Source organism: Silene latifolia, chromosome 9, assembly GCF_048544455.1.
Source record: "Silene latifolia isolate original U9 population chromosome 9, ASM4854445v1, whole genome shotgun sequence".
NCBI lineage: Eukaryota > Viridiplantae > Streptophyta > Magnoliopsida > Caryophyllales > Caryophyllaceae > Silene > Silene latifolia.
The window spans coordinates 32979874-33051962 of record NC_133534.1 but is presented as its reverse complement, the minus strand read 5'-3'; the positions used below and the strand labels follow the sequence as shown (position 1 = coordinate 33051962).

Here is a 72089-nt window from a genome sequence, read left to right as displayed (position 1 = left end):
AATTTATGCTTAGGTACACAGACTCTATTCCAGACCATGGCCACCCAGTCCTTCTTTTGATGATAACCAAGTAGCCACGGATATGCCGCCTGAATAGAATATTTATCAGCCCAAGTACCATTCAAAAAACCTGGTTTAAGAGTGTCTTTGACCTTGCAAATTTGTCTCCAAGTCCAGCTGGAATTCTGAGTAGGTTGATAAATCCACTAGTCACATTGCTTTATATAAATATGATGTACCCATTGGACCCAAAGACTATCTTTCTTCTTATGAATCCAACAGGCATATTTTCCTAGCAAAGCAACATTCCATAAATGACAGTTAATAAGACCCAAGCCCCCATGTTTCTTAGGTAAACAACAAGTCTCCCAAGCTACAGGGGGAGCATGCTTGAACTCAGCATGGCCAGCCCAAAGGTAGTTCCTGAAAATGCTCTCCACCTTATGAATAACTCCCTTTGGCAGCAAGAAGATTCTAGCCCAGTAAGCATGCAACTGAGTCAGTACCACCTTAACCAATACTAGCCTTCCTGCATAGCTTAGGTGCTTAGACCCCAGCCTCGAATCCTGGCCACTATTTTGTCCACCACTCTATTACAATCTGTAATACCCAACCTTTTGGACGATATTGGAACACCCAAGTACCTGAATGGGAACTGCCCCAATTTGAACCCAGCAACCCTGACAATCTGGGAAGCTAAATTGGCATCAACTCCATTCAGGTAGACATCTGACTTAGCCTTATTCATACACATACCTGATGCTTCAGAGAAAGTCAGGAATGCTCTCAATAAAATTGTTATAGAGTCCACATCAGCCCTGCAGAATAACAGCAAGTCATCTGCAAAAGCAAGGTGACTAAGCTTCAAGCTTCTGCAAAGAGAATGATACTCTTGGATGAGCTTTATTAGAAAGTATTGAACTCATCCATTTACACATTAAAAACATGAGCTTTGAATTAGCTCAGAAAAAATACATATAATCTCGGATTCTTATACCTTGGATGTACAATGCTTATGGTACAATTGGATGTATAATCCTATTTGTGATTAATTTGATTTCTCTTGGCTTTAACTGCGTGATAAAAGGATGGTACGATGGTATTCCTACACAATAGATCTCATGGTTTCAAAAAAAAATTATTTAAGACGGATAGTTTTACATATTCTTGTTTAATACGGGTGTATCCATCTTAAATTTAAGACTGATTAAATAGTTAAGAATAAAACAAAAGTAGCTAGGTGTCTTAACCCGTTTTAAGGAAGACTAAATATTCCCATATTTTCTAAAAACTACAAAAATTCGGTAACAAATATAATCTTTTTCCTATAATCTTTCTATCAAAATGATTTCCGGTGTATCAGAGTAGGGCAAGATTTATGGAGCTAAATTCGACATTTTTTTTGTGATTATACGGAATCATATATTATCCTTCAGTTAGTTTTATACTTTCTAACTAATTAGGATTACAATCCATAATTACATATTTTCTAAAAGATTCCGTAAGTAGGGCCGTGATTCATGTAACTAAAAACACCGAATCATTCATTTACTAATTTAAATGATCTGCGGCATATTTAAATATCTCTTAAGACTTTTTTGCACATTTTTTATTGTCAAATATTATGCAGCCATTTAAATACATTGAATACACATGGCAATAAAGTGGGGTGTGACACATGGCGATGAAAGGGGTGGGCGGTTATTACTTTAATATAATATATGATATGATGATATGATAATAATAATAATTACTTTATAAAAAAAAAGTTAACAAATTAAAGTAATTTAAGTAAAATCTATTATTTTATTCGAGTTTAAAGTGTTGAACATTATATTGTATTTCTCCTAATACAAAATATTAATATGAACTTTCAACAAATTCAAAACAAGTTGAAGCTAATAATTTAAATGCAAATATCTCTAACACATACATCTAAAAAGAACGTGCGGTAGCACATGATCTATACTAGTAACCTAGTAATTAATCAAGTTTTCATATCTAAGAGACTAAGAGAGTCTCGTTAAAGAAGGGGCAAAGGTTAAAAAAGGGGCAAAGTTTTCATATGACCGATCAGCTCTTGTAGGGACAAATCTTTTTTCTTGTGTTTCAGATGGTTTCTATACTTATTCCAGGAGGGTGGATATTTCTCTAGCAAGACATTAGCCAAAAAGACCTCATCTAATTTTATACCCTCATTAACAACATCATCACACAAGTTCTCATAAACATGAACTTGTTCCAGAATAGGTTTGTCATCTACCATTTGAAACCCAAGCCACTGCCCGACAACATACTTCTTTTTACCCGCATCATCAGCCCCATATTTTTTCTCTAAGGTCTCCCAGATGGTCTTAGCAGATTTATGGACCATAAATAAGTCAAAAAGAGTATTAAACATGTGATTAAGGAGATGATACTTAGCAGTTTTGTTGTCCTTATCATGTTTCTTAATAGACTCCTCATTTGACTTAACAGTAGCAGACGGGGGTGGAGTAGTCTCGGCACTAGCAGCGACAACGGGAGAAGGAGGATCAGAAAACAGAACATAGTCGATTTCTAGTTGTTCAAAAAACATAAGTAGTTTCTGGGACCACCTCTTATAATTCTGACCATCTAAAGGTTCCAGTTTCGACAAATCAGCAATGGTTTTACTCGAAATTACAGCCATTGTTACGACAAAAATATAGTTTTCAAATTGTTGGAAAAAATAGAGAAGCAACAATGGACAGAATAGAGAAAACTTATCCAAGTAGGAGAATAAAGCACTGCCGTGGTATGGATGTCACTGACTTGAAAACTATATCGGCACGACCAAGGTGGAAATCGTCAACTCGTCGTTAATTCCCCAAGGTTAACACTGCAGCTTTCGTACCCGACCACTCAAGTAAGAAAACTTTGGAACAGACAGAAACTAAACCCAGGAATATTTAGAGGAGATCATATTTGAGAGATAAAGAAGAGAGTGTAAAATTGTTGTATGCTTTCTAAAATGGGAGCTGCTCTATTTATAATAAAATAGAGCAGTAGATGAGCCAAAAATCGCTCCATTAAACGTGGTCAAAGACGTGAATAATGGAGATAATTATGCTCCTTAATTGCAGCCCACCAACAGTCACATTTGATTGGCTGTTACTGATCGGCTAAATCGCACACCTATCAAAGATAAACCAACTGACCTAAACTAATGCAGTAGAGGAAGTCGGGATCGTATCCACAGGGAGACAATTTGTTATATTTGCTAAATCTAATCTGTCTATGTAACAAGTCTGGGGGCTTGATTTTGTTTGATTACTAAACTAAAGTAGCGAAAAGTAAAGAAGTAAAGTGCGGAAAGCGAGTCTAAAAATATAAGGGAAGATAGCTAGGATTGTCGGTTCACCATGGTCTAATAACGGTTAAAGGTAGGGTCAAAGACTTAGTCAAATTACGGTCTGAAGGGCAGTGATAAGGTCATCTTGGTCCACTAATCACCCTAGAAACTTTCTAATATGCTCTCGCTCTATTTAAAGTATTCTATTGTTCGTAGCAGATCTCACTCTTTCCAATCTCTCAATCTAGTTCGGAGTTTACCAGATTAAAATAACTAGTCGCACGCATTCAACTAATTAAATAGGAATTAAATGCTACGATTAACAATTCAGACAAATAATTATTCCAGATCTAATATCTATAAATATAATTAAAAGTCTCCCCTAAAATGAGTAATAAACTCCACATAGACAAAGCCACGCAGGCATGCAAAAAACCACGTACGACATTCTATGTAAACGTCAGCCTCTAACTATTGACACGCAGACATGTTTTCCACTCACATCGTCCTCTATCATCTGTAAATATTATTAAAAGGGTAACCACTAAAGGCCACGTAGACCTGGACTAAATGCCACCTTGGATTACGAAAATCACACGTCACCACCTTAAAGCCACGTAGACATGGACTAAATGTCACCTTGCATTACAAAAATCCCACGTCACCATTTTCACATACCGTGGACCTAGCTATCGTTGCCTACCCACAATCGACATATACCATGTTTGCCCGTCATTTCTTAACACCCCCTTTCTTACCTTCTTAATCCCCTCTAATCTAGCTTATTTTAGCCAACCCACATGAATTTACTACCTACACAACCTCCAAAATATCATCTTCTCCCAATTTGACCTTCACACAGTTGCCGAAGATGGCCAGTTCAGAGAGTCCCCTCGACGCAGCTGTTGGTTTAGGATTCTATTCAGCCACAATGTGACATGAAAATAATTTATTGTGACACAACATTAATTTAATTCACTCATCTATACATACAATAATATATAAAAAAAAAAAAAAAAAAAAAAAAAGGGTATGTAGAGCATCTAAGTAAAGGACATGTGACATCATCTCATATGCTAGCACTAAACTCTTTTTACTTATGTCTACATAAACTTCCATCTTCCATCTTTACCTATTGATTAATTATTTATTTACATTAGTAGAAGTTCAAGAGAATGGAAAACTAATTAAGAACTCATTAATCACATAGTTAAAGAATCTTTATATTAATTTGACAAATTTTAATCTCATAAATTCATATAGTTAATTTACTCATTTTTATGTTTTAATATTGGGGAAGGGGAAGAGGCGTATCAAAATCTTTAATGTCTTAAAAAATGTATAAATATACAAGTTTTCTCCCTCTTTCAATATCATATTCTCTTTGCCGATATTTTCGTTTATTAGTTTTTTTTTAATTAATATGTTTATATTTCCATATGCTAATTTAGGTTGACGAAGTTATATTTATCATTTAAAATGTTTTAATATTCAATATAGTATTATTTTACAGTTCAATATATAATTTTTTTGTATTAATTAGGTTTTTTTAATTGGTGTATTGTCGATATGAGATTTTAAGTTACTAATAAAAGTGTTTGGATTTGCAGGTTTACTTGCGTCAAGAGTTTCGACACTTGCAACTAAGCATTTGATCCATTTGGCCCTCATTTAGGTTAATATTTTTGGTTTGATTAATTTGATTGCCACTAACAAATGCTAAATTTTGTGAGTTTCGTTTAAGCAGAAACATGTGTATACATTCATGTTGAGGTTCTACTTAAAATTCCATTGTAACAATGCGAAAGTGTAACAATTCTCAAACTATGATAACAAATGACTACATCAACTAAGGGTATCATATCATATATCATATCATATCATATATTATATTAAAGCAACAACCGCAAGCCCCATTATTCGCCACGTGTCACAGCCCCTCCATATGCCACGTGTCACTCTCAATTTTATAAAAAAAAAATTAAATATTGCAATCACGTAAACAATGCTAAAAAAATGTAACTTGCTGATTTTGAACTTTATTCTTGCGCAAATTAAGGAGTTATTTTCGGTGGAAAATTTCAGCAAACAGCTTAAAAATGTTTAGGATATAATTTCTGAAGTCATTTTTTAACATATTTTCGGAAAAAGATTTCGTATAATCACACAAATAATGCCGAATTTAACTCCAACGATCTCGCCCTACCCTGATACACAGGAAATCGTTTTTATAGAAACATTATAGGAAAAAGATTTTATTTGTTCCCTTAAATTAGTTATAAAGATTATAGGATTGTAACCTTAATTAGTTAGAAAGATTATAGAATTGTAACCTTAATTAGTTAGAAATATTATTCGAAAAATATAACAAATCTTGCCAATTTCAGTTTGTCATTAGTCTTCGCCAAAAATATTCTACAACATAATGTTACTGAATTTTAATAAACCTAAAATTATATAACTTATATAAATATATAAGTGAAAGTTGCTGACTTTGAGCTTTATTCTTGCGCAATTTAAGGAGTTATTTTCGGTAGAAAATTTCAACAAATCAACTTTTAAAAATTCAGTAGAAGTTACCCAAAAGTATCAAAAAATTCGAAATCTTAATAGGAAAAAGATTATAGGAGAAAGATTCTATATAATCATACAAAAAATGCCGAATTTTACTCCAAAAATCTCGCCCTACTTTGATACAGAGGAAATCATATTTATAGAAAGATTTTTGGAAAAAGATTTTATTTAGTTAGAAAGATTATATGATTGTAACCTTAATTAGTTAGAAATATTATCCGAAAAATATCACAAATCTTGCAAATTTCAATTTGCCAAAAATCTCGGCCAAATCAATTCGATTTTACAAAATTATTCTTTCTTAGCATAACAGTTAAACTGATTTTACAAAAAAAATTATGCAAAATAATTAGTTATAGAATTTTAATAAACCTAAAATTGTATAACTTATTCATCTTTTTTGTGTGCTCTAATCTACTCTTCACAATACTTCTTTTAACTTACAGTTACTCTAATTAAGGTTGGTTTAAAAATATATATCTACCATATAATTTTACACAAGTGACAATACAACACTAACCAATGACGTAGAAATTCACAACGGTTATGGTTGTATTTACCACCATTTTGATACTTTACATTATAAACGCATAGTTGATATTTCTTAAGATGGGGTTAAATAACACCGTACTTGGATGGATCGAACAAGCTTATTATTAATCCCTAGATATTATGCTTTTGTCCTATGTATTTTATTTGATCTGTTTTAAGTTTAAGACGAGATATTAGAATTTAGAACCTAAACATTGATACGTCAACGGGGTAGGAAAATAACATGTATCGCATTGCAATAGTTCCAGTTTGTGCAATAACAATTCGGTAAATAAAGTATGAAGTTTCATACTCCCTTGAGTCCTTTCGTCCCGATCATTCATTCGTTTGCCTTTGGTTTGGACACAAATGGCAAGAAAAGAGGAGGAGGTCAATTATTAAATAACAAGTTAATCAAATTGAGTGTGGAGTATCAAATTGCTTATCAAAGGCATTCCTAAAATATAAAGGCACACAATTGATTGAGACAACCCAAAATGGAATAAGCAAACAAATGAGTGGGACAAAGGGAGTTTCATATAAGGAGTTACTTATCCATTGTTTTACACAATTCGGGTTTAGATCAAGCTTTGTGTAACACCCCCATACTCCAAGTGCCTTACCAGGACCACTCAGGTATAAGGATGCTACCATCTCGGTTACCCGAGGCATGATAATCATAAGACAATGAAGAAACATACTTTATTAAATAAGTTTAAGTGATTACAATACAAAACCAACTGTAAGCAAAATACAACTGTTCTCAAACTATAAACCGACTGAAAGGAACTATTCTAATAAACACAGCGGAAGACTAAAGACTCTGATATGTGATGACTCCATCCCCAAGCTATATCCCACGAGTATCCAAGATATACCTGCCAAGCAACTGCTCACCACCCCCGAATGGATCACCACAGTTTTTAAAACATTTAAACGGGGTCAGTACTAATCACACAATTCAATATATATTAACAATAAGACAAACAGACAGCTTAACTGTCACACACACGCAATCACGCCAAATCCAACCATCTCAATCTCTGATTGTCCACTGGACCAGCCCTGCCAGTGGGGGACCGCAGCCGTACCCACCAAATCCCCGCTCCACATAACAGTGAGCGATAACCCTGTCCATTAATGTGCACATCCCCTTCCGTGGCGGGTTCACGAAGGGCAAAACTAGGGCGTGAAGCCACTCCCGCAAGTGACTCCACTCAGCCGAGAACGCATCTCGAGAACCATAGGCAACCAATCACAATCACAATATCAACAACCGTCTGAATCTATCAACAGCAGTACAATCACAATCACAAATTGTCACAATATAATTACTATATCAAACAATCAATCTCAACACATCAACAATCATCCCATTATGGGACTAATACCGAGTAGAAATCCTACCCGAAAGTAACACAATCATCGACGATCTAGCAAATTGTCTCAAAACCTCTCCTTTACAAACCCTTCTCCTATACACATAATCACATAATCACTACCAACACAACAAATCATAAAAATCCCCAATCCCAAAATTAGGGTTTAAACAAAGTCAACCAAACGCTATAAAATTGGTATGTAGGACTTACCCTTGACGCAAGGAACACTATGATGCAAAGAACAATGAAATCCGACACCTCTAGCTCCGGGATTTGCTAACGATGCGATGACAGACAAACTACGTAACTCCTTTTCTCCTCACTTAGGTTTTAGAACATATAAAAGAAACTAAGAAAAGTGACGGGCAACCTTTTATACTTATCTCGCATCATTTAACAAAACCCGACAAAACATCCTCAGAAACCGCTACTCGATCGAGTACCCAAGGATACTCGATCGAGTACCCCCTACTCGATCGAGTACCCCACTACTCGATCGAGTACCCAACAGTCGAAACTTTTCTAAACGCAACATACCCTTACTCGACAGAGTAAGGCCTACTCGATAGAGTACCCCAAGACTTATAAATACGGAGTATTACAGTCTTCCCTCCTTAAAAAGAACTTCGTCCCCGAAGTTCAACCCATACATAAAAACAACCATACTGACTCGACCAAGACACAACAACTTAGCTAAGGACTCAAGAACTCGACCGAACATAGAACATGAACTCTTAACCCCCACTCTACCAACTATGTTTACTTCCACAACATGACTCACTATATCGTATCTACCACATATATATCTCTCACGACACCAACTCCATACATAATCAATTACCATCCTCTAATGCTGCTAGCTCCATAATATCATCAACTATCAAATCTAAAATCAAGACACTTATAGACATCAAACGGAATGTTACATTCTACCACCCTTAAAAGGAACTTCGTCCTCGAAGTTTACTCACACTCGTAACCTCGTCATCCGATCACAACACTAGCGAAATATTCTCACACTCCTAAACATCACGCTACTACAAGCACGGTCATGACCTTTAATAAAATCACCCACAACACGAATCGATCTTTATTCTACATTAAGACTCAACTTCCGAATGTATTACCATATGTACAACCATCAAAATCTGTTTTATCGCATCCTACTCCTCTTAAGATAAATGTTACGTCCTCGTAACCTACTAATACTATATCCTTAGTTATATCTTCTCATTATTCTCATCATCATCACATGTCATAGATAACCACCTATACTCTAAACACTCGCCATGCATGTATCCAAGGCTCTCTTACTTAAACAACTCTCATACTTCAATTCACTCGACACCCCACCTAACCTATACCTCAAAATCTTTATCTTAACCCAAAACTTCAACTTTTCCACATTACCGCAACATGACATACCTCTCTATATAAACTATATGAAACTCCCATCATCAAAAGCATAACTCACGATCCACACTTGTTACGTGCACTCATTCCAGATCCTCAAGTTCTTTCCTTCATTACCGCAAAACTCATACATAACTTAATATGACACTAATTCCCCCAACACCCTACACTCACTATCCCAACAAAAGATTATGAACTACCTGCCGCTTTCAGATCATTACAACGCGTGTTCCACGAATCATTTTCCATTACCATGTCTACTAAAGCCTTATCTAGAACAAGATCAAAATTACTGTAACAACCTCTCACAACCGTGTCCCATCAATAGAACATCACTATACCATGACAACAACGAAAACATATTCAACTCTATTTCATATCATACTCTACCTCATTCTTAACTTAACCTGGTAAAGAAAACATCAATAAGCAAGACAACTGTCTATCTGCACAAACTGAAACTCGCAGGGGGCAACATCAAACAAAGCAACAATCTATGTATAACGGGTATGTACTTTCGAAACTCGAATCATAATCATCCCACCTACTCCACCACAACCGGTGACGGCATCACAACACCGCCACCAACAGCCACGCCGTAGTGCGAAAATACCCGTATCACAGCACTAAATATCGTGCCCGGATCACCACCCGAGGCACCACAACCACATCGATAGTCATCACAACTGCATACAACTCCCATAAACACTTACTCGGAAATAACCTTTCGGACAAGAAAACTTACTCAAATCCACTTTACCCATTCACAAAGCAACATATTATATGAATAAACAGATAACCTCATGAATATCATTTCCACCATTTCACGGAATACATATGTATTATAAATACACATACAATTATAACTAACCATGCCATATCAATCAAATTATCACTTTTGATCATCATTCCATCAGATTGTCGTACCCTACATATATCACAAACATTCATATGACATCTTTATAACTATCACACCATACTGCTTCTCGTGAGGTCAGAACCTCACACAAACATTTATACACATCATAGACCCATAATCACATCCAACTAGTCAATCCTGATCACGTAAGTTACCACTCGATAAAGGTTACCTGTCGCCCGAGCTTAACTCATATGCCCTTCATAAGATATTTTCCCATTCGCATAACCATCACCTCATGCCATACCATTAATATTCAACCACTAGCGCTCGCCTCATATAACCACATCTTATACTCTTTCATAACCATACTTATCAATCTGGTCTCTACAAAATCAGCCTCTTTAGAATTACCATCTCTCTAACATACCGTCACCCTTATCCACTAGTCATAAACCATAACACTACCACTGTCCGGACATCAAACCTCTTCACTCATCTCTAAACATCACGATTTATTTCCTATCTTTGGTTAACATCCCAAACAACGAACATCGAATCCATGAACAAAATTACCTCAACATTCTTTCCAATACTATCTCATATCATGCAGGTATTCTACCAACTTCTTGCTTTCCTTAATTCCTCAAAACTCAAAACTAATCATGTTGTTCTGGAACTTCTATATAACTGTAAACTCAAATCCTCATGATAGTATCATACATCTCGACGATTCCTTACTTTTATATCACATAACCTCGGTGGACATTTCCTTAGTTTTACTCCCCTCATTCTTTTCTTTTGCCCTTGACAAAATCCCTTATTAACTCAACTCTTCATTATTTCTATCTAACTCTCTAGTGCTCCGGTTACCTTCTCATTGTTCAAGAACTCACATCTCATTATTTTATATCGATATCATCTCCCTCTTCCTTACCATAGATATCCTCTTATTATGCTATCACTCACCCTTGCCACTAATTTATCCATAAAATCAACGTTCACTGTTCAAACAATTGCATCTCCTTTGTACCTCTCTAGAAATCCAAATTTATTTCATACCATTAATTGCCCAAGGAAGTCACACATTAGTTTCACCTCTTGATAACACAAATTCCCAAACTCACTCACTATCTGCAAATCCACGTCGCGCCATATCTCCATTAAGTTCACTATATACCACTCTTCTCGATTCCTCTAAAACGACCTTTCATTACATATATTCTTACTCAACACTATTTCTAACCATCTCCCTCTATAATTCATTATACATCTCAGGTTGCTATTATCCACATCCTGTCTTTCAATCTTTTCATTCTCACGTTCCTTAAACTTACATCATGCCTTGCCCACATTCACTTACATTTTCATTACTCAACATACAATCATGTCACTCATCTCGTCTCACACAACATGCTATATGCCTCAATTAAGTCTTACCAAATCACAACACATATAAATCATGTCCTCCCCACCGAACTCATACTCATCATAGGTGCCACTCTTTATACCACAAGATTGGGTAACTTACGAGTCAAGACCAACATACATGTAAAACAATGCATAAAGAAGAAAAATAACGCATTTGAATTAAACATAATATACAACGAAGTCAAAAGATAAGCATATGACCCAAAACAGGGGTCACTAGATCGAGTACAGGCCACTCGATCGAGTAAGTGACTTACTCGGTCGAGTAGGTGAAGATCAGAAGCACGTAAACAAATTACCAGGGCTACTCGATCGAGTACCCAAGGCTACTCGATCGAGTACCCCCCTACTCGATCGAGTATCCTAGTTACTCGATCGAGTACCCCAATTCTCAAGACTGTCCTTTGTCCAGTTTTTCGTAAAACAGTCATAACTCACTCATTACTTGGTCATTTTGGGCGTGTGACCTATCGTTAGAATCGTAAAAGGACAAGCTATCACCTCCAATTGGAATCACATCAAAATCATTTATGCATCTCAAGTTATAGCAGTTTAAAGACAACCTCTTTATCATCGAAAAACACAACTATTGATTTTTACTTCCCAAACGACTTAAACAACAACAAGGTAGACAAAACGACCCAGTACTCATAAAACCAATATTGCTAATCTCATGTTACCATCTTCAAAAATCAAGCAACATCATCCATCATGCACATATATTATTCAACTTACCAATCACATATTACCCACATGTTATCTCACATCTCCCAACATACTAAGCAACATTATAAACGCAACATGTGATATAGCTAAGCATGAAATTTTATCAAGCTTTTCATATAATCAACGAAACAGTGACGTCATATTATCAAATGCCACATAGTAATCATCTAACATGCTTTTCTATTCCAATAACAATTCTATATATCTCATCAATCTTTCAATTCAGATCCCCCATCCTCCACATACATGCATCCATCAATTCATACAACATACTACTACATAGATACACACAGCACACAATCAGCACATAATGATCCCGACACATATCCCATGGTGACCGGTTCAAAATTGTAGGGCGAGTTCGCGACTTTAGGACGTCTCCCAAGTCTTTGCATTAGCTCCTACAACCTTTACCCCGGGTTCATTTTAATTTGACTCCTATATTCATTAGGTTCATTGGTTACAGGTTTCAGGATCGTCTCTCTGATACCATTTGTAACACCCCCATACTCCAAGTGCCTTACCAGGACCACTCAGGTATAAGGATGCTACCATCTCGGTTACCCGAGGCATGATAATCATAAGACAATGAAGAAACATACTTTATTAAATAAGTTTAAGTGATTACAATACAAAACCAACTGTAAGCAAAATACAACTGTTCTCAAACTATAAACCGACTGAAAGGAACTATTCTAATAAACACAAATGGAAGACTAAAGACTCTGATATGTGATGACTCCATCCCCAAGCTATATCCCACGAGTATCCAAGATATACCGCTAAGCAAATCGCTCACCACCCCGAATGGATCACCACAATTTTTAAAACATTTAAACGGGGTCGATTAATCACACAATTCAATATATATTAACAATAAGACAAACAGACAGACTTAATCACACACACACACGCAATCACGCCAAATCCAACCATCTCAATCTCTCGATTGTCCACCGGACCCCACCCCGCCAGTGGGGGGGACCCGCACCGTACCCACCAAATCCCCGCTCCACATAACAAAGAGCGATAACCCCGTCCATTAATGTGCACATCCCCTTCCGTGGCGGGTTCCACGAAGGGCGAAACTAGGGCGTGAAGCCACTCCCGCAAGTGACTCCACTCACCCGAGAACGCATCTCGAGAACCATAGGCAACCAATCACAATCACAATATCAACAACCGTCTCAATCTATCAACGATGTACAATCACAATCACAAATTTGTCACAATATAATTACTATATCAAACAATCAATCTCAACACATCAACAATCATCCCATTATGGGACTAATACGAGTAGAAATCCTACCGGAAAGCAACACAATCATCGACGATCTAGCAAATTGTCTCAAAACCTCTCCTTTACAAACCCTTCTCCTATACACATAATCACATAATCACTACCAACACAACAAATCATAAAAACCCCCAATCCCAAAATTAGGGTTTAAACAAAGTCAACCAAACGCTATAAAATTGGTATGTAGGACTTACCCTTGACGCAAGGAACACTATGATGCAAAGAACAATGAAATCCGACACCTCTAGCTCCGGGATTTGCTAACGATGCGATGACAGACAAACTACGTAACTCCTTTTCTCCTCACTTAGGTTTTAGAACATATAAAAGAAACTAAGAAAAGTGACGGGCAACCTTTTATACTTATCTCGCATCATTTAACAAAACCCGACAAAACATCCTCAGAAATCCTATACTCGATCGAGTACCCAAGGATACTCGATCGAGTACCCCCCTACTCGATCGAGTACCCCAGCTACTCGATCGAGTACCCAACAGGTCAGAAACTTTTCTAAAACGCAACATACCCTTACTCGACAGAGTAAGGCCTACTCGATAGAGTACCCCAAGACTTATAAATACGGAGTATTACACTTTGGTTCTGAATTCGGGTGTCAGGTAGGGTTATTCAGATTCGCTCAATTTGGACAAGTCTAAGTTATCTCAGCTGCCTACTTCGACTATTTCCCAATAACTTATCAAAAGTCGAGAAAAAAATCATAGTATTTCGAATAAAAAAATTCATAGTATCAAAAGTGTATGAGTAGTAGACAATGTGAAATTTTCAATAATTTAATAATTTACTAAATCCAAAAAATATGTAAGTTGTTACATTTAATAAATCTTTCCGTTTCCACCCGTGCAGTGCACGGGTTCAAAAACTAGTTTTCTTATTATATATGTGAGTAATTAATTTAGGTGATGGTTTATGCTCTTGTAACTTTCATTCCCTTATTCATGACTTCCAATCTAACACATTTGGTTTATTATAGCTTTATGGTTTCCTATTCTTTTCACTTGGTTTTTAATTTTCTAATACATTTCATGTAAAATATTCAATTTTATAAACAATGTCTTGTCATTTAAGTCAAAGTATTTGTATTTTTAATGAAGTTTTGAAACATAAATTGGTGATTAGATTTTCATCAAGGTGAAATTTGTTGTAAACTTGACTTTGTGATATTAATTGATATTTATATGTTTATCATTCATAGATATATATATATATATAAAAAGTGACTCTTACTCTACAAATATGGTGGATATTAGTGCTTATTGTTGTTTGTTTCTATTAGCTTTTCATATTCTATCAATGGACAAATATTTGTAATGCATATGAGCACTAAATTAGGCCAATTCCGTACCTTATGAATTTTGGAAATTTTAACCCTCCCACAATTAATTTTTCTCTATTATCCCAACTTAAATTTTCAAATCACAATTGTTGTAAATCATCGATATTAAGATTGTTGGTTGTAAATAGAAAAAATAAGAGAAAATAATTTTCATGAACATACAAAAAAAAAGAATTAGTTTTGTTGCCAAGTTAGATGAGTTACAAATGCGTATTTTACTACATTTCTCTTTGTTTATTACAATTTAAACTTTGGAGAAAATTAAATAACACTATTAAACCAATTTTATAATATAGAAGTCTCACGAATTATTGGTAGTTATAAATTGGTATTCATAAATTTTGACATAATTGCATACAAAATTATTAATGTATTCACCTTTTAATTAATTATTCATGCATCTCAACAAATACCATGATCTAAACTGAGAATGGCGGGGAAGAGCATAAAACGGTTGACCAAAGGATCCGAATGATGACAATTTAACCTTGGCGAGATCTACAGCTCAGGCAAAAAACGGGACTAGCAATAGAGAGAGCAAAAATGAAGAACGACTGTTGTTTTGTGTTGGTTTCCCCGACAGAGATACAACCAAAATTTAAAATGAAAGCGGAAATTCAAAACCGGGTTAGTTCTCATAAGTCATAACCAACCAAAAAGCAGAAAAGGAGAAAATAACGACAAAAAAATAAAACAAATTGGGCCTCCAAAATGGACAAAAACGGGAAAAATGAAAAATCAAAACAAAGGCTTTACGGAAGAAAACCCAACAAAGAAACTTAAAACAAAAAAACTCATGATTCTCACGGGTCCCAAAACTAGTAATACTATTAAAAGGCTAGATTGAGCACCAAATCTAACCACGTGTCAACAAGGAGAGTCACGAATAGTATGTAAACTTATTTCATTTGCTGAAGGCTAAGATTGAACGTCATTTTTTCTGCAATTAAGAAGTTCTTCAAAGCACATTAATATTCATAATAATTTATTAATGTGACTCTTCAATACTCCTTTGAGATTCCAATTTGTAACGGTCATTTGACATCGTGCATTAACATGCAAGTTATAAAAAGCTTATATTAATTTCCTTAATATATTTTTGTATCCCAATTCTTTTCCTGTTTTCATCTTCTTATATCACCTCCAAATTCGTAGTTATCTATCATTCGTCATTCCTCAATCTATACTTTTTTAAAAGCTGAAGCATTCACGTGCATTTCAAAAAATTTGCTAGATTTTTACTGAAATTTATTGTCTTGGTTCTTTCAGGTATTTCAAGATTATAAAACATGTTAGTTCGTTGCGCGGTTGCGGAATATTTCGATTAAGAACTACTCATTAGTTGATTGAAAGAAACGTTTGGAACTCATGTACTTGAATCAAAGGTGTGGGATTATACTTTTATTTTCTTTTCATCATTGATTATAAAGTAGGGAAGTTAATAGTTCTAAATTTAAACGTTTCACTGATAAAAAAAATGAAGTTAACCACTTTATTTCGTTCATTATGCATTGTCTGTTTGGTTTGTTTTTAATGTTTCCTATTTCCTTTCTTTTTAAATTCTTACTTGGCTGATCTTCTACTTTTTTTTCCAGAATTTAATAACTATTCTTTGGTGTAGAAAGAAGGGATGAGGTATATGTTGTCATTTTATTTTGCTTTACCCGACATATATTACTTCTACTTTTAAGTGACTAAAGTTACAAAAATTTACCAACAATGGATTTTGATTGTCAAAATCTCCAATAATGGAGGGTTTTAAATAGATGTTCCACGATGAGGGTAAAGATGTTACATCTATGCTTATGTAGTTAGATAGTTGACTTCTTAGTTTCGATAGTTGATAAATAAAGATAGCAATAAAGAAGGTAAATAATTATTTGTCAATAGGGACTTGTAAGTTTGTTCCGAAACTTGAGTTGCGTAGGTTTCATGCAAATGACTTTAGAGTTTAGAATTAAGGGTAGTATATAACTAGATCTAAGACCGTAAACATACTTAGACGGACGAAAATGTCAAGCAAATTTTCAAGGAGAAATGTATTCAATAAAAAATTAAAAACAAAAAATCCAATGAAAGGTTATGTAAGTTAACTTTTATCAATTAGTTTTTGTAAAACGGTTTTATAATAGAGTAAAACGACAAAAAAGAGGTTATAAAAATTAAAAATTGATTACCAAGCCAACAATTTACATAATTCTTGTCCGCTTTACAAATAATTTGTGAATTCTTAGTGCATTAATGTTTCTAAACTCACATTAATACTAATCAAAACTCTTACCCAAAAAAAGTTAAATTGAGAAAACTGTTTAGATGAAGATGTGCGGCTTAGTTTCAACGGGAAATTATATATTTGCTCCTTTCAAAGCTATTTTTTTTTTGGTAAAAGGGAAGTATATATTGATGATATCAACAAACAATTACATCAAGAGTCCAAAATTTCCAAAAAACTATACATGAAACAAAAAACAAGGCTTTCTTAGAATCTAGCTATGCAGCTAATCCAATCAGCCTCTCTGGCTGTGAGAACAGAACTGTTTCAACCTCAGAACCTTTCCTTTCAAAGCGGGCAAGAATTGTGTAAATTGTGATGAAATAAAGTGGTTAACTTCAAAAAAAAAACAAGGCTTTCCTTTCAAAGCTTTTATTTATCAGAAATTATGAAGTTCTTGGAACTATTTTATTTTATTTTGGTTGCAATGGAAACATATGTTTAACAACATACATTATCGCAAAGCTTCGAATGTTACATAAATCGGAAAACAAAAAAAAAGTTCGTGAATTTCACTCTTCTTTTATAGTTATTCCATTCTTAATGCAAGTTCGTTTCATCTTTCTTCGTTTAAGGCTAAAAATTGAGGTCATGTGCTCATTATGTTGCTCTATTTACAAAAAGAAAAAATAAACCAAAACACCCTCATGAGTCATGACGACCATCTATTCTTAGCAAAATGCATTATCGTCAAAAGTACAACAACTCATAAAGCGGTATATTGGGTGCAGGGCAGGATGGGCTGCCGATTAATGGCCTGGGCATGGCATTGAAAAGGGGTCCCGTTCTGCTGGGGTCCATATTGTCTGGTCCATGCCCGGCCCATATAGGACTTATTTATATTATTTATTTTGATTTTTAGCGGGCCAGGAAAAGCTGGGCCGGAAATCTTGGGCCTTGGCCTGCCCGGGTAGGGGGACCCGGAGACGCTGGCGCGAGCAAGGTTGGCTGGATAATTTGGGCCCAAAAGTGTGTGGGACGGATCGGGTTGAACTAACCGCACTGTTGTCCAACTTTAACTACACAGTACACATGAATGCCCCGTGAGTTTCACGGGCACAAGAACTAGTTCTAATTTAATACCGTCATACAACCATGGATCCCCTAAATCCTAGCATAAAGAAATTAACTACTCATGATCGAACTGATGAAATTAACAATAATAAAGAAAACTAAATTAAACATGATAATAAGATGTAAAAAATAATCAAGCATACAATAAAAGCAAGACAAAGAAGAGTAAAACGAATAAGAGGAAATAATAATTGAAGAACGAAAGGTTAATTAAATTATCGAATGAAAAAGGAATGATTACAAATTTTCCGATCCGAATCCCAAAGCAAAAGCAACGTATGGAGTGTTTAACCGTAAAATCAAGATACCCTAACAATGTTCTCAGTTTTTCATTATATAGCAGTAGCTGAGATTTATTAACTAAACAACTAATGGGCCGATTTAACGATTAAGTAAACACGGCCTGATAAGTAAAAATGGTCGATCGACCATACAAACCAGTCGATCGACCACATCTTCGGGCAAAACCAATCGATCGACTACTAACATCAGTCGATCGACTTTTTCAGTCATATGCAGCCAGTCGATCGACTAAAAGCACTGTCGATCGACTTTTTCAGTCAGCAGCCACGTACTTCCTTGCAGCCTCACGCATTGCAAGACGATTGTTTCCGAGCTCTTGCTTCACTAGTATCCAAAATGCAGCTCCGGGGACGGGTTTCGGCTCATTCTTCACCTCTTGGGTCAACAACCTACATGAAACATAAAACGACCCAAAGTAACCGAAAACAAGGGGAAATAGTAGCTTACGCTACTCAAAATGGCATAGAAATGAGTGCAAAATGGCAAGATAAATGTATAAATGAAGCACGCATCAGTTACAACAGCAGATTCAGTGAATGTGGACAACAACATTAACACAGGCCCAAAAAGATAAAAGTGGGTCAAGGCCCGCACCGCAGGTGCTCTACCTAAACCCAAATCCGAGCCCGAGCTCAAGCCGGGCCAGGCCGGCTCGCGCGCGTTTGTGTTTGGACCCAAACCCACAGGCCCAACACTTACAACAAAACCCCTTGGTCCACCCTATTGAACACTAGAGGAACAAAGATAAATATAAACGCAACGAAACTATAAAAGAGCCCCTACCCACCGATGTGGGATAGAGAAAGAACCAAAAAGTGGGCTTTGCATTTCTTATGGCATCACTGCCAACATGTAACACATACATTTAAAAAGAACGTGCAGTAGCACATGATCTATACTAGTAACCTAGTAATTAATCAAGTTTTCATATATAAGAGACTAAGAAAGTCTCATTAAAGAAGGGGCAAAGGTTAAAGAAGGGGTAGTTTAGTCTTTTCAAGTCAAAAACTGGGGTTCAGTATTAATTGGTACTGACTTTTAACCGAACCAATGAATATGGTAGCAATTTTTAAACTTTTTTTTTTTACCTTGGTAGTAGTTCTCAAAAAATGGTTTACTTGTGGTAGCAGTTATCAAAAAACCCTAAAAATAATCCTAAAAATAATAATCATTTATCTCTTAAAGTTTAAGAAGTTTATGAGTCATAAATAATAAAGAATTTTATCATAAAAATAATAGTCATTTCACTTGAGAAAAATGTAAAAATATAGATAGAGATATAGATTGTTGTTTAATTTTCTTAACAAATACTCCGTAAAAAACAAATGTTTAATATTTATTATTGTGCCTTAAATTGTGTTTAATACTACAATTTTTCCAACTTTTTTTTTAAATAATCTAACAATTTAGTATTTACACTTAACATTTAGTATTTTACATTTGTGCTTTAATTTGTGTTTAATGCTACAATTGTTCAAACTTTTTTTTTTAAAATATCAGTGATGATGTGGCATGCTTTTAAGATATTAAGAAGGTGAATTGTGAAAGGTAATGGTTAGTCTAGCCTTTTTATATTATATATATATATAGATATAGATATAGATTGATATAGATAATTGGGAGAAGTAACTGGAATAGGGAAAAATGTTTGGTGTGCTATTACCTTATTTTGCATTAAAGGACCTAAATCTATACAATACTATTAAAAGCCTAATCTAAAATGCCTCATAAAGTCCACATAGACAAATCCATGTAGGATTAAGAAAAGCCACGTCTGAATACGGAATGCCACGTCTGTCTAAATATTGCCAGCTGCATCAATAGACATCAATCCCATTAACCCCTCCCCAATTAACAATCCCCGCTTCCGTTTACCTGAAGAAAACAAAAGGACACCATTAACACAACATTAATATCACCTCCTTCCTGTCATTACTCCAACCTCTTTCAACTTCCTCACAATCCTTTCCCCTTCAGCAAGCAAAACCGTTGATTACCGACTATCAGAATACCTGCTCAAATGGAAGCTCATGTATATAACCACAACCACCAAAAATTACCGAAACCCAAGCTGTGCCAACCCACCGCAATTTCCCAGCGGCCAATCCACCGCCCAAGCTGTGCCAATCCATCGCAATTTCCCAGCCACCAATCCCCCGCCCTTCAAGATCTGTCCACAACATACAACGCCAGTACTGGGCATGTCTCTATTCCGACGCATCCCTCGCTTTTAATTTAAATCAACAGCTCTATTCTCAATTGCTTAAATTACATATCTTTGCAATTAATCGAATTGTGTATATGTGGATTAGACTGCTGATGAAATTATTTACTGATTTCGGAACGCTTTTAAGATCAAAGTTATCTAGCATAGGGTATATGTGGATTTGACTGACCAACGAAAATCAAATTGGCCAAGTTCTGAACTTTTTCGGTTTTTGCTTGGAGGTGGTAAAAGAAGTATAGTAGTAGCAGCAATAAATCGCCATTCTCCCCACTCAGTTACAGCATTGAAGACGTCCGACCAAAAGTATAAATCAAGAAATTCAGACCAGCTGCTTACTCCAACGTATGCTTCTTTCTTATGGTTCCCTCTTCCTCCCAATATGAATTATTTACGATTGTTGTGTGTTTTGGATTTGTTACCTGTAGGAGTAGATTGGAATTTTTGTGGTTAATGTGATTTGACATAAAATGTGATAGATATTCAATATGATCATACTTCCCAAAATTCTGATATTTCCGTGTTTTAAGATGGCACAATTTTGCATTTAAGACGGTCACAATCCGTCTCAAGCCTAAGTCGGGGACATAAAATGTGTCATGAACATTGTATACATGGGTTAGCAGTAACCAAATTCATCATACCTCTGAAAGTTTTGACATTTTTGGCTTCTTAGATGGCACAAATTCTCATTTAAGACGGTCATATGGATATTGTATATATGGTCTAGCATGAACCAAATTGATCAAACCACCCAAAGCTTTCATATTTTTAGCTTTTAAAATGGCGCAAATTCTCGTGTAAGAAGGTCACAATCCGCCTCAAACTTAAGTCGAGCCACATAGCTTCCGCTTCCCTAATAAAGAGACACTTATTGTTTGTATGGTGGGTCATTTGCTTGAATTTTGATCATTACATACATTCATCGTCTGTACAATTAACCGAATGGTGTATATGTGGGCTAGATTGAGGACAAAATTACTTACTGGCTAAGGATCACTTTTAAGCTGATAGTTTATCTAGCATAAGGTATATGTGCATTTGATTGAACCAAACGAATATCACATTGGCAAAGCTTTGACCTTTTTTTTGTTTTTGCTATTGTATAGATTTGTCAGTTTATTGCATTCCCAAATTTCATCTCGGTAGGCTTCCCTTCTTTTAGCTATTGCTCTACTTTTATGATTAAATTCTCTACTTATCTAATGTATTTGTAGGAGAATTCTAGACGTAATACATGTTTTCCTTTTGTTTCATTCTCACCCCGCTTTCAACGTCTCAATTTTTCCCTGCCTTGAATGCAGTTGCTGTAGGTTGCCAAACGGTATTACGCTGAATCTAGCTACGTTATTCCCTTGGAGGTATTCACTTCGTAAAATTCCGTAGAACCGTCTGTTGAACTGTTTTGGTTATTACTAATTTAACTATGGCGTTATTTTATCGTTCCCGTGATTTTTTTCCTAAAGGTGGTACTACGCTGAAATATTGGTAACCCGAGGAACAAGATTATACTGATTGATAGTCTCTAAGCCCTGTTGTTATTTTTAGCAACAGTACAAATGGTAATTGTTACATACTTGACTAATTCGACTTGAAAGAAACGTAAACTTAAGCTAAATGGCCCCCGGGAAAATTAGAACGATAGAATATTTATCATACGATCCCCTTGATGATGGTAAATCATGATTGTTAACTTTCAACGTAGAAACCGTTTATCAACTTGATTTCTAATAAAATTGGATGTTTTGGGATGAGAGAGAGGATAATCCTACTTTCGCTTTTTAACCTGCATATTGAGTATTTATTTTACTTTCCTTTGGTATGTCCTATTTCTGTTAGTTTAGATGATGTTGACCTATCAAATGATTGTCTAGAATGATAATCTATGTTTGTTGTGCCGAAATCAAATTTTAATGGTAAAATGAAAGTTGGTGTACAGTTTCAAGTTCTTGTAACAATGGCCTCAATTTTCTTGTGTGGTTTTTCTTTTCTCCTTCTATGTTTGCGAGGAAACAAACTTTGTTAGCATTGGTTTTACAGTGAAAAATTGTTTTGACTTATGAAACACTTGAGTCGTATTTGATTCTCAAGGATAATATCTTGATCATGTTATTTACCTATGAAAAAAATGAATGACTTGCATTGTTAGGAGGTACGAGTTTACCTTTAAAATTCCTTCACATCTATACATGTCTACTGTGTAGAAGTGGTTGATTGCCATGTAATGTAACAACAACAACAACAACAACTGAAATGGATGACCGCCGGAAGTAATGGTACGGAACATAAAACATAAACGGGAAGGAATGACAACACTCTTGATCTGTTCGTGTGACGGAATACGAACATTTTCGGATGGCAAATTCAAGATCGGATTGGGAGTTGAAGGAGGAATTGGGGATCTAAAATGAGATGTGGTTATGTTGTGGGTGTACCGTGTAACAAAACAAAATAAATTGAATAGTTCAAATAATTTATTTTCAATAACATTTCAAATAAAATAATAAACTGATACCGGCATGAAATCGTAGACACTATTCCAATATTACCCGAACAAGATATGGTGCAGCTTCTAAAAAACCGTATCATATATACATTAAACCATTTCCAATAAACGGAAAACAATTGACAACCAACCGTGTCTCCTATCGTACCCATACAAAAACACAATATCAAAGTTTTTTGCTCAACCATAGCAAAATCAAACTAAAATTGCCCGTCCAAATTAGACCAACACTATCGGCTTCTCATTTACTCAATTGACTACTCCAATTTCTTTGGCTCGGGCAAAGGGAAAATAAAATCGATGGGAACATCTACTGTTGTGTGAAATGGTATTATGTGATGCAGAACCGAAAACTACAAATATATTGAACTATATTGGAATAGAGAAATAACAAAACAACCTATACGAGAAAGTTAAATAGCACTCCACTAACGACTCAATACAAGACAAACAGAAGACGAACCCAAACACGAAACTAAAAACAAAGAAACCCGTGATTTCCACGGGTCCCAAAACTAGTCTAGAATTCCATATATGCACGGGCGAAAAAAATAGGGAATATTTTTTCTTCACGTAAATTGGGAGAAACGACTACGCTCGTGCTCATATAACCTTAGCCTTTCAGCACTTTGGGCTGCGGTTAAACTATATAAATCGTAGATTATGTCTACTTTTGGCTACGGTTCCTACAAACAATCACGGCCTTAAATGTTTTAGGCTAAGGTTCTGAAACTGTAGTCGTAAGCTCCCACTTACGGCTACCCCTGAATTTACATAGTTATACAACCATAACCATTTTTTAAACCAACACCAAATCTGCTTTTTCTACTAGAGAATGATAATGATTTAGAATCTATTGTCATTCATGTTTTAGTTAATGAGTTTATACCGATGATAAAGATGATCAAATGTTTTAAATGCTCATGGAAGAACAAAGACAAATAAAAAAAACTCAAAAGGCAATCTATCATTCGTGAAGTTTCGTGAATTTCACGAGTAACAAAACTAGTTTATTCACAAAAGGGTAAAGCCTTTAATGAATGAGTATTTGATGTTATTTGTCCTCAACAAATCAAACTTTTTGTCTAAAATGAATAAGTAATTATTGGTGGGTGATATAGAACTAAATGTCCGAAAGTGACAATTGACCCCCTTGACCCCTTAACTTTGATCAATTATATTTTTTTTTTGGTACATAAGAATCCCGAGAAATTTGATCAATTTTTACATATATAGTAGTTCGAAAGAATTCTCATTTACCCTAAGAACCATAAAATAAAAGGGTACAAAGGACGAGACTTTCCTCAGAAAGTATGTCATTTTAAACTCCTAAACTCCTAAAAGATTAAAAAATAAATTCATAATAATGATAATACATAAACTTAGAAAAGATATAACAAAATTGTACACAAATAACACACAAGGGGAAAAATAAAACCCCAAAAAATTGAGATTAGTTTAGAAATCCAAAAGGATTAAAAAATTCCAATACACATATATATTTCTAATATGAAGAAATCAACAATGACTTGGTCTATTTCTAAAGATAACTCTTGAACTATTGATCTTAAACTCTCTATTTAAACCTTTTCTAATTCAGCTAGCAACCAGAGTTCTTGCATTATGACTGTAATAAACTCTCCTAGGCTAAAATGGAGAGCAAATTAAAGTCGGGCCTTTTACGAAGGATAAAATAAAGAAAGATGCTACTAGTCTTTGGTGCAAATGGAACTTTGCATACAATTTCCCTCACTGTTCTCTTTGGGATACTACAAGTAAGGATCATTTTGTTGACAGTTTCAGAAGTATATCTCAGTGAAGGAGGATATCCTTAGCTTGTAGTTGTTGGGTTTCTTCATAATGCAAGAACTCTGGTTGCTAGCTGAATGAAGGGTGATAAATATGATGTGCAGTCTGCCCATAACTGGTTCAAGACTAAATATCCTGTGCTGGACTGCATCAAAGCAATGAATGGTAAAGCAGTAATACTGAGACATGGCATTATTGCAGCTTTGGCAATCCAGAAGAAATTGGCTATTGTGGACTCCCTCGTCTTAAAAGGCTTGGTTATAGTCAATAGATGCATTCTCTGTAAGCATGCAGCTGAATCACACTCCCGCCTATTCTTCAAGTGCACTTATGCACATGAGGTTTGGCACGGACTATTGACTTGGATGCAGGCAGAACTAACAAATACTTGACTGAACTTATATGGGCAAAGAGGTATGAGCATAGAAGATATTGGAAGAATGTCTGGTTTTATAGTTGTGTTGCAAGAGCAATCTACAACATTTGGGAAGAAAGAAATAAGCGCATCTTCACTAACGTTGAGAGACCGGCAACAAAACTTGTTCATAGTCTAAAATTTTCAATTAGTATTTTCATTCTTAACAGTGCTTTTCCTAACTGTAACATTAGGATTATTGATGCCCTAAATGGGATTTAGCCTCAGTTTGATGAGGCTTAAGGGGATATTGTTTTTGTAAGGAATATGTATCCTATATTTTACCCAATTGAGGATGAATATAAGGATCATAACTTTCTTGCAAAAAAATTAAAAATCAAGAAAGATGGCTAAATTTTTTTTCATTAGAATACTTAAGATAAGAGATTAAGTATCTACCTAACCTTAAAAAAGGAAAAGGAAGAAGATGACTATGAAAGATGATGATTGAGGAGAGAGACAAGAAAATGAGTTGGAGAAGGAGATAAGAAAAGGAGTTCAGATCTCCTATTTTTCTATGAGATTTTGAGAGAAGAGTCTCTCTCATCTTTATGCGTGCTCTCATATTTACATATGTAGTAGTTAGTGCAGTGAAAACCCCGGGGGTCCTTACGAATTGCAATGGAGCCACCATAAGGTATGCACGAATTTGGTATACTTAAAAAAAAAAAGTTTCTCCCCTTTTCAAATCCTTTAAAAACAGCGAAATTAAGAGCATTTATTTGCGAAACTAACCTAAGAAAACATAAAAGATATGGTTGTGAACGAGATACCAACAGTTTCCACATGGTACCATCCACAACCTACTCGATTAGTATAGCTAAACTACAAGTTCAACTCCCTAATACAAGCTGAATATGATTAAGAGCTAAGCCACAGCCCAGCACAGGCTTAGATCTTAACCTGGACAGCAGGTTTAGTTTAGCTCACAGCCTGGCACAGAACTAAACTACCCTTACTAACAGACGTAGGTCGATTATCCACAGTCTATGCACAGGATAACCACCAGGCCTGGCGATTAGGAGAGCTTAACCACAGCCTTGCACAGGTTAACCTCCCTTAATCTATCAACCAAGAAAGGCATCGCCACTATTGGCTGGAAGAGAGCAGTCTTTAGGCAAACCCTAAATTTTGTGTTTGACACAACAATTTTAATTCATCAAAATCTAAATATTACATGGGGTTGTGAGTTCCTTATATAGAGTCTCACATTACATCTTGGCCTTTCATCTAAAGTTACATCCTATGGCTACAATTAAAAGGAGAACATGACAAAACAACAAGCTGAAAAATTAACATCCTAAAACTAGTCACATGACTTGAAAGGGACGTCCTTGGCAGCTTGCAAAAGATAATTGATGCTCCTTAATTGTGGCAGCAGCTTTAGGGGACAAAAGGAAGGACCACATGATGTCATTCGTCCTTGAGCTCTTCTATTATGCACCACACATTATTGTCCTAGGAATTATTATAATTTAGGAGTCTGAAATCAGCAGCCTGGCAGGTACGGAACCAGGCCAGGGGACGTCAGGCCAGGACCTCAATGCAGGCGTCAGGAGCAGGCTCCTGGCAGAGGCTTTAGGAGCAGGCTTCAGGCACAGGTTTCAGGCCTTTTCAGGGCTCTTTTGGTATAGAACCATGACTTAGCAACCCAGCAGGCTAGAGATCAACAATCCTGAACTCAGGCTTGATAACTCCAACTCAAAATAAACAGCCTACCCCCTGTTTACTCTACAACACTCCTCTTATTAAAAGAAATTTGTCCTCAAATTTCGTTGTTAAAAAAGAAGAGGAAAAAAGGAACAAAACAATTTCAGAAAGAATAAAAGAATAGATGATTAAGAAGACAACAACAAAAGGACTCTAAACCACAGCCTAGCACAGGTTTAGGATCCCTTTGCTAACTAGCCTGGTCCAAGACACTACAGCCTAGCACAAGTGTCCTTAACAGGTCATCAGGCCAGAACCTACAAACCACAGTCAAGCACAGGTTTGAAGGGTGACTCCTTTGCACAACCATGACCTCCCTCTTCCCAAGACCGTCTTGATTTAAGAAAATGCAAGAGCCGAAGCTCTGATACCAATTTGCAGTGAAAACCCCGGGGGTCCTTACGAATTGCAATGGAGCCACCATAGGGTATGCACGAATGTGGCATACTTAAAAAAAAAGTTTCTCCCCTTTTCAAATCCTTTAAAAACAGCGAAATTAAGAGCATTTATTTGCGAAACTAACCTAAGAAAACATAAAAGATATGGTTGTGAACGAGATACCAACAGTTTCCACATGGTACCATCTACAACCTACTCAATTAGTATAGCTAAACTACAAGTTCAACTCCCTAATACAAGCTGGATATGATTAAGAGCTAAGCCACAGCCCAGCACAGACTTAGATCTTAACCTGGACAGCAGGTTTAGTTTAGCTCACAGCCTGGCACAAAACTAAACTACCCTTACTAACAGACGTAGATCGATTATCCACAGTCTATGCACAGGATAACCACCAGGCCTGGCGATTAGGAGAGCTTAACCACAGCCTTGCACAGGTTAACCTCCCTTAATCTATCAACCAAGAAAGGCATCGCCACTATTGGTTGGAAGAGAGCAGCCCTTAGGCAAACCCTAAATTTTGTGTTTGACACAACAATTTTTATTCATCAAAATCTGAATATTACATGGGGTTGTGAGTTCCTTATATAGAGTCTCACATTACATCTTGGCCTTTCATCTAAAGTTACATCCTATGGCTACAATTAAAAAGAGAACATGACAAAACAACAAGCTGAAAAATTAACATCCTAAAACTAGTCACATGACTTGAAAGGGACGTCCTTGGCAGCTTGCAAAAGATAATTGATGCTCCTTAATTGTGGCAGCAGCTTTAGGGGACAAAAGGAAGGACCACATGATGTCATTCGTCCTTGAGCTCTTCTATTATGCACCACACATTATTGTCCTAGGAATTATTATAATTTAGGAGCCTGAAATCAGCAGCCTGGCAGGTACAGAACCAGGCCAGGGGACGTCAGGCCAGGACCTCAATGCAGGCGTCAGGAGCAGGCTCCTGGCAGAGGCTTTAGGAGCAGGCTTCAGGCACAGGTTTCAGGCCTTTTCAGGGCTCTTTTGGTATAGAACCCTGACTTAGCAACCCAGCAGGCTAGAGATCAACAATCCTGAAATCAGGCTTGATAACTCCAACTCAAAATAAACAGCCTACCCCCCTTGTTTACTCTACAACACTCCTCTTTTTAAAAGAAATTTGTCCTCAAATTTCGTTGTTAAAAAAGAAGAGGAAAAAAGGAACAAAACAATTTCAGAAAGAATAAAAGAATGGATGATTAAGAAGACAACAACAAAAGGACTCTAAACCACAGCCTAGCACAGGTTTAGGATCCCTTTGCTAACTAGCCTGATCCAAGACACTACAGCCTAGCACAAGTGTCCTTAACAGGTCATCAGGCCAGAACCTACAAACCACAGTCAAGCACAGGTTTGAAGGGTGACTCCTTTGCACAACCATGACCTCCCTCTTACCAAGACCGTCTTGATTTAAGAAAATTCAAGAGCCGAAGCTCTGATACCAATTTGCAGTGAAAACCCCGGGGGTCCTTACGAATTGCAATGGAGCCACCATAGGGTATGCACGAATTTGGCATACTTAAAAAAAAAGTTTCTCCCCTTTTCAAATCCTTTAAAAACAGCGAAATTAAGAGCATTTATTTGCGAAACTAACCTAAGAAAACATAAAAGATATGGTTGTGAACGAGATACCAACAGTTTCCACATGGTACCATCCACAACCTACTCGATTAGTATAGCTAAACTACAAGTTCAACTCCCTAATACAAGCTGGATATGATTAAGAGCTAAGCCACGGCCAAAGACAAAGGCTTAGATCTTAACCGGACAACGAGTTTAGTTTAGCTCACGACTGGCACGAACTAAACTACCCTTACTAACAGACGTAGGTCGATTATCCACAGTCTATGCACAGGATAACCACCAGGCCTGGCGATTAGGAGAGCTTAACCACAGCCTTACACAGGTTAACCTCCCTTAATCTATCAACCAAGAAAGGCATCGCCACTATTGGTTGGAAGAGAGCAGCCCTTAGGCAAACCCTAAATTTTGTGTTTGACACAACAATTTTAATTCATCAAAATCTGAATATTACATGGGGTTGTGAGTTTCTTATATAGAGTCTCACATTACATCTTGGCCTTTCATCTAAAGTTACATCCTATGGCTACAATTAAAAGGAGAACATGACAAAACAACAAGCTGAAAAATTAACATCCTAAAACTAGTCACATGACTTGAAAGGGACGTCCTTGGCAGCTTGCAAAAGATAATTGATGCTCCTTAATTGTGGCAGCAGCTTTAGGGGACAAAAGGAAGGACCACATGATGTCATTCGTCCTTGAGCTCTTCTATTATGCACCACACATTATTGTCCTAGGAATTATTATGATTTAGGAGCCTGAAATCAGCAGCCTGGCAGGTACGGAACCAGGCCAGGGGACGTCAGGCCAGGACCTCAATGCAGGCGTCAGGAGCAGGCTCCTGGCAGAGGCTTTAGGAGCAGGCTTCAGGCACAGGTTTCAGGCCTTTTCAGGGCTCTTTTGGTATAGAACCCTGATTTAGCAACCCAGCAGGCTAGAGATCAACAATCCTGAAATCAGGCTTGATAACTCCAACTCAAAATAAACAGCCTACCCCCCTGTTTACTCTACAACACTCCTCTTATTAAAAGAAATTTGTCCTCAAATTTCGTTGTTAAAAAAGAAGAGGAAAAAAGGAACAAAACAATTTCAGAAAGAATAAAAGAATAGATGATTAAGAAGACAACAACAAAAGGACTCTAAACCACAGCCTAGCACAGGTTTAGGATCCCTTTGCTAACTAGCCTGATCCAAGACACTACAGCCTAGCACAAGTGTCCTTAACAGGTCATCAGGCCAGAACCTACAAACCACAGTCAAGCACAGGTTTGAAGGGTGACTCCTTTGCACAACCATGACCTCCCTCTTACCAAGACCGTCTTGATTTAAGAAAATGCAAGAGCCGAAGCTCTGATACCAATTTGCAGTGAAAACCCCGGGGGTCCTTACGAATTGTAATGGAGCCACCATAGGGTATGCACGAATTTGGCATACTTAAAAAAAAAAGTTTCTCCCCTTTTCAAATCCTTTAAAAACATCGAAATTAAGAGCATTTATTTGCGAAACTAACCTAAGAAAACATAAAAGATATGGTTGTGAACGAGATACCAACAGTTTCCACATGGTACCATCCACAACCTACTCGATTAGTATAGCTAAACTACAAGTTCAACTCCCTAATACAAGCTGGATATGATTAAGAGCTAAGCCACAGCCCAGCACAAGCTTAGATCTTAACCTGGACAGCAGGTTTAGTTTAGCTCACACCGGCACGAGACTAAACTACCCTTACTAACGACGTGGTCGATTATCCACATCTATGCACGGGATAACCACCAGGCACAGGCGATTAGGAGAGCTTAACCACGGCCTTGCACAAAAGTTAACCTCCCTTAATCTATCAACCAAGAAAGGCATCGCCACTATTGGTTGGAAGAGAGCAGCCCTTAGGCAAACCCTAAATTTTGTGTTTGACACAACAATTTTAATTCATCAAAATCTGAATATTACATGGGGTTGTGAGTTCCTTATATAGAGTCTCACATTACATCTTGGCCTTTCATCTAAAGTTACATCCTATGGCTACAATTAAAAGGAGAACATGACAAAACAACAAGCTGAAAAATTAACATCCTAAAACTAGTCACATGACTTGAAAGGGACGTCCTTGGCGACTTGCAAAAGATAATTGATGCTCCTTAATTGTGGCGGCGGCTTTTAGGGGACAAAAGGAAGGACCACATGATGTCATTCGTCCTTGAGCTCTTCTATTATGCACCACACATTATTGTCCTAGGAATTATTATAATTTAGGAGCACAAAATCGGCGGCACAGCGGTACGGAACCGAGCCGGGGACGTTAGGCCAGGACCTCAATGCGGCGTCGGGAGCGGGCTCTGGCGGGGCTTTAGGAGCGAGCTTCGAGCACGGGTTTCGAGCCTTTTCAGGGCTCTTTTGGTATAAAACCCTGACTTAGCAACCCAGCAGGCTAGAGATCAACAATCATGAAATCAGGCTTGATAACTCCAACTCAAAATAAATAGCCTACCCCCCTGTTTACTCTACAGTTAGGTTCTATAAAAGTGAACTCCAACTCAATTTCTCTTTTTAATCTCAATTATATCATTAAATCATTTTATATATAAGTTCATTATACAATAAATGAAACTCAACCTCAATATTGAAGCCTAAAATCGTAGATAAGAATAGGCTGATTAGCTCCAAGTGTAACAGATCCGCTACAACGACTATAGTTAAGATTACCTGTCTCATTACCATCTGAAAAATAGAGGGAATCAACAATCCTTATAAATGTACAACCCACCTCATCACCATAATTACAGATAATAAATACAATTTAGACGAGGGATTATAACAACATAGACATACCTAAAGCTCAACATTTGAAAAGCACCAATACTGTATAGTTTATACCCCAATTATAGTCAAGTGGTAAGAGTTCTCTTATCTCAACCATGAAATTTGGGTTTTGATTCTCACCCGCGATATAGTGCGCTCATTTGAACCAAAACAAAAAAATTCTCTGGCCCGAAGAATAATTTTTTATCTACTCACAAAGTCCCCTTGTTAATCATTATTAGTCTCGTGTAAGTATATGCTTAAGAAAAATGTATTTATACCCGAAACACCTTATATCTTTTGATGTATGTACATCTTTTAGTAATAAAATCAAATTTACGTTTTTAACCTAATTTTGTAGTATATTTTTGCTAAGTAAGTTTTCTAACATACGGTCTTGCAATAATATTATCGGAATTACTTCTTAACATACGAACTTTACTCTTGCACATACACTTTTTCATTAAGTTTTCATATCATACCCTTATGGCTAAACCTAGACAAATTAAAGCTTATATATTAATTTTTTCTCTAAAATCGAATCTAATTGTTCTAAAAATTTGAATAATGGTTATAATACTTCAATTAGGAAGTAATTTTATTGTTTGGAAATTATTAATATGTTATGTTAAAATTACGGAATTACTTTTTCACATGTAGACTTTAACTTTTCACATACATTTTTTCATTAATTTTCCATTTAGAGCACCCACAACCATGCGGAACACGTTAAGCGAAAAAAAAACAACGAAGGGAAAAGTCTCTTGTCCAAAAATGATTTTAATACCGCGATAAATCGAGGAAGCAAACAATTCGCTACAAATGGCGGATGAAGACGCAGAGGAGTAGTGCACCCAAAAGCAACTTGGAGTACAAAACGTATGCTTTTTTATTGCATTTTGGCGTGACATACAAAGTATTTGGGTAGCATTTTGGCACAAGATTGACTTGGAGTATTTAACACGTACACAATACATTATTTTCTAAGCTATTTTTTATTTTTGCCAATAATTATTATGTTATTATCTTTTTTGAAAAAAAAATTACACCATAATTTCTATTTTTTTTCCTCTACACATAGGTAGTAATATTGACATATATCGATCCACATACTTTTCCTTCCCTTCCTTCTTTGATTTTCTTTACTATCTTAAATATCATTTTTTTAATGGAAGATTAACAATTCGCAATTTTTATCTCGAGTTGTTTTTGGATTTAATCTCATTCTTATTTTTACCAAACACAAATATTTTCTTAATTTAAATAAAGATGGGATCTAGTACAATACAATAACTAAAACAAAACAATTGCATAATTAACATAAAGACAGACAAACACCAACGGTTCAATATCAAACATTGGAAACTCTCGGTTACAGATAAGATTATGGTAAGATTGGATAAATGAAACTCAGTTGATTGATCATGGTTGGTCTATCTAGATTACGGATAAGATTGGATAATATTGATTAAAGCTCAGTTGTTTGATCATGGTTGGTCTATCTAGATTACAGAAAAGATTGGATGAGATTTGATAAATGATATCTCAGTTGTTTGATCATGGTTGGGTCTATCTAGATTACGGATAAAATTGGATAAGATAAGAAATATTTACAATTCTTATTTTTTTACCTATAAATAAGTAATAATATTGACATATATCAACACACCATTTCTTTTCTTACTTGTTTTATTTCCTTTACCCTCTAAAAAAGATCATCTAATTTTATCTAGTTACTTATTATGTATCATTATGAAAAGCAAATGTTAGAAATTTTAAGGAAATAAGAGATGAAAATTGAATCCTCGAGTGGTAGAGTCAAATCCACAAATGTCTCCGATCCTCAAAAATATGGGCAAAACATCTCAATTACTCCATAATATGACCCTAATCAGAGTTATAATCTTTCCCCACAAAATGACCAAAATTATTCAAATTATGAAGAAAGTTCCACGACTTTTATCCCAAATGCCGTCAAATAACCTAAGCTCGTTTAACTGTAACTTATCTCAAAATTCTATGTGATGTGGATAATGAGATTGAACCAAACCAACTAGTTCAAAGGGTAATTCAACCATCAAAACAACCATTAAAACTACCATCAAGATGGATAATTCAAGAAGATGAAGCTCTCATTTCATTTTTTATGAGACATTCAACTGATAATGTGATCAGCACAAATCAAAAGAAAATGCACTTTGTGTTAAAGTCAAAGTGTTATTTGATTTAGCACGTGAAGCTAATCCAACTCTCATGCCTAAAGAGAAAATCTAGGCATGTTGGGTGGTCGTTTTTCGTAAAATATCTACCGGTGTTATGAAATGGGTTGGTTGTTATGAAGAAGCTCAAAGGAGAAAGTCTAGTGGAATGAATGAGGAAGATGTAATCAAAGAAGCTCACTTCATAATGAAACGGACGGTAAGTTTCAATTTGAACGTGCATGGCTTTTGTTAAAAAAATACAGGAAATGGCAGGAAATTGTCGGGAGCTATGTAGAAGAAAGCATTGGTGCATGTGTAAAGGCAAGAAAACATTTCTCTGAAGTGTTTGACATCAGAGAAATACAGTAGGGTGGAGGTCAAGCTGGATAGACCTGAGAATGTTGCTGAGCAGATCATACAGATTGTAAAGGCAAATTTATACCTCTAATTCATTAGCTAGTACAACAAAAAGATAAAGCTTGGTTAGACAGGATTACTAGAAGCAGATAGTTCAGCTATGGGATAGCATGGGCAGATTTTATTTCTCATATTTTTTTTTTGATAGCCTGGTGATGTTGTGTAGTAGGATGCACTAGTCTAGTTGTTCTTTATTTTGCCTTTTAGACTGCCTCTTTTTTATATTTGGTACTTCTCGTATTAATAAAAAAAAAAAGAAAAAAAACATTGGTGCCAGTGCCAGCAATAAGTCTTGAAAGACTATGTCGGTTGATGTTGATAAATATCCTTATCCAGATACCCCTACATTTGGTAGTGACCCTGACTTAGCTAGTAGTGGTAAGAGATTCACATTTAATGAAGGCGAATTTTCTACACCAAATAGCGGAGACGATGAAGAAGGTATGGGTAGCCAACGCCCTCAAGGTATAAAAGCAGCTAAAAAGAACAAAGGAAAAATGAAAGTAGGCGAGGTTGTCTATTTGGCTGAAATCATTGACCGTTTTGGTGAAAAAAAGTCCCTTGATGTGGAACTATATTGGGAGAAAATGAATTTTCAGGAAAAAAAATGATGGCCTGGAGATGAGGGCTGAGCAATTAGCGCTCGCCAATAAGAAGCTCTAGATGGATGAAAAGATGTACAAATAGAATACATATCAATCTTTACAATCAAGGAATGATTGAACTCCGGCGGAAGAACAATGGAAATTATCACCGTTTTCATGACTTGCAGAACAACTAGATTAATGTTTTTCTTTTCATTTCATCTTTTCATTTTCAAGTGTTGTCTTTTCATTTCAGAGTGTTGTCTTTTCGTTTCCAGAGTGTTGTATTAAAATATTGTATTAATGTAGCCTTGTCAAATATTATGGTGTGTTTTTTAAAATATTGTATTAATGTAGCCTTGTAAAATAATGTTTTAAATGTTATGATTGGATAAATGATATGTCAGTTGTTTGATAATGGTTGGTCTATCTAGATTATAGATAAGCTTGGATAAATTATATGTCAGTTGTTTAATAATGATTAGTCTATCTATATTACAGATAAGCTTGAATAAGATTGGATAAATGATATGCTAGTTGTTTGATAATGGTTGGTCTATCTAGATTACAGATAATAAGCTTGGATAAGATTAGATAAATGATATGCCAGTTGTTTGATAATGGTTGGTCTATCTAGATTACAGATAAGCTTGGATAAGATTGGATAAATGATATGCCAGTTGTTTGATCATGATTGGTCTATCTAGATTATAGATAAGCTTGGATAAGATTGAATAAATGGTATGCCAGTTGTTTGATCATGGTCGGTTTATCTAGATTACGGATAAGATTGGATAAGGTCTATTAGTTAAATGAAATTTCTTGTCTATATATAGATATATACTTATTCTCTTAGTTGTATTATTCATCACACTCCTCTTCCATCTTTTTCACCTTAAATGAATTTTTTATTTGAATTCTCATCATCTTCATCCTCCAATATGACAATAATGAAAATGAAAATGAAATAATAGAAGAAGCTATTGTTCCTGTTATATCTCAAGTACCTTAAATAATCAATCGTAATCGTTGAAGACGTCCTTATCAAAGAAGGTACATTGAGAGAAATCGTGAAACTGGTCACGAGAACCTCTACAATGACTACTTCTCTCCTAATCCTACCTATCCTTCAAACTTTTTCCGTCGTAGATTTCGAATGCATCGACACGTATTCCTTCGCCTAGTGCAAGCAGTGGAAGCCTATGATACATTTTTTTATCCAAATCCTGATAGAAGTGGTAGAGTGCCAATATAATCTTTGCAGAAGTGCACTACAGCCTTACGCATGTTAGCGTATGGAGAAGGAACTGATAGAACGGATGACTACTGCCGGCTTGGTGAAACAACAACATTTGCTGCATTAAAATTATTTACTGAAGTTGTTATCACTGCATTTGGAGAAGAGTACTTACGATCACTTAATGCAAATGACCTCCAAAGGCTCCTACAAATCAGTGCTCACCGAGGGTTCCCTGGAATGATGGGAAGTTGTCATCAATTTAACTTGTTAAGCTTGATAAGATGAGAATTAGTTGGGCAAAAAAATTTTAAAAGAGATCCGGCAAGTGAAATACTTCCTTGTTATTTCAAAGTTTTTGAGTCGATCAAATTTAAAGTGTAAGGCTATTTCAAGCATCATGGTTTGGAGTTTTGGAGAAATCATGAGAAAGTGACTCAAGTAGTAAACAAGGAATTAAAATTTGACATGGCTAGTGTCGGATTTTCAAGAAATTGAGACAAAACTTCTTTTAATCCTTCTTATAGAATAGTAATAGATATAAAATTCTCAATCCCTCAACATGGAAAAATTATCCTTGAGACATGAAAAGACATTGTTCATGGAAAAAAATTTCACCCAAAATTTTAAGGCAAGATTAGTTTTATTTTGGGACCACATACCACATTATCAATCAAATAATGGTCTCATAAAGCAATTAAATCAAGTTTTTACTCATGAAAAATAGAAAATTGGGCATGACTTGTCTAAAATTCGAAAATTTAAGACGAAGTTTTAAGACGAAATTTATACATATTAAACAAGATCCAATCATGACAACAAAGGTTAAGCCTTTGTTGTCCAATTAGACACAACAACCATCAAGAAAATCCCATTATTGACTCAAGAACACCATTTTCGAGTTCAACAGTGGTGGACAAGATTCCATCACAAAAAATTGGTTTTTATCAACAACAATGGTGTAAAAAGCTCACTAGTATCATGAATTAAGAAAAATGAACAATTAATTAAAAAAATCAAAGGATTTAAGAGGAGATTTAAGAAAATTCAAATTGGGGAAAAAGATGGAAGAAGATGAACATGCTTACCTTGACTAATTAGTGGGATTAGATGAGAAAAGTGGAGTAATAGGATGAATTTCCAAGCAAAATAGAGCAATAATGGAGGTTTTGGGGATTTTTGGTGAGGAAGGGGATGCAGATATGAAGATAAGAATGAGGAATTGGGGAAAATAAGGGATCTTAGATGAGCGGTCCAGCCCGTGTGAACCCACTCGGTCGAGTGCCGAGTGTACTCGGTCGAGTACGATTCCACTCGGTCGAGTGACGACTTTTGCCAGAATGTATTACCTTCTGTAACTGGGTCCACTCGGTCGAGTAAAGCGTCCACTCGGTCGAGTGCTTGCTTACTCGGCCGAGTTGGTACTCGCAATCGGTCAAGTGATCCCGTTGGGTTTAAATTCTCAATAGAATTTTATCGGTGGATTTCCTGCAAGACAATACAAGGTTCGGGAGTCCACCGTCTATTGGTGACGCGTCCCGAGTTAGTTCATACGTTGTTCTACTCACCATCTATGGTGCACTACCGTAACACTAGTGGCTACTCCACTAGCCTCTATTACTATTCATACATGATCAAGGATACTAATAGGCATTCAATTAACACATAATGTGATGCAAAGATTGAAACTATTACCCACACACCAACATATGCTAACCATTTCCCAAACACGCTACTCCCACTAATCTAAGAATTCATCTTCAATACACATGTAAAATTCATAGCATTCAAGAGTTTAACCACAACCACATCATTCATGCAATCGCACAACATTGTCTATATCATTCACCCTTATTTGTAACCACCCACGTAGTGACCAACCGAGGCAATAAGCACTAGTTTTGACATGAGGGCGCCCACTCATCCAAAACCGATCTCTTATTGTACTCGTGTCGAGTTCATTTTATTAGACGCACCTAGGTTCATTTTGGTTCATTTGTTTAGGTTCCAAAATTGATGCTCTGATACCACTTTGTAGCCCCCCCTTCTTACCCGGCCAAGGTAATTGGGAGATGTTACCTTCTCGGTTTCCTGAGGCAGTGAAATCGGAGTCGCAATTGAGAAACAATTAACATAAATAAGTATTTAGTGGATTACATAGACATAGTTGAATAAATGAAATAAATAATACAACTCATAACTACTAAACTAATCTAGTCAACTATGCTTGACTCGAATGTCATCACGGCTCGTCCCGTCTCCCGCATGCAACCAAAGCTAACCTGTAAGCAAATGCTCCCCATATGATCGAAAATATCATATGGATCGACATAGGCCACCCAAAAAATATGTGACATTTACACGGACACAACAAACGTCAGTTTCAATACACAATTATAGGACACGACTCGATAAGTGTAGACGCGACATAATCATATGAATGAGACTCGACTATGCAATCACCCTATCGGTATCGAGACACGCCCAGACGTACCCACAACCACCGGTGCCAGGGACACGCCTACGACACCACATCTCACACAAAGGTATCGGGACACGCCCAGACGTACCGGGTCCGGAAGTCAACCGGATCCTCTGCCAGACGTCGTGCCTCAACCACACGAGTCCCTCCGTGACTTAAGTCATTAATGTGCACATCCCCCTTGGAGTGGGAAGCTCCAAGGGGCAACCCGAGCGCAAGACGGTTTCCCAACCGTCTTACGTCTCCTCAAAAATCAAGTATCACCACCAAAGTTCTCCAACACAACACAATCACAAACATACATGACAAATGGAAGAACAACATTTAACATATGACCAAATTCATGAATTCAATCCCACATACATACCAACCGATTCATGAATGCAATAGTGAGGAAAAACACCCAAATATGCATACACAATGTTGAAACCGAGTAGGATAACCTACCTTTTAGCATAATCCACAAGCTAATCGAATTCACCAAGTATCCATGTCATAAAACCGTCTCATCCTATATAAATCATGTAATAACTATCACAATTCACTCTATACTAAATTACAACATAAAATCCCTCATTATTAGTCACTAACTATTCATTTTACATAGCTAAATACTAATTAACCTCTCTTAATAAACCCTAACTCGAATTTACTCATAAGACAAAGAGGAAAAGGTGATATTTCTATTTACAAAGGTAGAACGGGACATATAAGAGGTGTTTCACCATTAATCCAAGCTTGAAGGCCAAGGGAAGGGCATTGAGAACATTTTAGAGAGAAGGGAGAGGGTTTTAGTGTAAGAAGGAAGAAGGAGAAGAATGAATGGGATAGGGTTGGGATAGAATGAAATCCCGAATTTCCTTTCTCGGGTACAGCTCAGCACCACTCGACCGAGTGGCACTCACTCGGTCGAGTATACCCTTACTCGACCGAGTGCCAACTCACTTGGTCCACTAGGGGTTCTACTCGGTCTACTGGAAGTCTACTAGGTCTAGTTTAGGTCTTACTTGGTCTCGTAGGAGGATCATCCTTTACTCCCGAGTACATGTGGGTTCCCTCACGTGTCCCTAGGTCTAAGTACGGGTCTCACAAATGCAGGGTATTACACTTAGTGCGGGGGAGAGGGGAGGTCGAAGTTGGCCTGCGTGAGGTTGGCTGGAGGGAGGTTTCCCGACGATTGACCGGAGGTGGTGACCGAAGATGGTGAATGGAGGTGGTGGTGGTGGTGACTTGGTGGTAAAGGGAGATGAGGAGTGGGAGACAAAAAATCAATTGGTAAGAAATGAAAAAATAACAAGGGTAATATTGTAAAATTCGTATGTGAGAGAATAAAATTCGTATATGAAAATTCACGATATTAAAACCATTTTACATATTTTGGAAAATGGTGCTATGAGTAATTAAATATGTACTCCCTCCTATTCTCAATAACTCTCCCTATTCATGGAGGGCACGAGAATTAAGGGAGGGAGTATTATATGGTAAAGTATTGTAGTGTGGGTAGGAGATCGGAGAGAGGGAAGGTATTGTGTGATATTATTGTGGGGGTAAGGTGATTAAAATAAGTATTGTTGTGGGGTAAGGTGATTAAAATAAGATAAGGTATGAGTATTGTGGGGTATTGTTGTGGAGTGAGTTGATTAAAATAAGTATAAAAGTTTACCAAATAAGCAAATATGGAGAGTATTGTGAATAGATGAAAAAAATAGGGAGAGTTATTGAGAATAGGAGGGAGTATGAATTATGAATAAATAAATAAAATGGCTACGTTTATTATAAAAATAGTTATTAAATTAAATAGTCTGTTTGGTCATGATCAAAGTTAACCAAAAGGACAAAAACAATGCATAAAAGGGTACGAAAGAGTGGTTTTTAATAACTTTGTGAGCGATCGTCTCTTACGGGTTATGTTGCACGACATTCATGTCAAAATCGAGTGTTCAGGCTAAACTTTAAATGTATAGTTTGACATCCGTTTGACATCAAAGAAAATTCTTATAATTGGACTATGAAGTTTATATTTTCCCTATTGATGGTTAAAAGTGACCCGTATATGGTTGCTAATTCAAAATAAATTAAAAATCATTATATCTTAATAATGATTAACTATATTGATTTAAAAATTTAAAAGCAAACCCCATAATCACAGAGGTTTAAAATTAGTTTTATATATAAAGTTATTCTATTGTTACTACTCTTAGACGTCATGTCATATTAATGTTTTACTTCACTATGTTCTATGCAATCATCATTTTGAGAACAAAGATAATTTCTTTTTCAAATGTCCTTAGACTGATTCAATTATCCAAGATATAAGCTTTATTAGCTTTTATAATTTTTTTAGCAACATATATTAATGATTCAAGCCAAAACTCTCTAATGAACATCAATTCTCGTAAAGACTTAATTCGAAAAGATTTCAGTCAAACCGTTTTTATTTGGTGTAATGAATATATTTATATATATAAATGACATTGTTTTTAGTATTGTTTGTATCAATATTTCGAAGCTCACTCTTTTATACAGTAACAACATTAAAATTTGGTATGAAACTAGGTTGAAAGACTTCAACAATCCCAATAAAAACTATTAGCAAAGAAGAAATTGGATGGGAGAAAATTCTAAACAGATTTCTAAAGCTAATTTCTGGCGGATCGAAAGTACATGGAATAAAACTGTTTTGAGATATTATATAAAAGCAAGTAATGATAAAATCAGTTTGTTAGGAGCTCTAAATCTTTTGGAACTAATAATATTCTTATTGCAATAGCTCTTGCATTGATAAACGACATTCTAACCGCAAATCTTTAGGAGTTTCAAAAGTAATAATTGAAGTTGATAATTTCTGTGTTATCACTTATCAACTCATTTCGTAGTAGTTACAAATTTTGTCGGAAAATTTTCAAGTATTTATAAAAGGTGTGAAGTTAGATATGCATTATTTGAGCAAGTGATAATTAAACATTGTTTTCTTGATAGTTGATACCAATAAATTCGTTGATTTTATGGCCTTTACTAAACACTCATGTCCAAGTGTCCAACTCTTTCGAGTTGGTTTCAAAGTCTATGACTTCAACTTAGTGCTCATTTGAACAAAAAAATAGTTCTCTCATTCGAAAAGATGAAATAGGTTGATCTTACATCAAAGGATCGATTTAGGCTTGTTCTTTTGGACTGAATTTTAGTTCTTATAAGTTCAGTTCATGTCGGTTCAATTCAGTTCAATTTAGTTTTAATAAACACGATATGGGTCTGGCCTTACCCGCGGTGGAGGAGAGAAGTCTAACTCACAAGCCCAAGAATGCTCTTATTTCCCAAAACCAATTGGCAATGGGAGAAACACCCCTAGGCCTTATAAGATAGACAATCTCTTTCTTTTTCACCGATGTGGGACTCACAAGTGGATTTATACTCCAACACACCCCCTCACTTGTGAGCCCACTTAAAGATCGGTCTGGAGGGACTGGACATCCTCACAGCCGTCACAGTGCTCACTCGACCCGAGGGACTGGACTTCCTCATGCTGAAACCGGAGGGACTGGACATCCTCACAGCGGGTCGGGGCACATAAAGGCTCAGTTTTAAACACGAGACCCAGGTCTTTTTTTGCCTTGGGCTCTGATACCATAATAAACACGATATGGGTTTGGCCTTACCCGCGGTGGAGGAGAGAAGTCTAACTCACAAGCCCAAGAATGCTCTTATCTCCCAAAACCAATTGGCAATGGGAGAAACACTCCTAGGCCTTATAAGATAGACAATCTCTCTCTTTTTCACCGATGTGGGACTCACAAGTGGATTTATACTCCAACAAGTTTAGTCTAGTTTAGTTGAAATTAGTTCAGTTCAATTCAAATTAGTTTAGTTCAATTCAATTTTGTACTCATTATAAATTCAATTCAGTTCATATCATTTCTATTCAGTTTAATTCATTCACTACAATTCAACTAGTTTCATTAAAAAAGAACAGGGCTTTGATTTTCTCGCCTTTTAGGAATATTAAAAAACTCGACCTATATAACTAATGTGTCATGTCAGCCCAATTTTATAAATATGTCATAACATGTACCCTAACCCCTAACATTATGTCAAGTTCGTGTCGAGAAATGATTGCCACCTCTAATAAACGGGATTGATTAGTAGAGTAAGTAGACCCATCGCCCATATGATTCGCATGGTTTAGGCCTTTTAGGTGGGTGTTTCACGTTTTAAGACTGACAATCCCTGCGTATGATTATCAAGACTGATTTTAGTATGTGATTTATTTGTTATCGTAATGTAATCGTAGTATAATGTATGAACAAATCAATGCATATAAAGCGGAAAAATGTTATTATTTTACCTTGTGTTTTAGACTATAATTTCTTTTTATCAATGTTCTCTCTTGGCAAGTAATAATAATAATAATAATAATAATAATAATAATAATAATAATAATAATAATAATAATAATAATAATAATAATAATAAGGGTTATTTAATAAAAATACTCTGAACTATAACGGTCCTTCTCAAAATATTATCATCTTTGTTTTAATCACCAATATACCCAACTATTACCCACATTTGCTTTGAATAGAATTAGTGTATTATTAACTTGTTGTAGCAGGTTAATTTGCTTAGGCACAATTTTTTTTTTCATACGCCATCTCCCTCCTTCCCCCTGCTACTTCATCTTCTTCCTTATTTTCAAGTATTGTCTCTCCCCTCCATTTCAACCGAAATTCATTGCTCCTTCCTCCTCCTTTTTAATTTTTTCTCTCCCCTCCATTGTTCCTCTAATAAAGTCCCACCATTTCCTTCATCAATTCATGTCGATCTAAAACTAAAACGGATGTATTGTGCAAGCATAACATATAAGAAGTTATGAGGACTCAAAGAAAGGCCCACGGGTTGGAAAGGAGTTTTATATGTGTATTTATTGCCTATAAATTCAATTATTTTATCTAATTTCATTATATTGTTTGTCTAAAATCAGATCTGTAAAAGTTAATTTTTGTTGCCTTTTGATGATAATGGAGAATGGATGTGGGTTTTTCCATTTGGAGGAGGAAATGCAAGTGTGAACTGACAACGAATAATGACTCAAGTAGAATTGAGAATGAAAACAAGTATTATGAAACAAAATTGAAGAAATGAAAAATTGATTTGGAGGTGATTGTGTAGAAATAAATTGGAGCATTGTGAGAAATGTAACTTTACATATGTCATTGTGCGAAAATAAATAGGATCAACAATGGCGTTTTGAGGGGATAAAACAAGAGTAATAGAAGATGAATTTAGGAACTGATAAATGAGAAAAAAAAAAGGGTGAGTTTCAGGAATGGTGTCTTGGAGAAGATTCAGGAGTAACAAAGAAGAAGGTGAAAAGTTAAGAGAGAAGAGGTAAAAAGATTAAAACAAAAGGAGGTTAAAAGAGTTTAACAAAAAAATGACCTGCTTATTAGGTCACCGGTCACACTATTGTAATATAAGGGAATATGGGTAATAGTTGGGTATATTCGTAGTTAAAACAAAGATTGGAGTATTTTGAGAAGGACCGTCATAGTTTAGAGTATTCCCATTAAATAATCCTAATAATAATAATAATAATAATAATAATAATAATAAATTAAGTTAAGTTCGGCTCCTATAAGTTCGATTCGATTCGATTCGATCTTATAAGTTGATTCGATTCAGATTTTATAAGTTCGATTCGAGATCCTATAAGTTGAATCGATTCGATCCTATAAGTTGATTCGAATCCTATAAGTTGATTCAATTGATTCGATCCTATAAGTTAAGTTGATTCGATTCGATTCGATTCGATTCGAGATCAGATTAATTCTGATCAAAAAGAATAGGCCTGATTAGTAGAGTAAGTAGACCCATCGCCCATATGCCCATATGATTCGCATGGTTTAGGCCTTTTAGGTGGGTGTTTCACGTTTTAAGACTGGCAATCCCTGCGTATGATTATCAAGACTGATTTTAGTCCGTTGGATTACCCTTATTTTAACAGTAGCAGCAAACAGTAGCACATCATCATTTTTTTCACCACCAACTTTTCTCTCAATTAAATTGGGGTAAACTCCTAAATTGAACCCTTTTTCCTCATCCAAAATAGTCTCTTTCTTCTCTCTTCTGCTATCCCCAGGTATTCTTTATCCTCTTTTTTCTTTCTTAGTATTAGTATATTCCTCCACATCGTTGTTGTTCATTTATTGCCCTTATATTTCATCCTGTTTCTGCACTTTATATGTCACAATAGTAATTAAAAATGTAATTAATTTTGTTTTGGATGTGGTTTTATATTGCAATCATGGGTTTTTGCTTTGTTTTTGATTGATTAATGGGGTATTTTTTAGTTTTTATTTATATGCAATGTTTGATTGGTAAAACTTGAAATATGGTTGATTTGAGATTTGGGTTTTTGTGGGTTTGTTCTAAAATTCAGGTTTCGACCGGAAAATCGATATTTTGAGGAGGGTTAATTGGGATGGAAAATGGGGTGAAAGATGTTGAGGAAATTCAGGAGGTGGAGGTGAAAGGTGTTGATGATAGGTTGACAGTTGAGGAGAGGGTGGTGGTGGTTGGTGGTGCTCATTTGCACAAGGTGTCTGAAGGGGATGATGTTTTCGAGGAAGCGATGGAGTTGGCTCTAGACGATGGAGTTGACGAGGCTGATGGGTTGAAATCGGTTCATGTGAGTGATCATGGGGAAAGTGTTTCCGATCATTCTGTGGCCAAGGGGAGTTCGAGTTTGGTAGAAGGATTTAGTGATGGAAGAGACGGTGTAGAAGTGAGGGATGAATCATTTCCTGCGAATAGTGATGAGGGCTCGATCACTGATGTGAATGACTATGAGAGTGTGCCGCACGAGGAAGTATCTTCAGTCGATGAGAGGGTTCTTCATCAAGATCTTGGTGCAACAGAAGAGTCTCATGGTCGGGAAATAGAAGCTGAGGTTTTGATTGTAGAAGAGACTAAGGTTAAGGTGGTAGATGGAGAGGAGGATATGGTTGAGAAGTCCATTGTAATGGAAACATCAGTGAGCAGAGATTTTGAGGAAAGGGTGGATGATAATGCCGCTGCTAGAGACGTTGAAGTCGTAGAAGATAATGGGGACGTTAATCATGGGAGGGAAATAGGGAGTGGACTTGAAGATTCGCCCTCCATCATTGGATCTCAGGGTCAATCAGAGAAGTTTGAAGAAGTAAAAGAAGCGATGATAGGGGAAAGTGAGGATCATTGTAATAGTTCGGATCATCAGGATCATGCTGGGGCTGCTTTTGAGGATGCTTTGGGTGACATAGAGTCAGAGGTCCAGGGTGATATTGTAGAACCTGAAGGGGAAGAGAAGCTATTGCCCTCACAGCATCGAAATGTTGACGATAGTTCTTCGGAGATTAGTGTTTCTGTTGATAGTAGATCATTGGCTTCCAATAAAGAAAGCTTAGCTTCCGTTGTATCAACACTTGGGAAGGACAAAGTGGAAGATAAGAGCATTGCTTCTGATTTTGGGGAACACGGTAGCTCTAATGGTCAGTTGCAGTCATCTGGAAATGATGGGCATGCCATTGAAGGAAAATTAATGCAGGAGGTGAAGCAAAACAGTGAGGCAAGTAAAGAAAAAGAAGCTGCAGTAAAGACTGCACAACCTTCTATTTCCTCTTCCGGAAAATCTGCAAATCCTACGCCTTCTCCGGCTCGTCCTGCCGGCCTTGGTCGAGCAGCCCCTCTACTGGAACCTTCCCCGAAAGCAGCCCAGCAGCCACGAGCGAATGGACAAGCATCTCAGGTGCAAACCCATCTTGTTGAAGACTCAACTAACTCAGATGTCGAGGAAGGTGATGAAATCAGGGAGAAACTTCAAATGATAAGGGTGAAATTTTTGCGTCTTGCTTATAGGCTTGGGCAAACCCCACACAACGTTGTTGTTGCCCAAGTGTTGTACAGATTAGGGTTAGCTGAACAGCTCAGAGCTAGAAACGGGGGACGTGTTGGCGCCTTCAGTTTTGATCGGGCTAGTGCCATGGCTGAGCAGCTAGAGGCAGCTGGGCAGGGTCCTCTAGATTTTTCTTGTACCATTATGGTTATTGGAAAGACAGGTGTTGGCAAAAGTGCTACAATCAATTCCATATTTGATGAAGTCAAGTTTGGCACTGATGCTTTCCATACAAGTACAAAGAAGGTTCAGGATGTCGTGGGTACTGTGCAAGGGATCAAGGTGCGAGTCATTGATACCCCTGGACTCCTATCTTCTATCTCCGATCAACGTCAGAATGAAAAGATTCTACACTCTGTGAAACGTTTCATTAGCAAGTCACCTCCTGATATTGTACTATACCTTGACCGGCTAGATATGCCAAGTAGGGATTTTGGTGACACGCCGCTTTTGAGGACAATAACTGATGTATTTGGACCCTCAATATGGTTTAATGCCATAGTTGTTTTGACTCATGCTGCATCAGCTCCACCTGACGGGCCCAATGGTACTCCTTCAACGTATGATTTGTTTGTCACTCAACGGTCACATGCTGTTCAGCAAGCTATTCGGCAAGCTGCTGGGGATATGCGTCTTATGAACCCGGTTTCATTGGTTGAGAACCATTTGGCTTGCAGAACGAACCGAGCTGGTCAGAGGGTTTTGCCCAATGGTCAGGTCTGGAAGCCTCATTTGTTGTTGCTGTCATTTGCTTCTAAGATATTGGCTGAAGCCAACATTATTTTGAAGCTCCAAGATAGCCCACCTGGCAAACCTTTTGCTGCTCGCTCCCGAGCACCACCTTTGCCCTTCCTTCTTTCTTCACTTTTGCAATCAAGGCCTCAGCTGAAATTGCCAGAGGAACAATATGCTGACGATGAAGCAATGGATTATGATTTGGACGAATCTTCGGAGTCCGATGGCGAGTCAGAATTTGATGAGTTGCCACCATTCAAGCCTTTGACCAAGGCTCAGTTGTCAAAACTGACTAAAGCTCAGAGAAAGGCTTACTATGATGAACTAGAATACAGAGAGAAACTTTTCATGAAGAAACAGCTAAAGGAAGAAAGAAAGAGGCGCAAGATGATGAAAAAAATGGCAGCTGAAGTCAATGATATAGCTTCTGATTATACTGAAAATGTTGAAGGGGATTCTGGAGGAGCTGCAACACTACCTGTACCAATGCCAGATCTGGCATTACCTGCTTCCTTTGACTCGGATAACCCAACTCATCGATATCGTTATCTGGATACATCCAACCAGTGGCTTGTACGCCCCGTCTTAGATAATCATGGTTGGGATCATGATGTTGGATATGAAGGAATAAATGTAGAAAGAATGTTTGTGGTCAAAGACAAGGTTCCTTTATCTTTCTCTGGTCAAGTGTCCAAGGACAAGAAAGAAGCCAATCTTCAGATGGAAATGGCCAGCTCAATAAAGCACGGGGAAGGAAAAGCTACAACATTGGGTTTTGATATGCAGAGCGTTGGTAAAGACATGGCTTATACATTACGCAGTGAGACAAGATTCAGCAATTACAGGCGGAACAAGGCAACAGCAGGTCTCTCTGCTACTCTGTTGGGTGATGCATTGTCAGCTGGATTGAAAGTGGAAGATAAGTTGATACTGAACAAGCAACTCCGAGTTGTGATGAGTGGTGGGGCCATGGCTAGTCGTGGAGATATTGCTTACGGTGGTAGTTTGGAGGCTACCTTAAGGGACAAAGACTACCCTTTGGGCCGCTTCCTTTCGACACTTGGACTCTCAGTCATGGATTGGCATGGGGAACTTGCTCTTGGCTGCAATGTCCAATCTCAGATTCCTATTGGACGACATACAAATTTGGTTGCTCGTGCAAATCTGAACAATCGCGGATCTGGTCAAATTGGTCTTCGCCTGAATAGTTCTGAACAACTTCAGTTGGCTCTTATTGGTCTTCTTCCTTTAATTAAAAAGCTTATGCAACGTCAAGAACACCCTCTCGGCTATTGATGATGAATTTAGGTATGTTGCCGCTTTGATATCGTTGGAACTTTTGTTGGTTTTTAAGTATTTTATGTTTGTTTCACGGGCCGTAGTTGTATAGCCCTTATGCTCAATAAATTGCTTTGATAATTTTGGAAGTCCCTTATTAGCTACTTAGCTGTTAATATAATTCCCTCCCTCCTGTTTTCCTGTTTGTATTTTCAAGACATCCATTCAATGTATCCCATTTGCCTTTCCGATATTCACTTCGCACGAGAATTCAATTGCAATTTGTGGTTGGAGGAGTGTGTTATTCACATAGAAATGTGTCAATTGCAGTTACCGCTTATCTCTAGTACTTTCTCTATTTGGCATTACAAATGGAGTGAAGGGAATACATTGTTCAATGATGCTCCCTACATAGGATTCTTAAGGATTTTGCAATATATTTTGCTCATGTGCTGAAAAGTTGCTAAAAAGTTACCGGTTCTCCTTAATGCTCAGACCTCAGTTATGAAGCGATAGAAACTTAGAATATCTTGGTTACGTAATTTATTGGTCATATTAGAATATATTGTATAAAATATTCATTCTACCATTCGACAACTTTATTTTCAAGAGCTGTGATCACCAACATCATGTGTTCAAGAGTTCATGTGTAAACAAACATAAACTTGCCCTACATATGCTATGCTCAAATCAATAATGATAAACTACAACATGATACTCAATTACAGCATCACCACTCTTCATGTCAAAAGAATATGCCTTAAGCTTAGCATATCCCTTAGCCATTTTAAATAGTCCCCTTCCTCCTACAATAGCAACCTCTCTATTTCGTTCCATAATAGGATTTCTTGAAAATACACTTATTGAACTTCCATTAAACTTTCCGGAGGTGAACCCAAAATCAACATACAGCACTAGAGATAATGTGTCTTTTGATGATGACAAATATAACCCTTGTGCATTGCCAATGACTGTGGAGTTGGCCTCTGGGCCTGCTGTCACCAGGTCGTCTATAGCGTAAACTGATCCAAATGGGGTTGCAGATGGTGGTCCCAATGTGATGTTGGGGTGGGCTGCCAAGACTGCTCCTGGATTTTTGCCACTTAAGATATCATGAAGGTAGAAATGGAGGGAAGTTTTTTTTAGGACTGGGAGTTTTGCGGGCGTTGTCTTAGAAAAATACTCAGCATTTGCTGGTAGGGTGATAGTAAAAATGGCCAGAACAATGGCGAAGTAGTAGTAGTTAGTTTTCACCTCCATAATTTTTATGTGTGAGAATGTTTATGTATTATGTGATGGAGATTTGAGATATTTATACACTTATCATATAGGCTAGCGCTCTGTCATAATTGGTCATTTATGGTGTATACTTTGTTTCCTAAAATGTGCAATATCAATGCTTGATTGTGTGTGATATTACTCTTTTTATGGTATAGATTGTTTCGGTCTTCCCCAAATTGGTTATCTTTCATTGCTCCTAGAAAATCGTGATTTCCTTTAAAGTCTAAAAAATCTTCGTTCCTTTGAAGTCTCGGGAAGACCTCTTCACAAGAAAGAATTAAGAATCAAATGGAGTGTAAATGTATGGATATCAAATCTTGTTAATAAGAAGGAAATAAATAAATAAATAAAAGCAATTAATGAATATATTCAAATATGTAATGTCTATGTTCTGATTTGCTGTTCTGATTTGCACAAAAATATGGGTATCCACATTGGCGGATGCTTATTTATGTTTATGAAATCCTCGAGCTCCTGGGGGAAAACCAAATTTTCTATGCATTTTGCCCTTTTTTGGTCAAATAATTTGAAATCTCTAATTTTTGTAATAATATTTTTAGATTATATAACTAGGCATTAGGGAAAAAAGCCATGATCCCTCAATATAAATTCTACGGCAATAGGGGCGTGGTTTGGCAATACACGCTGATTTGACTACTATTAGTAGATAAAATAATTTCAATACTTCTGAATTCCAAACAATTCGATTAGGACACAAAGATTTAAGTTACTCTTAATGAATAAAACATTTTTTAGGAGAGTTTTCGTATCAAGCATATTTAATCGGGGTCTATATTATTTTAAAAAACTTGAAATTACTTCATCTTTTTTTAAATTTCTCGTCTCACGCGGCATTAAAATTGAGAGAGAACATGTAGTTGAAAAATAAAGAAGATGAAAGATGTGGGATGGTCAAAAAGCATAATGACCACAAATATTATACCAATGTTAAAATTGACAATCCAAAAAGGTAAGTAAGAGGTTTAAAAGTGGATGGATGGAGTATAAGTGTGTAAGTCAGTGACGACGCGTGATGACTTGTGAATCATTATGATAAGATCGTAAAAACACAAAAACGTAAGATTCAATAAACTAAGCCATGTGTGTTACTTGGTTTGTCAAATCTTACGATTTCGCGACCTGGTTATGATGATTCGATCCCAAGTCCTAACCGTTTCATTGATCTAAAGTGGAATCCTGATTTCTAACAACAATGAATGGTCAATTGTGGGCTTTTGTAGTATGTGTTTGATTGCGAGAGGGTTTGTTTTGCAGTAGCGCTAGCCAAGAAAGAGACTGAGGTCATTGTTGGAATAAAACAGGGCACTAAGTTTTTTGAATCGTATGTTGAGGTTAATGATTTCTAGTTTGCTGCCGTAGTGGTTTTGTGATCGCATAGTCGCGTTTCATCATCTCTCATGCTGGTAAAAAACTTTTTTTTTTTTTTTTTTTGAGGAAAGGTAAAAAACTTTTATCATAACAAACAAATCTCATTTTGGTAGATGTATGCAAATTGCAACTGTAATTTCGTCATCTGTTAGATACTTAGATATGTGCTATATGACTGCCGAATTTAAGCTGAAGGCCAGGATATATGACCACTTGAATTTTATGATTCTTGGTTCCCGTCGCCCGAATTGTATGGAGATTGTAAATTTGGTTGATCTTTCAATTCTGAGATTCATCATCAAATATTTCCAACTTTTCCATTGATACTTGCTTTATCCGAGTAAAATTAGGTCTTAGAAAGTTCTCATTGTTAAATTTGTTTGTTTATTCCGTACATACCTTCCAGTTTTCTTGTCCGCCAATGTGTTCTTGTAAAATGTGTATGGTCGTGCAGTCGTGCTAGACGATGTCTCCATGCAAGACCAATCCTATATATTCCTCCTTAAATTATACTCGTATTGTTCTCATATTTGCTTTCATACAAGGTTTTGTTTTGACTAATGAGCTCTTCCTGTATGCTGGGTGTTCCCTCCAAGTCTAAACCTTGTATTCTGACTAATGAGCTCTTCCTGTTTGCTTCTTAGGCTGCTAATTATTCGAACATCTTGGGCCTGCTGGACATAACGTGTCAAATCGTGGCCGGGCATGATCATCGGGAAGACCAACATTTAGAATGACTAGACCCGGAGAAAGAGAAGTGAGGATGATTAGGAACATTCAATGTCCCAAGAAGGTTCTGTAGCTGCAATGTCTATAGCTTGTTAAAGGTTCGTCGTTAGGAAGAGTTAAGCTGCAATTCATCTGTTTACTCAGCCTTAGTAGCGGTACTAGTTTACACACTTATGTGCAGGCAACCTTTGATCACTTCTGATACTGAAACTACTTATGTGTGTTGAATTTTGTATACTTTCCGTAGCTATGAAAGACCTCTTATTCTGTTAAATAGTATTCCCATTTGTAGTGTGCCTAGTAAAAATTGTGCTGCCGTTTCAATTGTACTCGGAATAAAATTTACAATTGGCCTCCCTTGTGACGGGTTACCATTTGTGACGGATATTTTGTGAGATAAAATGGTAATAAAATGGGTTAGTGGAGAAAGGGGAACACATGAATAGTGTTGTAGAGAGAGAAAAAGTGGGTATATTGTGAGGTAAAATGGTATCCGTCTTCAGCTTGTGACGGATATGTCATGTCTTCAATGAGAATTTGTGTAAAACTTATGTCGACAACTTGACATTAGAAAGCTTTATTTCTATGTTGACGGAGTGATAGGGGTTATCAGTCTTTTGAAAAATTTACCAGCTAAATGAGTTGATATCATTCTCTGAATTTGATCATTAACAAAATGCATTTGAGAATCCAATTGATAGCTATGTTATAAACTTTCTCCCATATGCTATTCTGCACAGATTAAAAGATGCATGTTGATGAGTTTTAAGCTCATGTCGTAAGCACCATTCATCGAATTAACATCATTCCTTACAGTTGTGACCGTTGATTTTAAACTTAAAAATGCATTTTTGGAATTCAACCGAAGTCAAAGAATGACACGCCCTACAAATGCAGTTCTCCCTAAATCAAAGATCAATAATGATAGACAAGAACATAATAGATTTATTTCTCCTATTTGATACTCCTCCATTCGGCTAAATTCCATACGTTTGTTTAATAACGTGAGATGTATATTAATCAAACGTATGGAATTCAACTGAACTGAGGGAGTATTGTTTTATGTAAAAATTGATTATTACTCCCTCCGTACCACACCAAAGGTAACACTTACTATAAACGGACGTACCACACCAAATGTAACATTCCTTATTTGGCCCACAACATTACCAAATTATCCTTATACCCATTTGGTATTTACACAAAATGCCATTACATACCCCACCTACCAACCCACAATTAAACCCACAATTAAATACCCGACCTATTTTTTCCCTCTTTACCCTTACTTTTTCCACCTTTTCTTAAATACTCCATTTTTCCCTACGTTACCTTTGGTGTGGTACGGAGGGAGTATATTAATAATTCCATAAGTTTGTTTAATATGTGAGATGTATATTAATCAAACGTATGAAATTCAACTAAACTGAGGGAGTATTGTTTTATGTAAAAATTAATTATATTAATAATAATAATAATAATAATAATAATAATAATAATAATCTTTTATTCAGCCAATTATGCTAGTCATAGGTAGGGATGACAATGGGTGGGATATGGATGAGGTGGAGCCATATCCATATCCATTTAATTTATGGCCACCCATATCCCACACTAATCCATTTAATAAATTTTCATTCATCCATATCCATATCCACAGGATGAAGCGGGTGGAGCGGGCACCCGTTGGGTATTTTTATGATTATAAAATTTGAAGACAATATATTGTAAAAAAAAATTGAGACGATAAAATTAAAAAGCGTACATCACCAAACAAAACATCTTACATATTAGAGTACAAATACACCAATTTTAAATTGAATACAAATGCCATACATATTAGATTGACATTATTTGGAATTGGGATTAGAAAATTAGTGAGTTCAATTTTGAGAACTAGTGATAACTGACCATAGGAGTAATATAATGCACCAATGGTTTTTTTGGACGTTGGACTAAGGCCGAGTGGCCTAACTTTGGATAAAGTCCCCAATAGAATTTATAAATGCTTTAGAAAATTTTGAGGTATAATTTTTTTAATCAAAATGATTATTATTTTTTATAAAAAGTTCAATTATATTAATTTAGGATATTCACCGGGTGGTTAAGCGGGTGGTAGACAATGATCCATATCCCACCCTAAATTCGTAAAAAAATTGTCATCCATATCCCACCCATTTAATTTATGGCCACCCATATCCCTAGTCATAGGTGAATGGAAAAAAGATGACCACCTTTCTCAGAAAATAATATCAGCATTAAAATAAGTAACTGAACCGAGCACTATTAACAAACAAAGGGGATGTAGCTCAGATGGTAGAGCGCTCGCTTAGCATGCGAGAGGTACGGGGATCGATACCCCGCATCTCCATTTGACTCTGTGGCCCAATGGATAAGGCGCTGGTCTACGAAACCAGAGATTCTGGGTTCGATCCCCAGCAGAGTCGTTTTTTTAATTTATAAAATTAACATTTTTCAACGAATATTATTTTATTCACCATCAGGTTTCACTTTTTATTCTCTAACATGGCGTAAGATCAACAAAGCAAGTATGAAATCACAAACGGGCAACATACTGCTGCTGGTAAATCTTGTTTCAATATACACCAATGTTACAAGTTACAACGGTCACACGGAGTATGTCTTTTGTCTAACATTCTACACTAAAGTGGTAATCTTTTGCATCAAATTTCACCACTGAAGACGCAGACGAAGAAAACCCTCCAGTTATCAAATACATGGCATCTTGGGTAGTGTACAGTTACATTAGACAACAATATTCTAGTACAAAAGACGGTAAGACGCCAAGTACACTGGAACTTGCGCTGATGGCATGTTGCCTCTTCAATGTCGAATCTACTTGCATCTGCAAACAAGTGAAATTCAAGTATCACAAAATTGCATGGGTATTCCACAAGATAATCCCTTTTGCATATCTATCCGGTTCATCAAACACACATATTTCGAATTTATGGGAAGACAGGAAATCACAAAACAGAAACAAGTAGACAACCCTAAATATATCTCCTTCTGTCCCAAAAAGATAATATAGCATTTATTTTATGGTCAAACTTGTGCCCGACTTCAACTCTTATTTTTAGGGCACCTAGAATTATTAATCACCATCACTATAAACAATATACAGATACGAAGGTGATACCCTATCAAATTATAAGGTAGACTAATCACATGCTTTGAAATTTTGATGAAGGCTAGTTAACTCGGAATCGTACTTGATGCGGACATTACGGACTTGGTCATGGAAATCGCGGTCATTTTTTTAAAAACAAGGTTTTATAGCTCTAGTAGCCGTCTATTATTGGCTCATATCATGTTAATGACTAAATGAATCTCCGATAGCTATTTTGTCCAATATAGGCCACAAAAGATTTTTTTTTTTAAACCATTGGCAGCAGAAACATCTCGGGTTATTTGCAGGTCGTATCGGACCGATTTAGTCGATTTGCAATATATCTCAGCCATCTCGGACGATTTTTGCCCTTTCTATTTTGGCATTGATGTTTGTGATCTCTCTTATTGGCTTCTTCCTATACTGATACATCTCGGCGATACAATACATATAGGCCGAGATTTTGAACCATTGCCTTCTACATCCCATCACAAACTTGGATTCTCGGAAGACATGTATCAAATCTAGTATTGGTACAGCAGATCTCATACGGCATGATAAATTGTTGAATCAAATATCACAGTAAAAGAGAAAAAAGAGGCAGGAAATACCTACGGTTAAGGAACCCTTGTAAATCGACACCACAAAGCCTACGCTTACTGAAGAAGGTAAGGGACTGCAGAAAATTGGATCACCAAAGAGGTTAGATTTTTAGGGCGGAGTAGAAGAAAGATCGTTACAACAACAACAACAACAAAAAAAAAAAAAAAAAAAAAGCGAATTCACAACATAATACAAGTTGTGCGGTCGCCGTAAACCTTCATTTTCTGCAAGATAGAGTTCATAACTACCCAAATTACTTCCTTTTATCAATTGAAGTGTGAATAGTAATCCAACTTTAATTTATTCTCCAGTAGCAAAATGTGAATCACACATAAGTGACATAACCAGTCCCATGACTCCTGAGATTACGAGAGGATACTATCTTTGCTGAAAATGCGGTAATACAGGTTAATAAAATTTAATACTATGAATGGGCGAGAGCATTTTATTCTCAATGCCAGGAAACTGAAGAAAAAACAGTTTACCGGCTAAGAGGGGTCAATGGGGAAGGAGATCATTCCCACAATAGTCAAGCCAGGGTTAACATATTTGAAATTATTTAACTTCATATATAAAATAAAAATATACTGCACAAGCTATAATCTACTCCCTCCACCCCGGTCATTTGTTTACCTAGTCCATTTATGGGTGTCTCGGTCATTTGTTTACCTTTCTATATTCGGAATATTTTTGAAGGGTAATTTGGTCATCCACATAACCTATTGTCCACTTGTCACTCAACAACACACTCAAATGGTCCCCTCCCCTCTCCTTGGTCTTTGTGCCAAACCAAAGGTAAACAAATGACCGGGACGGAGGGAGTAGAATTTAAGATGCTCATGTGACGTTTCAGTGAGAATTCCACAGCATATTACAAGATTTAATACTTTTAAAAGCAACAAGACAAATTTACTTACCTAGCAGAAAAAAAGATATCATCAAAATGATTAGAAGGCGTATTGAAGGGCCGGATTGTAATCGCTTTGAAATTTGCATTTTGCCACTCAAACCACTGGAACGCCTGAATGACTGCAAAAACAATTACCAACAGTACCAGTTAAGCTTCACTTTTAAGGAAAAAAACAAACAAATGAACAATTTTGACTTGCACAACTTTGGCCAACAAACCAAAAAGAGAAAGGGGTAGAAACTATCATAAATCAATCAACCAGCTATTGAAGACTTGAATGCTGCATTCACAGGAACATTCAGCATAGTAGGTTCCATGTTAGTGAGACTCGGTTACGAGTGTTAGATACAAAAACGTATCCAAGTGTCGACTATCCAGGACTCATTTTGAGAAATAAAGACTATTCAAATTAAGGATACAGATAACAGGGACACGTGTTCAGAACACAATTAATTGTAAATTTAAAAAATTGAGTTTTCTAAAGGGAAATAGAGGGATATGTATGTGAGAAATAAGACTTAAAAATCATTAAAATGGCAATAAATGTTTCATGCACCATATCTTCCTCTACTTTAGTCATATAAGCCACCCTTTATGTCTGGAGAAGCGTCAGGTTGTCAAGGGTCGGGTACACATAAGATACCAATATCCTTGAGTTTCATGTTGGATACTGATAGGGCCCCATAAATGAAGAGTCACGAATACATTGAGTATATGCATGTCCATAGCTTAAACTCACCTGACTAATATAATTAATTAGTCGGAGATGTAGGAGATTAGAAAATCTGGAACCCCTCTCTTTGGGGGTGTCCTCAATTTGTCGCATCAAATTCTGTGTTGAACCTTCATCAGGAATCGAAACATTCAATGAACCACATGTCCTCTTTGTACTGCGAGTTCTGTCTGCTTCAAAGTTAACGTTTGCCCTTGTCCCAGAAGCCTCTTCCATAACATAATCGGACTGCCCGATGTTGATTATAATTTCATCTTTAGAAGATAATAAACATTTTGTCTTACTGTTGGATCCTGCACCAGAACTACTGCTACTAGGACCACAGTCCAACTCTTGGCTCTCAAGTAAAACCTCCCTTCCTGAGCTGCGGGACAGGTCTATAGTGTCGTCTTTTGCACTCTTTGTGGGTGTTGTAGCAAAACCTGAAAGAAACATTGCCAAATCATCTCGTTCATCTTCATTCAAATTGATCCATCGAAAAGGTTGTTTCCCTTCTGCATTCAATGATTCCTTCAGTGCATCTTCAGCACGGGAAATTTGAGTCTCGATGGCAGCAATAAATTGTTGGTGTCTTGTCATACTATTTTGCTCGCGGCGATTTCCATAACTTGACCTCACAGCCTTTTCAAACTCTTCCAACTAATTACAACAAGAACAAAAGAGTTACTACTGCCCCCATTAACCCTATAATATAATGAGGAATGCGTAAGGATACGGGTTGGTCTCATAGAAGACTCACCCTTGGCCTAACGTACTACGCAATGTGAAAGGCCACAAGCTACACTACACTAGGAATAATAAGACAATACAAACAAGATCAGGAGTCAACTAAATTGGGCAGTACCTGCCATTTAGCAGTGCCAAGAGCAGTTTGTAGCTCTCGACGGAGTTCTTCTAAATCATTTGATGATATCCCGTCACGCTTCAAACTAAACCATGTTCGATAGGCTGATTCCAAACTGCAAGGTAAATCCAACAAATTCAGGATAGAAGTAAAATAACCAATCCTAGCAGGTCATATGGACACATAGCAACATTACTTGGTGCCTTTGGCAACTGGTGGGGTAAGGAGATTGGATATACGCAGTCTTACCCTTTAACAACACCAAAAGACCATTTTCCACATGACCAATAATGACATTAGCATTACGAATTGCATTGAACGACTGCTACTTGACAATAACAAGAGCACAAGCAGTTTAGAACCCTAAAATTACGAGTTTTAGGCTCCATTGCATAAGGACAATCAAAATTCCCATGAATTCAGCAACTATTTGAGATGAAATTATTAATCTCAAATTAGCTTGAAGAAGCAAACCAAGAATAACATCACCAAAAATAAATATTTGAATACCTAAACCCAAACACTATATATAATCAACAAAATTAAATAAACCTAATACAAAATCAAATAAAGGTAGCACCTTTGAACAAAATCCCCCCTTTAAATCACCAACACAATAATTAAAATTCAAGAAAAACCACTAAAAGAATACCCATAAATAGATACTATACAATAACAACCACAACAACAAACAACATTACCCAATGTCTCAATAGCTCTCACAAATTGTGAGGTAAGGGGGTCGGATGTACGTAACCTTGCCCTTGTGTTAGCAATACAAAGAGGCCGTTTCCAAATAACCCCGTAAATATATTGATATACCCCAAATAATTCAAAGAAAACGGGAAAAAAAAAAAAAGAAAGGGAACAAACATGTCAGCAGATTGTTGAACCTCTTCAGCAGCAGAAAAGAAAGAATCTTTTTGCCATAAATCAAATGAATTTGCAACCAACATCCTTATATTTATTTTTATTAACAGAAACAGAAATCGATATAATCTTTTCGATCAAATGAAACCCAATAATCCACCCGAGATAATAATAATATATTTAATTAATAAGAACCCTTAATTAATATGCAAAGAAAGGGTGTAACGGATGGATTATGGGTAAGATTGGTTTAAAGGTTGCTTCCCTTCTTCCTCTACCTTATTTTATTTGTTGAAGAGGAGAAGGAAAGAAAAGAAAAACAAAGCCAAATAAAATTTGAATTTGTAATGAAATTGGGTTTGATAATTTCAGGTTAATCAATTAATAAATATTAAGAGGAATATTGGTGTAATTTATGGGTTGTTTTATTTTGGTTAATTAATGATGTGGTGGTGACTGTAGGGTATATATGATGAGCTGCTTAAATGGTGATTGCACTGTCGGTCTGGATTTTGCCACTCTTGCTAATTAGAATTAGGTATACGTTTTATTAATACTAAGTTTTTTTGGTACAATTTTATAAATACTACTGTAGTAGTAGTCGTATAAGGACGACCTATGTGTTTTTTTTTAATGGACATGTTTTATCCATTGTGGTTTGTAAATAGAGTATAATTATGATCTGGCTGCCACTAATGCCAACTTGGGGTGACAACCTGACAATGAAGAGTTACTGGTTCGGGTTAAGTTGTTTTTGGCCGGTTTTCAGAGCATCCACATTGAAGAGAATGAATCATCCTTTTAAGACTCTCTCTTATTTAAGAGGATGTCCTCTTCATGTGGGGCCCAATGTTCGTGTTACTGCTTAGAAGGAGGAAGAGAACAACACTTCCTCTATTTCTGAGATATGCAACGTTAGGCGCTGTCTGTACACACTACTCATCCATCATCTACAATTTGGCATATAATATATTTATTTTTTATTTTTTGGTAACAAAACACATACGAGAGGATGATAAAAGGATCCTCTTTGATGTGCAATTTTTTTAAGAAGATAAAAAATGAGAGGATGAAGATAGTGAAATATGGGTGAAAGTGAGGTGTTCAAATTAGAAAAGGAAAGAGAAAAAATAAGAGGAGAAAATCATCCTCTTGGATGTGGTTGCTCTTAGGTTAAAATTATGATTTTAATATAAATTAGCTCCCAATTCTTAAGTTAAAGGTAAGATTATTGTAGTTTTGAGATAAGACTTTGTTAAGTTTTGAGACAAGACTCACTCAAAATTACCAATAATCTACCAAGGTCTAAGTCCAACCCTCAACTTAAAACTCTTTTAGAGTCTTGACATAATTTACTAGGCATTTAGATTTCAAGACTCAACTTAAAACTCTTGTAGAGTCTTGACACAATGTACTAGTCATTTCTTCATATTAATAATTGACATTTATACCTCTTTTGTTTATCTTTTTTTTTTTCTTTATAAGCTGAAAAAATAAATAGGATAAAAAGTAGAGTTCAAGATAAGTCTAATTGATAATGTATAAAATCTAAAGTTAGTCTAGAGTGAATTTGAGCAATATAAAAATAATAAAAATTTATGAAAAACTAATATGATAGACTTTTAAATCCACAAAAATCTGCCGGATAATCTTTACCCCGAGAAAAAGGATTGTACATCGGATGTACTACATCATACTTAATAATTTTTTGAGTTTTTGTGTATTTTTTTCGAGTACTATAGAGTTTATAAATTACATTTTAGTTTTATAATGTCAAAAATCAAATTTTTCTGAGCTTATATGAAATTTTTTTGAGTTATAATGTAACTTTTTGAGATTAAAGTTTAAGTAAATAAACTCAAAAACTTTAAAATAAAACTCAAAAATTTTAGATTAAAACACAAAAATTTTATCTTAATGCTCAAAAACTATACCCCATCTGATGTACTACATCAGATGTATAATCCACTCACTGTCTTTACCCCCTAATTGATAGTTATACACATTACACAAATTCTCATTGAAGACGGACACTATCCGTCACAAGTTGAAGACGAATAGTATTTCTCTCACAAAATGTAAATGGATAGTGCAAGTGGGGGGAAAATAGATACCCCACTTGTTCACCCACTTGCATTTTGTGAGAGAGCCACTATCCGTCTTCAGTTTATAACAGATAGTGACCGTATTCAATGAGACGGAGTGTACACACTAACGAGTGAAATTAATCCTAGTCAATTATTAGTGCGCGTCTACGAGCTAGTTCCGTGAACAAAAGCCCAGCTGGTATACATCGTCTTTCCAAAGGCCTTTTTTTTTGTGGGAGTATATAATTATATATTTATATCAATTATATGTACTACTCCTAATTGTCTATTCGTTGAAATCAAAAGACAACGTATTACTTTTTCTTTTAGGGCTCGCTTAGAATGGAAGTAATTATTAAGGGAGTAATAGAGCTTAAATGAACTAGAAAATAAAGGAAAGTAATGGAGGTTGGAGATAGAAATGGAGGAAGATAGTGTAATAGTCTATCCATTAAGGGGGTAATAATTACCCACCTCCCCCCTCAAGTTTAGAATGGAAGTAATTATTATGAGACACGTCTACCTCTCCCGCTGTTAATATTATTACTTTCACTACATCCCCTGTTAATACTATTTCGTTCACTAGTTCTTCGATTACTGTTTTTTTTTTACTATTCTTGCTATTTTTACGGTTAACTTGTTAGTTTTGCCAAACTCGTATATTTAAATAAATTAATATTTTCGTAAAATTGAATTGTTAGTTAATTTTTCATACTCTTTCCGTTGTTCTTACTGTTACTTTCATTACATGTGTTGTGACTACTATTACTTTCATTTCTCCCGTCGTCATTATTTTTTCTTTCACTACTCCCGCATTTATTATTGTTAATTTCACTACTCCCGTTGCTGTTAGTATGATTTTCACTACTCCCATTGCTATATATTATTGTTGCTTTTACTTCTCACATGGAAGGTTACTATCATAATAGTTGATTATCTAGTTGTATTAGAGTTATATATTTAAATAAATTTGAAATATTAAATTAGAATATTATTTAAGAGTAATCATTATTATTTACTAATTAAATTACAAATCTAATGAATTATAGAATATTATATTTTTTTGGAAATCTGAATTGATTTACTTACCTTTTAATAGTTTCAAAAATATAACATATACTTATATTATATTTATGTATGTTTAATAATTTAACATTTTTATACTAATTAATACCATAAGTGGGACCCGTTTATTTAAGAAAACTCGTCATATTCTAATATTCTCTAAATTTATACTTTTAACCGAAACTATATAATATTTACATTGAAGTCCCTTGTTCAGGCCCATTACACGGTGCTAGCGATTTAAAACTATATAGTATAATTAATGTGTATAGATTTATTTAATTACATGGAGGTCCGTTGGTTTCTGGAATTAATATATAGTATTGATTACTTTTTCTATTTAGCGCTCCTCCGTCCGTTTAGTAATACTTTTGATCTCGTATTCAATTCTAGGAATTTAAAAAGTACTCCGTAACGTTATAAATAAAAGTTTTTGTTTTGTTCTACTCATACCAAGTTTCGTACTTGGTTTTTGTTATGCTTTCAACATCAATTTGATTGTAATGCTACCACGTATTGTAGATGGGTTCGTCTTCATTTTTGTTGATGGACAGTCTTAATAATGAGTCGGTCATATACATTAATCTATTTTTTTTTGGTGCGCAAGAGAGGCATAGCCCCGAAATTAACTAGTAATAATACGAGAAATAGAAACACCTAATACATCCTCACGAAGAATAGAACATAATTCAGCTGGAGGAGCGGAAAGAATAGTAGTAGAAGGTGTGCCGATGTGATCCCTTGATTGGTGAGCCAGTCCGCAGCTCGATTAACTTCTATGTAAAAATGGTCTATTTTGACCGACCATCCATCAAGCGCAATTAATTCTTTGCAACGCTGGACTAAGGGGCGCAATCCATTGCTCAGAAGTTGCTCTTCTCGGAAAAAACCCACACACAATTGGTTGTCCATAAGAACCAGTAACTTGGTTAAATGTTGGGAGCGAGCATGCTCAAGATCGGCCAAAAGAGCTCGTATTTCAGCTCTCATCGAATTACATATGCCACAAGAAAATAGATACGCGGAGACAAAGTTACCAGAGTCATCCAGTATAATTCCACCACAACCTACGTTACCCGGATTTCCTCTTGATGCGCCATATGTATTAAGTAAAAACCAACCAAAGGAAGGAGGGTGCCATCCCACAAAAATTTCTTCATACTTGGAGCCTGGTGCGGAAATAAATAGAGAAAAATGGTCGAAAGCATTTTTAGAAGTAATGAATTGTTGCTGAAGAAAACGCAAAGGATCAGTTGGATTTTCATCTTCTCTTCCAAAGACGACATTATTTCTCCACTTCCATATCCACCAGCAAGTTATAGCAAACTTCATTGGCCGATCGACAGATAGCAAATTGAGATGTGTTACGAATATTGTTCGAGACTTATTGGTAAAATGGAGTGGAGAAGAAGGAATTGTGAGACGAAGGCAAACCAATTTGTGACCAAATTTTAGCAGAGAAGGGGCAAGAGCGGAGTACATACATGGTCAGTTGTCTCATCATCTTGCAAGCATCTAGAGCACATAAGATCGTCCGATAAGACATGACAGACTCTATTATAATTGCACATAATACGACCATGAGAAGCAAGCCATATAAACATACGAATTCTTTGTTGGACCGGGATTTTCCATATAAGATTCCATTCAACTATATCGGGTTAAGAGGGCATATCGGTTGGCCGTATAAAAGCAAGAGCATATTTTATCGAAAATTTAAGAGTGGACGTCCTACTTCAAAATAAAGCATCCTCGATATAGGGCTCTGGTGCTAGAGAATAAGCTTCAATTTCCAGTAGATCCTCTCTTGAAAGATAATTTGAAAAACAATCCCACTTCCAACGTGACATCTCATCTCACATTTCGCTAACTGTTGCTCCAAATATGGATTCATAAATAGTCATAATGGCTTTATCAGATAGGCAGCTTCCATCTACCCAAGAATGGCCCAAAACGGGTGTAGTCCGACCATTCCCTACTGCAAGTGAGGTACATGCCACGACAATCTTAGCTTGTGACATAATTTCAGCCCATACGTTAGACATATTCGGCTTAGGTTGAAACTGTTATACCACAGTTTTCTGGTCCTTTGTAACTCGGTAGAGTAAGTGCAACTCGACCGAGTAGGTTGTCGGGTGATTTCTGGTCGGGTTACTGTCCACGAGAATTCGGCCGAGCAGACCGTACTCGGCCGACTACCCGGTCTGACGGGTTATTTCCGCGGTTTGATTAAGGTGATTAGAATTATATATATATATATATATATATATATATATATAGAGCAAAGTTCTTCTAAGTCCCTTTTTTTTTTTGAGTCCATAAGTCCCTCCCACAACCCTTGGATCATGTATGGTGGAAGGTTGAGATTGAAAGCAAAAAAACACACTTAACACTAATGAATTCACTTCTCTCTCTAGCTTTAATAATACATTCACTAATTCATTATCATACACAATTAACACCATATTTTGTCTTATACTTCAAAGTTTATGAAAATTTTGTTAACATTTTTCCTGTTTCGTTTTTTTCGTTTTTTTTTTTCGAGACAAGTTTTCGACTGTTTCGTTTTTTTCGTTTTTTTTTTTTCGAGACAAGTTTTCGACATTTTAGGATTTTACGAGTGTAATTCTAACAGCAAAAAGTGTAATTTTAAGAAATATTTTCGAGAATTTAGCGTTTTACAAGTTTAACTTCAATCTTTTCCGAGTGATTTTAACGAATAATATTTTGAATTTTTGTAATTTTATCACAAGTTATTGTAATTTAGCATTTTAAGAGTGTTATTTTAATGACAAAAAGTGTTATTTTAGTCCAGGTAAGTGTAATTTCAGTCCAATGAGATTGTTATTTTTAGTCAAGGAGAATGTAATTTTAGTCCAGAAAAGTGTAATTTTAGTCCAGAAAAGTATAATTTCAGTCCACAGTCCATAGTCCATAGTCCATTGAGAGTTAACATTAGTCCAATGAGAATATGAGAATATGACTAAGTCCATGGAGAGTGTAACATTAGTCCAATAGAGGTAAGTGTAATTCTAACCGAAAAAAGTGTAATTCTAACAACAAAAAGTGTAATTTTAGCCGAAAAAAGTGTTATTCTAGCAAAAAAAAAAAGTATAATTTTAACAGAAAAAGTGTAATTCTAACAACAAAAAGTGTAATTCTAACAACAAAAAAGTGTAATTTTAGCCGAACAAAGTGTTATTCTAACAAAAAAAAAGTATAATTTTAACAGAAAAAAGTGTAATTCTAACAACAAAAAGTGTAATTTTAGCCGAAAAAAGTGTAATTTTAATGGAGAAAAGTGTGATTTTAACAGAAAAAGGTGTAATTCTAACAACAAAAAATGTAATTTTAGCAGAAAAAGCGTAATTTTAGTCGAAAAAAGTGTTATTCTAGCAGAAAAAAGTGTTATTTTAGCCGAAAAAAGTGTTATTCTAGCAAAAAAAAGTGTAATTTTAATAAAAAAAGTGTAATACCTTACAAATAAGACTATAAAAAAACGAAATTTGTAAAGAAAATCTGAAAAAAATAATACTATACATAAAAACGAGATCTAAAAAAAACGATAACATAATGAATTTAAACAAGACGGAATTTAAAAAAAAACAAGATGATATTTGAAACGAATCAAAAAGTGTAAGAATTAAACAAGTGGAAGAATTAAACAAGACGATTTAGAATTAAACAAGTGGAAGAATTAAAGTAGTAGGGAGGGAAAAAAACGAATCAAAAAGTGTGTTTTTTACTTTAATCAAAAACCCAAAATATTTTTTGTTTTTGTTTTTAAAAAAAAGAAAACTTCTACTGTCACAACTACTAAATGTTAGATCTAAGACTAGTAGGGAGGGAAAAAAATAAAAAAAAAATAAAACAAAAATACACGAGAAAGAGAGGAAGTGGAAGAAGACAAAAAATTAAAAAAAGCAAAAGGCAAATCTGAAAAATAGAGAAATGAGGGACAAGAGGAGGGGCTGACGAAGGTAGGCGGCAGGGAGGGAGTGTCGGTGGTGGTAAGGCCGGGGAGGAGAGTCGGTGATGGTGACGGGAAAGGAGATCGTGGTTGGTGGTTGTTGGTGAGGCAGGCGTGAGGGTGGCGGTAGTTGGGTGGGGTGTGTGAATCGTGACAGCGGCTGGTGAGGTGATGGCGTTGTCGGAAGATGGAGAAAGGGAGGAGGAGCGGGTGGGCGGCAGCGGCAGGTTGTGGTGGCGTGGCTGTGGGGGTGAGTTGTGGTGGTGAGGGGAGATGCGGTGGTGAGCGTGGAGGGAGGAGATCGTGCGGCGGTGGTGGCTGTGAGGTGTGGGGTGTGCGGCGGTGTGGTGGGTGGGGTGAGGTGATGGTGCGGCCGAGGAGGTGGTGTCGGCTGAGGAAAAGAGGGGGAATTTTTTTTTGAATTTTTAGGTTTTGAATTTATTGGGTTTTTGATTTTATTGGGTTTTTTGATAGAGAAATGAATGAATTGTGTGAGATGAGAGATAAATGGGTGTGATGATAAATTATATATAGTGAAATTAGTGATAATTAGGGTGGATTAGTTAAGGTAGTGAGAGAGAGTGTTTTTTTGGCTAATTAATCACTTTTTTGTGTTTTGATCTCCACCACCCATCTTCCTCATCCAATGGCTTGGATGAGAACTCATGGACTCAAAGGTAAGAGGAGGACTCAAATGATCTTTTCTCTCTCTCTCTCTCTCTATATATATATATATATATATATATATATATATATATATATATATATATATATATATATATATATATATATAGTGTCAAGTTCTTTCTAAGTCCCTTTTTTTTTTGAGTCCATAAATCCCTCCCACAACCCTTAGATCATGCATGATGGAAGGTTGAGATTGAAAGCAAAAAACACACTTAACACTAATTAATTCACTTCTCTCTCTAGTTTTAATAATACATTCACTAATTCATTATCATACACAATTAACACCATATTTTGTCTTATACTTCAAAGTTTATGAAAATTTTGTTAACATTTTTCCTGTTTCGGTTTTCTTCGTTTTTTTTTTCGAGACAAGTTTTCGACATTTTAGGATTTTACGAGTGTAATTCTAACAGGAAGAAGTGTAATTTTAAGGAATATTTTCGAAAATTCAGCGTTTTACAAGTTTAACTTCAATCTTTTCCGAGTGATTTTATCGAATAATATTTTGAATTTTTGTCTTCGCTTTTTTTTTCGAGACAAGTTTTCGACATTTTAGGATTTTACGAGTGTAATTCTAACAGGAAAAAGTGTAATTTTAAGGAATATTTTCGAAAATTTAGCGTTTTACAAGTTTAACTTCAATCTTTTCCAAGTGATTTTAACGAATAATATTTTGAATTTTTGTCATTTTATCACAAGTTATTGTAATTTAGCATTTTACGAGTGTTATTTTAATGACAAAAAGTGTTATTTTAGTCCAGGTGAGTGTAATTTAAGTCCAATGAGATTGTTATTTTTAGTCAAGGAGAATGTAATTTTAGTCCAGAAAAGTGTAATTTTAGTCCAGAAAAGTATAATTTCAGTCCACTAAGAATGTAATTTTAGTCCATTGAGTGTAACATTAGTCCAATGAGAATATGAGAATATGACCAAGTCCATGGAGAGTGTAACATTAGTCCAATAGCAGTAAGTGTAATTCTAGCAGAAAAAGTGTAATTTTAGCGGAGAAAAGTGTAATTTTAACAGAAAAAAGTGTAATTCTAACAAAAACAAAAAGTGTAATTTTAGCAGAAAAAGTGTTATTCTAGCAGAAAAAAGTATAATTTTAACAGAAAAAAGTGTAATTTTAATGAAGAAAAGTGTAATTTTAACAGAAAAAAGTGTAATTCTAACAACAAAAAGTGTAATTTTAGCCAAAAAAAGTGTTATTCTAGCAGAAAAAAGTATAATTTTAATAGAAAAAAGTGTAATTCTAACAGAAAAAAGTGTAATTCTAACAACAAAAAGTGTAATTTTTGCCGAAAAAAGTGTTATTCTAGCAGAAAAAAGTATAATTTTAATGGGAAAAAAGTGTAAATTTTAACAGAAAAAAGTGTAATTCTAACAGAAAAAAGTGTAATTCTAACAACAAAAAGTGTAATTTTAGCCGAAAAAAGTGTTATTCTAGCAGAAAAAAGTATAATTTTAGCAGAAAAAAGTATAATTTTAATGGAGACAAGTGTAATTTATTAGATCTAAGACTAAAATAAAACGATCTAATATAATAACAATTGAAGATCTCACAAAATTAAACAACTTATGTGAGATCTTTTTTTCGATCTATTTCAAAAACCTAGATCTAAAATTTAAAAAATAATGAGAAGCCAACAATCACAACTAAAGTATTAAAAAAAAACGACGAAACACTGAAAAAAAAAACCAAACACAAAACACGTAAAGAAAAATAAAACAAGACATAACAATACTAAAATCATCGGAAAAAAAAAAAATAATAATAATAATAACTGATCGTGAAAACAAGGAGAAGAAAGAGCAAAGAAAACAAAACAATAACTATAACATTACCCACCCACACCCCACTACCCCAGGCGACTAAGTTAAAAAAAAAAAAAAAAAAAAAAAATGACAGATCTGGAAACGAAAAAGGTGGGAAAAGAAGGGAAAATAAAACCAAAAAAACAAGAAAAGAACAATAACACCACCAGTCGGACTTATAGAATAAAGACGGTGAAGGATTGGAACGGAGGCGAGTTGAAGAGGGTGGCAGAAAGGGAGGCTTCGGTGGCGGAGATAAGGTGGGTTAGTTTTTCAAAGACGGCCATAAGGTGGGTGCGTGGGGTGCAGGTGGGGTGACAGAGGTGGTAGAAGGGGCGAGTCGGAATCGGGTGTAGAGTGCGGTGGTGGGTGGTTGGTTTGGGTTTGGGTTCATGGTTGGTTGTGTTGGTGGTGCGATGTGGAAGGGAGCGGTGTGGTGGGTGCATGGGGTTGGTGTCGGGCTGGTGGGTGCGTGGGGGGTGTATAGGGTTGGTGTCGGGCTGGTGGGTGTGTGGGTTGTGGTGGTAATGTCGGGTGGGATAGTGATGGTGGGAGTGGCAGTGGGTGGTGGAAGATAGATTTAGGGTTTTTATTTATTTTGATTTTGAATTAATTTGGTTTTTAGAGAGGGAGTAGAGAAAATGAGAAATGAATTGTGTGAATGAGAGAGAAGTAGGTGAAAAAATAAATGTTATATAGTAGATTAATAATTGATTAGTGTAGATTAGTAAAGTAGAGAGGGGGAGTGTTTAATTATGCATTAATCCTCTTTTTTTTGCTTCCAATCTCAACCCTTCATCTTCTCCATCCAAAGGCTCACAATGAGACTCATGGACTCAAATGTAAGACATAGACTTACTTGATCTTATTACTATATATATATATATATATATATATATATATATATATATATATATATATATATATATTTTGTAATACTACAGTTTTCTATGTCTATGGGTACTCTATCGAGTGAGGCAAAACAATAGTCTGCCTATTGGGTACTCGATTGAGTACGTGTGACACTCGATCGAGTAAGGGTCACTCGATCGAGTAAGTCACTTACTTGATCGAGTAAGTTGGTCTTACAGGTTATTTCAGCCGGGTTTTGTTAATAACGCGTGATTAGTATAAACGGGTTTCGTCATCTTCCTTAATCATCTTTACACTTTTCTAAAACCTTTCAAGTGAGAAAAAGAGTTACGTTGTCTCCATTCTTCGCGTTGTTAGTAAATCCCAAGACTAGGATCGTCGGATTGTCTTATTCTTTACGCCATTGAGGCGCCTGAAGTCATGGACCAAGGGCGTTATGACGCTTTGCTTCTTGAGATGTGCAGTAGAGTGGCTCGTATAGAGCGGGATCAGGCACTTGCCTTGTTCCCTCTATATGAGTACCACATGAGGAGAGGGCGTCCTGTTCCTGACGGCTGGCCACACCCTTCTTTCTACCGGTATCCGGCGGAGGGGTACCCACAGCCGGAGAGCGAGGAGGACACAGATGAGAGGGAGGAGAGGGTCAGAGCTGACCTCGATGCTGGAGGTCGCCAGAGGAGGAAAGGATAGGAGGAGAGTGACCCCACCTACACGGTGGTTGACGAGGAGGAGGAGGCTGACGAGTAGTTGCTGCTCTACTCATTTCCCCAGTTTTATGGCTGGTTTGGGGAAGTTCGTATATATTGTGAGTATTCTTCTTTTATTTCTTTTTCATCTCCTTTTATTTCATTTATTTCATTCATTTATTGGTTGTAATTTTCCCGTCCCCCCATTTATACTGCTGGTGTATGCTGGAGGACAACGAGGGCGTTGTCCGTTTTGGTTTGGGGAGGGTATTGCATCCTTTGAGTCTGCATTTGCATTTGTTTTGCATTCACGTTTATTGCATTGTATCTTAATTTCAAAAAAAAAAAAAAAAAAAAAAAAAAAAAAAAATTCAAAAAATTCAAAAAATATTTCACGTTTATTTTTGCATTTAGGTCGAGTCGGAACGGTAGATTTCAATGATGATATTGCACTATAATTTGTCAATTCACTTAAGCCTTGCAACAAACTGTCATTTTATTAGCTTTGTCATTTGCATAATCTACAAGTTAATGTTAAAAATACAGCTGATTAAATAGACTTGACCTGATAAATTTGGCAAAGTACTTATATTTTCTAAGATTTAGAGCCTTATAACTGGTGTCATTTATGACCAGTTCATGTAGGAATTGAGAGTAGTATACTCCTTGCATAACATGTTCATTATTTTGCACATTTATGAAATTCGATTACTTTTTGCCTTCATACATTTGGGTTTGTGGTTGGTGTCATGATGAGTAGTATTTTAGTCGTATTTTACCCCGCATTTATACCTTATTCCGACACGATTTTGCGTGCTTAATTGTTTAATAGTTCATTTTATTTAATAATTTATAATAATCAGTCGTCTTAGTTATATTTAATAATTAACCAATATTTATATAATATTAATAAAACTAAAACTATTATTTTATTAATGTGATATATAGGTGAGACGGAAAGCGGACATTGATAGAGTCAAGACGGGTCAAAGGCGGATTGATGCCGACGAAGCAAAAGAAATAAAAGGTTGCGAAGTTAAAGTCAACCTTTGACTTTACAAAAGCATATTCATCCGTCTTCTTTAGCACGTTGCTCATCTCCTTCATATCATAACCCGTACACCATCCACCATTGCTGCTCGACATTCAGCCACCATTAACCACCTTTACCATCTCCGTCCTCCTCCTTCCACGACCAAACCCGAACCACCTGAGCTCCATCCTTCTCTGTGCACCAACCTGCTCCTCTGCTTCCACACACCACCTGACTTCGACACAAGTCAAACCCATCAACCTGCAATTCATCATCATCACCAACTCAACAACAACCTTCATCACCATAATCAACCAATTCACAACTCCATCTTCATCCTCGTCCATATCGCATCTCCCCTACAATTCAACCAACATTATCAACCACCATTGATATAAGCTTCACACTGTATTCGATTTCGGAGTTGCAATTTCGAGCTTTGTGAGTCACCATGGCTTAATTAGAGCCCGACATCAGCTCTCCTAGAGTCCACCATGGCTGCCCAACAG

At 36.1% G+C, this 72089-nt stretch overlaps 3 protein-coding genes and 2 non-coding genes across 6 annotated transcripts; 3 read left to right on the top strand and 2 right to left on the bottom strand.

Moving 5' to 3' along the window:
* Positions 1-44795: 44795 nt before the first annotated feature.
* Positions 44796-52545, top strand: LOC141599520 (translocase of chloroplast 120, chloroplastic). The gene is made up of 3 exons (XM_074419551.1): positions 44796-45068; positions 45369-48902; positions 52187-52545. Exon 2 carries the CDS (start codon positions 45411-45413, stop codon positions 48888-48890), a length of 3480 nt encoding a protein of 1159 aa, XP_074275652.1. The 5' UTR covers positions 44796-45068; positions 45369-45410; the 3' UTR covers positions 48891-48902; positions 52187-52545.
* On the bottom strand, positions 49563-50132 carry LOC141600818 (dirigent protein 4-like). Its single transcript, XM_074421072.1, has one exon. The coding sequence runs from the start codon at positions 50130-50132 to the stop codon at positions 49563-49565; it is 570 nt and encodes a 189-aa protein (XP_074277173.1).
* Positions 52546-54569: 2024 nt separating the features above from the next.
* TRNAA-AGC (transfer RNA alanine (anticodon AGC)) lies at positions 54570-54642 on the top strand. The gene has a single exon. It is a non-coding gene; the product is annotated as a tRNA-Ala (tRNA).
* A 3-nt stretch (positions 54643-54645) lies between these two features.
* Positions 54646-54718, top strand: TRNAR-ACG (transfer RNA arginine (anticodon ACG)). The gene has a single exon. It is a non-coding gene; the product is annotated as a tRNA-Arg (tRNA).
* Positions 54719-54823: 105 nt separating this feature from the next.
* LOC141599512 (uncharacterized) lies at positions 54824-59880 on the bottom strand. Of its 2 annotated transcripts, none has more exons than XM_074419540.1 (6): positions 59365-59880; positions 58492-58606; positions 57654-58286; positions 56922-57033; positions 56013-56077; positions 54824-55137 (listed from the first exon to the last, which is right to left on the bottom strand). In XM_074419540.1, the coding sequence occupies exons 1-5, from the start codon at positions 59445-59447 to the stop codon at positions 56058-56060; spliced, it is 963 nt and encodes a 320-aa protein (XP_074275641.1). In that variant the 5' UTR covers positions 59448-59880; the 3' UTR covers positions 54824-55137; positions 56013-56057. The 2 variants fall into 2 exon arrangements, with proteins under 2 accessions (XP_074275641.1, XP_074275642.1); XM_074419541.1 differs by having other exon boundaries at positions 56017-56077; positions 59365-59736.
* Positions 59881-72089: the final 12209 nt, after the last annotated feature.

Bases quoted from the DNA above. Each gene is read 5' to 3' on its own strand.
- LOC141599520 (XM_074419551.1), top strand. From the start codon at position 45,411: ATGGAAAATGGGGTGAAAGATGTTGAGGAAATTCAGGAGGTGGAGGTG.
- LOC141600818 (XM_074421072.1), bottom strand. From the start codon at position 50,132: ATGGAGGTGAAAACTAACTACTACTACTTCGCCATTGTTCTGGCCATT.
- LOC141599512 (XM_074419540.1), bottom strand. From the start codon at position 59,447: ATGTTGGTTGCAAATTCATTTGATTTATGGCAAAAAGATTCTTTCTTT. The intron at 58,287-58,491 runs GTACTGCCCAAT...TGTTGTAATTAG, and splicing joins TTGGCACTGCTAAATGGCAG to TTGGAAGAGTTTGAAAAGGC. The intron at 57,034-57,653 runs GTGAGTTTAAGC...TTGTTTTTGCAG, and splicing joins TAATTAATTATATTAGTCAG to TCATTCAGGCGTTCCAGTGG.